This window comes from Ruditapes philippinarum, unplaced genomic scaffold (assembly GCF_026571515.1).
Source record: "Ruditapes philippinarum isolate M1 unplaced genomic scaffold, ASM2657151v2 ctg2627_1_1_1_1, whole genome shotgun sequence".
In the NCBI taxonomy this organism is placed as follows: Eukaryota; Metazoa; Mollusca; class Bivalvia; order Venerida; family Veneridae; genus Ruditapes; species Ruditapes philippinarum.
The window spans coordinates 1-66,781 of NW_026864954.1; the positions used below are offsets into that span (position 1 = coordinate 1).

Genomic DNA, 66,781 nt, shown 5'->3' on the forward strand with positions numbered 1-66,781 from the left:
ATGATAAAAGAAAACAAATAAAAATAATAGCCTGTCTCTTTTCTGTATTTATTGAAAATTTCAGCATGATCGGGCAAATATTGATACACCTATGAGACCATTTATGCATGCACACTTATAAGATTTGTTAAGTGTATATTATAATACAAATATATGTATATAACAAAAGAGAATTTATTTATGCGATGGTCATTTTGGCTAGGTTATAAATTTACGTTTAAATTGCACATACACTTATATAGTTTTGCGACGGCTAAATATGTTTAAATAAGCTACTAATTTAGCAGTCAAGTACAAATACAACTTTTCAACTAACCAACCAGCCTTTAATTATGTCATTGAAAATTGGAGATTCTGTAACACAAACGATTTGTTGAAATTCTCTTTGTCCTCTTTGTCCATTATGATTGGATATCCAAGTTCTGAATATATAATGGAACATTCAGAATCAATTAATTTTATTGTGTCCCAACTTAAATATTTTCTCCACCAAAATGCATTATTTCTATTCCTTTCCGATCTAGCAGACCGTTTTCTGTTGCTTCCATAATTTGACATATGCACCCTAGCGTTATGTATGATTTCTCGAGTTATTGACATTCCAAGAAAAGTATGCAATTCGATTAAAGAATCATCTTTTGTGTAAATATCTTCATAGTGAACGAAACAAAACCTGTTCGGAAACATTTTCTTTAAGCGTTCGCCATCCCTAAGGTCTGTCTCCATCTTATTACACAAGGATTTTGCATTGTTCTTTATACCATTATGAGACGTCGTCTTTTCAAGAGGATATCCATGGGTCTCTAATCTAGAATGAATAATAGCTCTAGGGTCCCGAAAAAGATGAACTACTTTAAGTTTAGGAGATGCTCGAAGAATGTCCTCTAATGCTCCAAGATATAGTCTCAGTACTTTTGACACTCTGTGTTTGGCATGTTGACAATTTGAGGATTGCAAAACTTCTAGACAATGATCAAATGGTTTATTTCTGCTGATACAATAACGATAAATATTCCAGCTTTGACCTGTACCAACGATAAAATACACAGGTTATCTTTTATAGTCAACATAACTTTTGACAGAAACAATTCCAAAGCTAATTTATATAAATGCCAGCGGATCTATATATATGACATTTGATAATGAAAATTTGTTGAAGTTTATTTGAGGAAATTCACTTTATGGTTGGTCTTGCACATTTAATAAAAGACATGAACTTGTATTTAATTTATACAGGATATTAAGAATATGTGTACAAGTAACACATACAGTATCTGATATTAAAGAAAAAATATTTCAAAATATATACATGTACATGTAATTTTATATAATACAAGGTAAATTATTATACTAATACCATATACAATTACAAATGATGTTTCAAAAGTAAACATTAACGGAGTATTTTGCCGGTATCATGCAAATCATAACCGGAATAAAATTCAGATCTGGCGATATTTTGTAAAGAAAATGAGTTTTTATTGAAAATATTAGTGTACTGGTTTATAAATTAAATATACAATGATAAAAAAAAACTACCTGAAAATTTTACAGCATCTGTTACTCCTGGCTGAATAAGATTTTGAACCTGCAGCAGACGACATCTAAAGAGATGATGAATTATTCTTTGAGCGACTTGTAGTGGAGTTACTGACATGTTGCTATGGATTTAAAGAACGTAATTACATTGAAACCGGATATAAAAGGTATTTTTATTATGTCGTACAAAAAAGCTTTGACATGAGTTCTTCATCAAAATGCCACTTTGATTGAACCGCAGTTACAAAAAAAAATAAGAATTTATATAAGTGAATGCATATAATAAAATTGTTACTGTTGATAAAGAAAATCAAGGATTTGCGAAAAGAATAGCTTAAACCAACCTTAAATTGTAATTGTAATTCCACAATAAAACTATTTTTACTTATTCTGATCACAAAAAGGTTACATATATTTCGAAGGAAAAAAACAACTTACATGATATCTTTGTCATGAAGCAAATGAAAATCGAGGCCTTTCTTGGACCGTCCAACAATAGGTTTGTTTTGATTCATTTCGTCTTTTGGGATTTCTCTGTATAAATTAATCATTACACCTTTGAATATGTTTACAAAGGTATATTTTCTTTCAAAAAACATATTTTCAATGTTATAAAATACACAGATAAGCATTGTTCATAAGTATTTATCAAAAGTATTTATCATAAGTGTATATCTATATGTCGATGAATTTAAAATACATTTTTATAAATAGTCAAATTTTAGTCATAACTAAATGAATCCGTACAAAAGAGTAAATAGTGTTAATAAATGTACATATAACTGTAATTGAAAAAAAAATGGTAATAAAATAACCCATACCTACACATGTTTGTTCGAGTGCTACACACAGTAAAGTTGGATCTGTAATATCCCCAAAGTGTCAGTCGCCATAATGGTTCGTAAAAATAAAATGCATCTTTACGGAAACCTAGTATTCTTCCGGTATATGTGGAACCGCTATTCATATAGGCGCTTAATATGACGTCATATTTTGGTAAGTAACGTAAGGCTCCTTCTAGTAAAAGAGAACATTATAAAAAGGGTATTAGGATATAATAAACACACATCAGTTCAATATATATGATACAAGCTACATGCTACATGCTACAGAAACAAAGCTTGTACTCTACGGGACATTATTTACAAGGAAAGATAAGATTTTCTGTCTAAAGACCAACTATGAAATGGAAGGCTTTGAGACCATTTAGAAAACACATAGTAAGTTTATGCAATTCCACCACAAATGTCTAGGCAAATGGTTTTCAGTTGAAGTCCACAATAATTACCACATGTAGATTTCAACAAAACTATTCAAATAAATATTATCTCTACAAGAGTATGAATACGACGCTCGCAATTTAGAATCACTCTGGCGTAGAAAGATTTTCAAATTTCATATTGCACAGGTGTTGATAAAGCATCAAATACAAAAACGGAAAGTGTATAAGTGTTTATATATATAAATACAATCAAACAAATTTAAAAAGGTTTACCAGCAATACAAACATATTCAATTTAATTACAGGCATAATTATTCATTTTCATGACAAGTGCAATAGCATATATGTATTTTTCTATTGAACCACCAATATTTTAAAACAAAAGGAAACTCAGATTTCCAAAACTGAATTTTTATTTAATTTTTAATTTGAGTCTCATCGTTGTAGAATTCATAACAGAAATACAGTAAATTTATACAATATTCCGTTCACTTGAAACATTCATCAGGCTCAGGTACATAGTTCATATGTAAAAAGGTAGATTTTTTGTATACAAAACTAGCCTTCCTATTGATACCTCTGTACGATCGAAGATTGTGCAATTTCTATAAATATCAGTTATAATCAATTTTGAGACCGGGCCAAATAGCATAAAACAGCCAAATAGCATTCACCATTTGATAGAAATAGAATTTTAAAACAGAATGCAATTGCTTTGGTAATTCGTCGCAAGAACGCTTAAAATGTGCCATTGAAAAGCGATTTGCTATACAAAGATTTACTTTCAATGAAAACCAAGCAATTTTTCCGATGCATATCATTTCAGACACCTGTTTTAATGTTGTCACTGTATGAAAACTTAATGTCTAAAAACCATTTTCCTCATTCAATGATCTAAGTGGCATACAAAACAAGCTGAAAAACAATTTAAGAAAACCTACACTGCTACAGAAATGTTCACCAATTTTAGGATGATAGTGGTGACACTGCTGCCAAAACCCATTTAAATGTTTAAAGGACATTTAAACTAAGATTGCAAATGTTTTAAATTTAAATTATGTCATTTAATAGATACCAAAGACTTTTTATTTCTTCATCTATTAAATGAATTTTCAAGTGTTGAACTTTGTTTTAACTTCTGTGTTGAATATATCAACAACAACTTGTTAAATGTGGAAATTACCATTCAGTATTCTCTTTCTGTAAAACAGTTCCAGAACTCTTAAGGCTGTCTTGTTTGTGGCATAGATGATGAATTCCATAATTCCTGAAATTAAAAAAAATAAACATATCAAATGGTAGTATGTCACCCAGTCTTTCATAAAAGTCAAGGATAAACATGAAAATGTTTTGTCCAAACAATACATTAATATAAACAGAATATCATAAGGACGATTTTAATATGGACTAAATAAAAAATCATTCCGATATATTGGTTTGTTTTTCGTGTGTTTGTTTTTTACAAATTGAAAAACATATCGTCTTGCATCAAGCAGAGAAAATTGATTGGTCAATATTTGAATTAAAATTTTATTGCATTTATAAATATAACAATAAAAATGGTCTGACATTCTCAGCTAAGAATGACGTCTAAAGCCAATCATGACGTCAACAATATTTCTTTTTCTTCTTTTTTTAATAAAAACCTAAACATAGTTTTGCAGTTTAAAACTTGATCACAGTTCTAATACGGTCAAATCAAGTTTCAATGTATCTTTTTAAAGTGTTTGTTACTGCAACACCTGGTCATTTGAATGATAATTCTAAACTCTTCGAAAACACCTGCTTTATTTATTTGTGTCTACAAGCCTTATTGTATCAACAAAACAAAAGTCTCGGTTTCAACAAAATAAAATGATGCTCGGAAAAACAGATGACTTAATATATATATCAATTATCAACTGGAAATTGTGCAGCAGTTGGGTTTTGCTATTGTTGTTGCTGTTTTGTTTGTTTTGTTTGTTTTTTGTTGTTTTTTTTGTTGTTCTCTTTGTGTTGTTTGTGTGTGCGCGCGCGCGCGTGTGTGTGTGTGTGTGTGTGTGTGCGGGTGTGTGTGTGTGTGTGTGTTTTGGTTTTTTTGCTCTTTTGTTGTTGTTGTTGTTGTTTTGATGTGGTGTTTTTGTTGCTGTTGCTGTCCTGCTGTTGTCTTTGTTGTTTTCAAGCGCCGTTTGACAGCCCCGTCTTTCACTTCACTGTTATTATTTTTTTCTGGTACTTCGGGATCATTAGGATTTCTCCTTTTCCCGATTTTTTTGGGTTTTTTCCATCCAATTCACATACCTGATGTATTTCTTCACATACCTGATGTATTTCTTCACATACATTATGTATTTCTACATTTCGGAATTGTAATGCATGTTCACTGAATACATCATGGGCAAATTATACCATTTTTAACATTGCTCTGAAAATTATTATTACATTTTTCTTAACATTTAATATTTATTTTAGCATATGTTGTAACAACAACACAAAAACACTACTTTGAACATCAAAAAAACGTCATTACTCGGGTAAAATAAACTCGGGTAAAAAATAGTTCTACTAGAACCTAAGAATTTATTCAATGCAAAATCGGTAATGAAACGCTGTTGTTTTATATCATTTTTTTGCATTTATACATACATGTATATACATACATATATATAAAGCGGTCAAATAAGTAGTTGATAGCCGGGCCACAGTCTGCCACTATTCTACTGATCTCTTTGGAAATTTTTACATATAAACATGACAAATCAATTACACAAGGCAGCAGGATAATAGTTAATAGATAGATGATGTAAATGAATCGATTAAAATGAGCGGAAATAAATGAAATTAAAAGCAATTAAAAACCGGAAGCAATGATGCATACATTTTTCAGACGACATATTCAACATGTATGTATATATATTCCAAGAACAACGAGACCAATATGCGTACAGGAAACCGCTGCATTATTTAGTAGAAGGGAATAAAATCGACAGGCCACACGCACTTTGTTAATAGAAGGTCATATAGAAAAATCCCGTATATCGGTGCTACTTCTATTATTTCAAACAAAAATGTTTTAAATAAATTATTGCACATATTTTTTTTTTCGATAATAAACTGAATTTATTGAATTGCTGAAACATCTCTTACCACTTCAATAGAAAAAATCAATTCAAGTACAATTAACTGCTTGGTTAGTAGTGAATTTATAATTAATTTGCGTGTTTTATTTTCTGATGTTGCTGTTTCAAAAGAATACCATATCCTCATTCATTTTTTAATTTCTCAACTGTGGATTTAGGTAAACTTATTCTTTTTAAAATATCTATGTCACAGTTTATAATAATTAACACAAAACTTACAGAAGGCAAGCATTTAAATGAAAGGACTATAATAATTATGTTTCATATGCAATACCATATCAAATATCTTTTTTTACTCATCAGCCATAAGCCCAAAACAAATATAATGTGTTTACATATGTACAAAACCAGTGTGAAGGTATAATATTAATGGTAGAAAATTGTAGCTTAATGTTAATGTATAATCATAATTAACGATGATTTGATGTAGATAAAAAAATGTTTATACACTCGTATATGAAGTTTATAATGTTCCTATGAATGTATGTAATATCAGTTTATAATTCCTATAGTATATCATTTTCAATTCGAGCCTTATCTGAAACAAACCAAAAAGTAGGCAAATGCAATCATTTCGTCACACTGAAAATTATCAACACCAAGATAATCGTCATTCTGTTGTGGTTGTTGTTATTTTTTGTTCTTTTTGTTGTTGTTGTTGTTTTTTAATGGTTTTTTGGGGTTTATTTTGGAGGGGGTTTATTTCTATAACAGTTAATTTCTTTACGGTAGTGATTATTTTAACGACTCATTTTTCTAATGTCTCTATCAAAAACGCAAACATTTAATGAAACATAAAAAAGTTTCATAAATTTCAGTCTGCAATATATTATCAAATTATAAAATAACAGAAAATACATACCAGTACATAATACAAACAGGACGAAAACACCCATCACCTTTGAAACTCTACACTGCCTTAAGATCCTCATTCTCGCCACTAAAGTGCGTGTCGCCAGTTTTGATAAAATGTTTCAATAGTTTGGCTCTTACAAAAATGCAACCACAAAAACAAGATTAAGGCATCCAGCTCAAATGAGTAACATTATGAATACTTCCATCAAAAGTCTAGTTTCATTCTGGCAAGATAAACAATATTTTGCTATATAATATACCAAATCAATCAGTGCTCTAATTGCCTATAACATATTCCAATATATTTCCGAGGAGCTTTCATTTCAGTTGCTGATATTAATATTTCCCTTTGCACTAATTTCAAACATGTATGCAGAAAAAATATTATTTTCCTCAAATGTAATATTTCTCAATTTCTATATCTTCAAATAAAGTAAAACACGCAGTTTGAATAAAAGTGATAGATATAAATTGCTTTTAATACAATTATTGTTGCTATTGTAAAATAAATATTTTAAATTAAGTACGTCAAAAGTGATTTCTATACTTATTGATCGATTATCAACTTAAAAGGTATCGAATAAAAGAACAGACTTCCTTAACTAATCGCAGCTGTCTACCTACTCGAGTGGCATTATTTTAATATCCAATTGTTTTCATTTACAGGGCATCGACTATCAGAAAATTGTCGAGTGCTTTTAGTAAAACTATAAGCATTATATTGATCTGGCTATCGGTTACCTATCAATACAGTCTCATATACTCAACTAACACCGAACAATTCAAAGCAGTTGTTTAAATGTAATATGATCTAAAATTAAGTCAATATGTATTTGTACTGTGTTAACAAATAGATAAGTGCGATGTCAAATAGAGGAATAAAATAAAAATAAGTACAATAATCATAAGAGAAATGAATATTTAAAGCCGGTGCTAGGGTGCGTGGACGGTAACCTGTACTTTCCAGTACCGTCCATGAACAGGCTCAATCAAACCGAGCCTGCAACATTTTCAACTTTGCCGTGTTGGGCTTTCTTTAGGGATTCTGTATTTATCTATTTTAAAGTTATTCTGCAAATAAACATGCATTTTCGATGTTTTAAAGCTTTTTAACAGACTCTTTGATGAAAATATCCTCAAATTGTACTTGCTTTCTAAGTAACAAATACATGTAACTAAACCAAAATATAAAAGAGAAAAATTATCATATTTAGCACTTTTATCAATTTACATCAATAAAAGCTATGTTTTATATTTAAAATGTGTTATTTTTACTATGGTTATTTATGCTTCAATAAACGTTGCTTTAGTGTTCCTATTTTAAAGTTTAGAATGAAAGAAATGTTCTTTTTTAGATATAAGTATATGATTCCAAAATATTTTAAACATAAGTATTAAAATATTTTGGGATCATCTCTATTTCAATTAACTATAGCAAATAGAAAAGCCTCCTTTTCAGCAATTTCATCATCTTAACTCAATGATAGCTATGTTTTATTTTAAAATATTGTAATTTTTGCTACTTTATTCTTACAAAAGATATATCTCTTTATAATATGGGGCAATTAACAATTATCATTGGAACTATTTCACATACATAAGGCTGACTTCGACAAGTTATCATGTTAAATATTACAGTAGCTTAATATTGTCGAATTCCGGTATTCATTTAGGTAATGAATCTGACGTTACATTTTGGCTCACATGAGATAGTATTTTCTAGGAGAGAATAGATTTCATGTGTAAAAATCAAACATGACATGGAAGGCATGAGACAAATTAGCATTCATATATATTAATTACATGTATATGCAATTCAATCACAGATCTATTTGCAAATATTTTACAGTTGAAGTCGACAATAATTATCAAATGTACAATAATTATCACATGTAATTTTAACAAAAATATTGAAAGAAATATTGTTTGTAAAGGTGTATGCTTACGATTTAGAATCATCCTGGCGTGAAAAGAGTTCCATTTGTTGATTTAAAATTGCTAATTCAGTCCCAATGGACATTAAGAACTGTCCTTCATAGAGTCTTCCACATGCTCCGTCAGAAGTCATCAAAATAGGAAAGCGTATTGTCCAATTACAAAAGGACTGAACACTAAGCATACAGTATGTTTTGAAATAGTAGGGTCATAACCTCTTTTAACAAAGCTTTCAAATATTTTAGAAAAGGCCACAGAAAAAAAATGACTCAAGATCTTACGAAATTGGTTAATCACATATCCACATAAATCAGGCTTGCTTATTCAAGAACATTGAAACTAACATACTTGAAAATGTTTCAAATAATATCATATAATAGATACTAAAGATGTTTTATTTCTTTTTTCTATATAAACTTCAAAAGAGCTACAACAACAAATTGTTACTCATAATCACGAGAACAAATTAGAAATAGAAAGTGTAAATACATGTTTCTCTTTCTGTTGAACAGTTCAAGAACCCTTAAAGATGTCTTGTTTGTGGCATAGGTGATGAATGCCAGAATTCCTGAAAATCAACTGGAAGTATGCCATTTTTAAGAAATATTTGAATTAATTAAATTGTACTCGAAAAAAACTCTTTTCTTGCATAAAGTAGAGAAAATTGATTGGTCAATATCTTAATTGAAATTTTATAGCATTTATAAACACATGTATACTAGGATTATAGACTCAACTCTGACAACTATGTAATATGTTTTACATTTTCAAACTTAATCAAATTTGATCACAACTCTGATATGGTCATATCAATTATCAAGGTATCATTTCATAGTGTTTGTAACTACAACACCTGGTCAATTTATTGAGATTCTATACTCTTCTAAAATACCTGGTTTATGTTTTTTTATTTGTACAAGACTTATAGTATCAACAAAAAAGGTCTGGGTTTCAACACCATAATATGATGCTTTTTAAACAGTTGATTAATTATTAATGTTTTAATAGAACTGTCCAATATATTTATTCGGGCATGTCGAAATCGATCATTTTTGTAATGAAAGACATGCATCCTAATTTTATGACTTACAGATTCAAATTCATTTTCATTATCAATTACCAATAGTAACTGAACATTGTGTAGCGTAGCGGTTTCTACATACACAACAGATACATGCAGTATTTCTATTTCTACATTCTCCAAAAATAAGTTCGATCATGTCTTGCATGCTCATTGAAAAAGAATGAGCAAATAACCCCTTTTTGAACTTTTTTTTGAAAATGTTTTATTTCACTTTATTTCAATTGAACGTTTCATTTTATTAGATAATCCATTCAAAATATATCAACATCAAAAATATATTGATATCAAGTTTCCTTAAAATGCGCCTTTCCTAATAATAGTACAATTAGAAAAAGGGTATTCAATGCACAATCGGTAACAAGAAGTCTTTTGGACGTCTGTTGCATTATATCATTTTTGAATCTGTTCTAGTTTCTTCACGTGTATATTGAAAGCCAGGCCACAGTCTGACGCTTTAGACTGATCTATTCAAGCTTTAATTTTTGAAGTTTCAAAAATTGAGAGTCCGACAATTCTACATTAAACATATGACAGATAAATTACAGAACGCTGCAAGGTAAATATGTAATTGAATCGATTAAAATGAACGCGGATAACGGCAATTAAACGCAATAAATAACCGGAAGCGATGATGCATACTTTTATCAGACGAAACTATATAAATATAATATCAATATAAATGTTTATTTAAGATATATGTTCCCAGAACAACGCAACTTAACCGCTGCATAATTTAGCAGACGGGAATAAAATCGGCACGCCACATGCACATAGTGTATAGACGTTTCCCTTTAGTCGGTTTCAAACAAAAGTTGTTTAGATAAATTATTGCACATATTTCTTTCGATAATAAACTTACATTGAATTGTTGAAACATCACAAACCATCTCAACCATTTAAGCACAATTTACTGCTTGGAAAATAATGAATTTATAATAAACACTTTTGCGTGTTTTATTTTCTGCTGTTGCTGTTTCACGAATAACCATATTCTCATTTCTGCTGATTTTGTTTATTTCTCAACTGTTGTTATTAGTAAACTTCTAATGTTCACAGTTTATAATGATAAAAGCAAAAATTATATTTTTGCAAATGACTTATTTCGATAAATGTTTGTTACATGTAATCATGTCTTCAATACAACGAAACTATAATCATTATTATTTTTCTATAAAACGTTGTGTGTTACTAGCATTAAAATATACAAATTATGTATGGAACAGAATTCATTTACAGAAAATAGTATGTTTTTTATCAAGTACACTAGTACATTATGATCAGGACGTACATGCCGAACGTCGTAAAATTCTATAACAGTGAATGCCTTTTCGTTAATGATGATTAATGATTATAATAACAATAAGATAAAACGTTTAATGAAATTATTATTATATAAACCGTTTCTTTATTTGATTTGATTAAATAGTATGCCCCGTAATTACTTATCAAATTATAAAAGAACAGTAAATACTTACCAGTACATAATACTAACAGAACATAGGCACTAGCACCTTTGAAACTCTACACTCGCTAAAAAGCCTCATTTTGCCACCAAAACGCCACCACCATCCCCCACCCCTTTTCGTTGTATCAAATGGTGAAACAATGCCTTATTAAGGTCCAACAATTGTTTTTGTTTGAGAAATGTTGTTTAAAAGAGTGACCACTTTTTTTTCGGCGCCGCCTCCTATCCAAAAGATACATCAGCGGTGCCCCCTTCTGTTTGGGGGTTGCCAAAAAAATTATGAACTTGTGAATGGCAAAAAAATGACCCCAGGTCGATCATAAGGTAACGTATAACCAACGCTTGAAAGCCTTTGACTCTAGATTAATCCATTGAGAAGTTGCAGCACTTTAAAGACAAATTTTAATGGAAAAAATCAACACAAAAAGAGATTTTTGCCAATTTTGAGATGTCCCCTCGTTGCCATGGTAACAGGAATTTTAAGACTGAGCTTGGCTATATAAAGTTATTTAAGAAAGACAGAGATCTTTCACACTTTCATTTATGACGAGTCTATGGCAAGAGTAACATTTAAAAATAACGTACAAGAATAAAACTCATGTAAGATAGAAAAGTCAGTTAGTTCTTTTGTTACACACTGTTGACGAAGATCATTAACCAAATAATTATGTAGGTTTTTATATTCACATAATCATTTAGATTATTTATTATAATACAAATATATGTATATAACAAAAGAGAATTTATTTATACGATGGTCATTTTGGCTAGGTTATAAATTTACGTTTAAATTGCACATACACTTATATAGCTTTGCGACGGCTAAATATGTTTAAATAAGCTATTAATTTAGCAGTCAAGTACAAACTTTTCAACTAACCAACCAGCCTTTAATTACGTCATTGAAAATTGGAGATTCTGTATCACAAAAGATTCGTTGAAATTCTCTTTGTCCTCTTTGTCCATTATGATTGGATATCCAAGTTCTGAATATATAAAGGAACATTCAGAATCAATTAATTTCATTATGTCCCAACTTAAATATTTTCTCCACCAAAATGCATTATTTCTATTCCTTTCCGATCTAGCAGACCTTTTTCTGTTGCTTCCATAATTTGACACATGCACCCTAGCGTTATGTATGATTTCTCGAGTTATTGACATTCCAAGAAAAGTATGCAATTCGATTAAAGAATCATCTTTTGTGTAAATATCTTCATAGTGAATGAAACAAAACCTGTTCGGAAACAGTTTCTTTAAGCGTTCGCCATCCTTAAGGTCTGCCGCCATTTTAGTACACAAGGATTTTGCATTGTTCTTTATACCATTATGAGACGTCGTCTTTTCAAGAGGATACCCATGTGTCTCTAATCTCGAATGAATTATAGCTCTGGGATCTCGAAAAAGATGAACTACTTTCAGTTTAGGAGAGGTTCGAAGAATATCTTCTAATGCTCCAAGAGATAGTCTCAGTACTTTTGACACTCTGTGTTTGGCATGGTGACAATTTGAGGATTGCAAAACTTCTAGACAATGATCAAATGGTTTATTTCTGCTAATACAATAACGATAAATGTTCCAGCTTTGACCTATATCAACGAGGAAAATACACAGGTTATCTTTTATACTAAACATAACTTTTTGACAGAAACAATTCCAACGCTAGTTTACATAAATGCCAGTGGATCTAGAAATATGGCATTTGATAAAGAAAATTTGTTAAAGTTTATTTGAGGAAATTCACTTTATGGTTGGTCTTGCACATTTAATAAAAGACATGAACTTGTATTTAATTTATACAGGATATGAAGAATATGTGTACAAGTAACACATACAGTATCTGATATTAAAGAATAAAATAGTTCAAAATATATACATATAATTTTATATAATACAAGGTATATAATTATACTAATATCACATACAACTACAACAAAACATGTTTAAAAGTAAACTTTAACGAAGTTCTTACGCCAGTATCATGCAAATCATAACCGGAATGAAATTCTTAAGATCTGGCGATATTTTTAAACAAAAATAGTGATTATTGAACATATTAGTGTAATGGTTTATGAATTAAATATACAATGATAAAAACATACTACCTGAAAATCCTACAGCATCTGTTACTCCTGGTTGGATAAGATTTTGAACCTGCAGCAGACGACATCTAAAGACGTGATGAATTATTCTTTGAGCGACTTGTAAAGGAGTTACTGACATGTTGCTATGGGTTTAAAGAACGTAATTACATTGAAACCGGATATAAAAGGTATTTTTATTATGTCGTACAAAAAAGCTTTGACATGAGTTCTTCATCAAAATGCCACTTTTGATTGAACCGCAGTTACAAAAAAAATAAGAATTTATATATTAAGTGAATGCATATAATAAAATTGTTACTATTAATAAAGAAAATCAAGGATTTGCGAAAAGAACAGCTTAAACCAACCTTAAATTGTAATTGTAATTTCACAATAAAACTATTTTTTCTTATTCTGATCACAATGATTCTGATCATATATTTCGAAGGAAAAAACAACTTACATGATATCTTTGTCATGAAGCAAATGAAAATCGAGGCCTTTCTTGGACCGTCCAACAATAGGTTTGTTTTGATTCATTTCGTCTTTTGGGATTTCTCTGTATAAATTAATCATTACACCTTTGAATATGTTTACAAAGGAATATTTTCATTCAAAAACATATCTTCAATGTTATACACATTAAAAAATACACATATAAGCATTTTTCATAAGTATTTATCAAAAGTATTTATCATAAGTGTATATCTATATGTCGATGAGTTTAAAATAGTCAAATTTTAATCATAACTAAATGAATCCTTACAAAAGAGTAAATAGTGTTAATAAATGTACATATAACTGTAATTGAAAATAAATGGTAATAAAATAACCCATACCTACACATGTTTGTTCGAGTGCTACACACAGTAAAGTTGGATCTGTAATATCCCCAAAGTGTCAGTCGCCATAATGGTTCGTAAAAATAAAATGCATCTTTACGGAAACCTAGTATTCTTCCGGTATATGTGGAACCACTATTCATATAGGCGCTTAATATGACGTCATATTTTGGTAAGTAACGTAAGGCTCCTTCTAGTAAAAGAGAACATTATAAAAAGGGTATTAGCATATGATTAACACACATCAGTTCAATATATATGCTACAAGCTACATGTTACTGAAACAAAGCTTGTACTCTACGGGACATTATTTACAAGGAAAGATAAGATTTTCTGTTTTAAAAAACCAAATATGAAATGGAAGGCTTTGAGACCATTTAGAAAACACATATAGTAAGTTTATGCAATTCCACTACAAATGTCTAGGCAAATGGTTTTCAGTTGACGTCCACAATAATTACCACATGTAGATTGTAACAATACTATTCAAATAAATATTGTCTCTAAAAGAGAATACGACGCTGGCAATTTAGAATCATTCTGGCGTAGAAAGATTTTCAGATTTCATATTGCACAGGTGTTGATAAAGCATCAAATACAAAAACGGAAAATGTTTATAAATACAATTAAACAAATTCAAAAAGGTTTTCCAGCAATACAATCTTATTCAATTTTATAACAGGCATAATTATTTATTTCCATGACAACTGCAATAGCATATATGTATTTTTTTCTTTTGAACCACCAATATTTTAAAAGAAAAGGAAACTCAGATTTCCAAAATTGAATTTTTAATTAATGTTTAATTTGAGTCTCATCGTTGTAGAATTCATTATAGAAATACATAAACTTTATACAATACTCCGATCACGTGAAACATTCATCAGGCTCAGGTACACAGTTCATTTGCAAAAAAGTTAGATTTTTTGTATAAAAAACTGGCCTTCCTACTGATACCTCTGTACGGATCGAAGATTGTGCAATTTCTACAAATATCAGTTATAAGCAATTTTGAGACCAGGCCAAATAGCATGAATAGCCAAATAGCATTCACCATTTGATAGAAATAAAATTTAAAACAGAATGCAATTGCTTTGGTAATTCGTCACAAGAACGCTTAAAATGTGCCATTGCAAAGCGATTTGCTAAACAAAGATTTACTTTCATTAATAACCAAGAATGTTTCCGATGCATATCATTTCAGACACCTGTTTTTAAAGTTGTCACTGTATGAAAACTTAATGTCTAAAAACCATTTCCCTCATTCAATGATCCAAATGGCATACAAAACAAGCTGGATAACAATTTTAGAAAACCTACGCTGCTGCAGAAATTTTCACTAATTTAATTTTAAGATGATAGTGGTGACACTGCTGTCAAAACCCATTGCAAGGTCATTGAAATTAAGCTTGCAAATGTTTTAAATTTAAATTATGCCATTTAATAGATACCAAAGACTTTTTAATTCTTCTTTTTTTAAATGAATTTTCAAGTGTTGAACTATGTTTTAACTTCTAACTGTGTTGAATATACAAACAACAACTGGTTAAATGTGGAAATTACCATTCAGTATTCTTTTTCTGTGAAACAGTTCCAGAACTCTTAAGGCTGTCTTGTTTGTGGCATAAATAATGAATTCCATAATTCCTGAAATTAAAAAAAAAATAAAAATATCAAATGGTAGTATGTCACCCAGTCCTTCATATAGGTCAAGGATAAACATGAAAATGTTTTGTCCAAACAATACATTATATAAACAGATTATCATAAGGACGATTTTAATATAGAGTAAACAAAAAATCATTCCGATATATTAGTTTGTTTGTTTTTTTACAAGTGTCTGATTGTACTGGAAAAACTTATTTTCTTGCATTAAGCAGAGAAATTGGTCAATATTTGAATTAACATTTTATTGCATTTATAAATAAAAATGGTCTGACATTCTTTGCTTAGAATGACGTCTAAAGCATGACGTCAAAATTATTTCTGAAGGCAGAAAATTTGCAGATTTACTATTTATAGTATTCTATTTCTGATATCAAGTTTTTATTCTAACATTGCCTTTCCCTTTAAAAAAACCCTAATGGCTATCTTATATTTGCAGTTTCAAACTTGATCACAGTTCTAATACGGTCATATCAATTCCCAAGTTATCTTTTCATAGTGTTTGTTCCAGCAACACCTGGCCATTTGAATGATAATTCTAAACTCTACGAAAAACACCTGTTTTATCTATTTATGTCTACTAGCCTTATTATATCAACAACACAAAAGTCTCGGTTTAAACTAAATAAGATGATGCTCGTAAAAACAGATGACTTTATAAATATCAATTAGCAGCCAGTTGGGTTTTGTTATTGTTGTTTTGTTTGTTTTTGTTGTTGTTTTTGTTTGTTTGTTGTTTTTTTGCTCTTTTGTGTGTGTTTAAGTTGTTGTTGTTTTGATGGGTTTTTTTATTTTTGTTGATGTTGTTGTTCCTTCTGTTGTTATTGCTGTTTTCAAGCGCCGTTTGAGAGCCCGTACTTCACTTTACTCTTATTATGTTTTTCTGGGTCTTTGAGATCTTTAGGATTTTTCCTTTTTCCCGATTTTTACATCCACTGCACATACATGATGTATTTCTACATTGTATTGCATGTTCACTGAATATATCATGGGCAAATAACACCTTTTTAAACACTGCACTGGAATTTTTTTTACACTTTTCTTTACATTTAATATTTATTTTAGCATACAATGTATCAGCAACACAAATCAAAGGGCTGCAGCTCTATGGTATTTTCTGATCTTTGCAATCTAAATCATACTGACTATCTGTATGTACTTTCCTGTATAAGTTTATTTTTATATACTATAATTCATCTTACGCAGCGACAGCGTTTTGATTTTCTTCTATAACAGTTTGAGATTGATACATATGGAATTTTGCATGAAAAAAAAATAGAATTGCCTCGACTAGGATTTGAACTATATGCCTCTCACACCCTCAACGAGACCGCTTACCTCTGCACCACGGCGAAGTAATACATATGTACCTTGAATAAAAACGAATACATTATGTAATTCTAAATTGAGAATTTCCATTTCGTGTTTGCAATCCTTATTAATTTCGAGGTATTTTGTTCACGATAAACCTGTTGTTTAACACTGATGAAAATAATTTAGCGAAAATCTTCTCGCCAAACAGTCCGATTTGTATATATTCCACTACTCGACAGTCAGATTTATTTGTGTACTACGCTCTGGAGTATTCATTAATCGACATAGCTAAAAATAGCATTTTCATTGATTAAAATGATATTCATGATAATCCGAAGCTTTACGGAAATAGCCGAACATTTTTCATTGGGTAAAAAAGATATTCATCCGCGAAATTTGTGATTGTAACCTCATATTTCTATTGACTAATCTAAACTTTTAATGCACTGTAATTTGTTAAATGCCTACATTAAAAATTATTCTTTCTTTTAAATTGCTGGTTTTTAAGCAGTCTTGAGTTAGAACTACTTTGCGTTGTTAGGACTGTAAGGAAATTTTGTGTTAGACCGTGGATGTTAGCTATGTATTTACTGATCTTACGATCAGAAAATACAAAAACGCTGTTGTATTATATCATGTTTTGCATTTATACATACATGTATATACATACATGTATATAGCGGTCTAAAATATAGTTGATAGCCGGGCCACAGTCTGTCACTATTCTACTGATCTGTTTGGCCTTTTACTTTTGAAGTTTCAAAAATTGAGAGTCGGAAAATTTTACATTTAAAACATGACAAATCAATTACACAAGACAGCAGGGTAATGGTTAATAGATAGATGATGTAAATGAATCGATTAAAATGAACGGAAATAAATGCAAATTAACGCAATAAATATCCGGAAGCAATGGTGCATACATTTTTCAGACGACATTTTCAACTTGTATGTTATAGAAATATTTTCCAAGAACAACGAAACCAATATGCGTACAGGAAACAGCTGCATTATTTAGTAGAAGGGAATAAGGTCGACAGGCCATATAGAAAAATCCCGTTAATCGGTGCTACTTCAATTATTTCAAACAAAGATGTTTTAAATAAATTATTGCACATATTTCTTTCATTAATAAACTGTGAATTTATTGAATTGCTGAAAAATTTCTAACAACCTCAACAAAAAATCAATTCAAGCACAATTAACTGCTAGGTTAGTAGTGAATTTATAACTTTACGTGTTTTATTTTCTGCTGTTGCTGTTTCAAAAGAATACCATATCCTCATTTCTGTTGATTACATTTTTTTTATTTCTCAACTGTGGGTGTAGGTAAACTTCTTTTAAAATATCGCTGCCATAGTTCATAATGTTTAACACAACACTTACAAAACGCAAGGATTTAAATGAAAGAACTATACGAATATTGTAATAATTATATTTCATATATTTTTCAATACAATTAATATTTGTTTTAACTCATCAGCCAAAACACCATCAACAAAAAGTATTTCATAAATAATGTGTTTACATTTGTACAAAAACAGTGTGAAAGTATAATATTAATGGTAGAAAATTGTTGCTTAATGTTAATATATAATCACAATTGACGATGACTTGATAAATATAAAATGTTTATATATATGAAGTTTGTAATGTTCCTAAGAATGTATGTTATATCAGTTAACAATTCCTATAGTATATCATTTCAATTTGAGCCTTACATGATTCAAACAAAATAGTAGGCAAATACAACCATTACTTCGTCACACTAAAAATTTTATCACCAAGATAATTGTTATTATGTTCTTGTTGTTGTTTGTTTTTGGGTTTTTTAAGGGGTTATATTTCTATAACAGTTATTTTTTACGGTAGCGATTATTTTGCCAACTCATATTACATGTCTCACATTAATGAAACATAAAAAAGTTTCTTAAATTTCGTTGCATGATTCAATGTATAGTTTGCAATATATTATCAAATTATAAAAGAATAGTAAATACATACCAGTACATAATACCAACAGAACAAAGGCACCAAACACCTTTGAAACTCTACACTGCCTTAAAATCCTCATTCTCGACACTGAAATGCGTTTAGCAAGTTTTGAAAAAAAAAAGTTTCAATATTTTGGCTCTTACAAACAAACAATCACAAACAAGTTATAAGAATTTAGCTCAAGAGTAACAGTATGAATTATTCCATCAAAATCTAAGTGTTCCATTCTAACAAGATCAATGCTATTTTTGCTATAAAATATGCCAAATAAAACAGTGCTTTAATTGCCTATTACATATTCCAATATACGTATTACCGAGAATGCTAATAATAATATTTCCCTTTACACTTATTTCAAACATGTTTGCAGAAAATTATCAGAAAATATTTTCGTCAAATAAAATATTTCTAAATTTTTATTACTTAATGGAAAGTAAACCATGCGCTTTGAACAACATTGATAAATAGGCATTGTACTATTAATTGCTTTTAATACAATTATTGTTGCTATTGTCAAATAGATATTTTAAATTGAGTTCGTCAAAAGTGATTTCTATACTTATTGATCGATTATCGAATAAAAGAACAGACTTCCTTAACTAATCGCAGCTGTTAACCCACTCAAGTGGCATTATTTTAATATCCAATTGTTTTCATTAACAGGATTTGAGTATCAGAAAATTGTCGAGTGCTTTAACCAGAGACTACATGTAACACTATAAGAATTAGATTGATCTGGCTATCGGTTACCTATCAATACAGTCTGATATACTCAACTAACGCCGAACAATTCAAAGCAAGTGTTTAAATGTAATTTGATCTAAAATTAAGTCAATATGTTTTTGTACTGTGTTGACAAATAGATAAGTCCAATGTCATAAAAGGAATGAATAAAAATAAGTACAATAATCATTAGAGAAATGTATTTTAAATGTTATTTAGCAAATAAACATGCATTTTCGATGTTTTTAAGATTTTTTAAAGGACTTTTAATGAAATCAAATTTAACTTGTATTCTAAGAAACAAATAATTACAAATAAATATAAAAGAGAAAAATATCCTTGTCAACACTTTCATCATCTTTACCAAATGATAGCTACTTTTTTAAAAGAGGTTTGATTGGTTGCTTAATTTATGCTTACAGATGAGATTTTATCCTATCATAATATAATTAACAGTTATCAATTGAAACATTTTCACATAAGGCTGAGTTCGGTGTCCCCAATGCAGCAGCCATACTACGCTATAACTTGATTGCATGTTAAATTACTACCAAATATCAAACAATTAAAGCAATTAAATGTGTGGCCTTTTGTGCACGTTTCCTTATTTTTGGGGTCCCTTTCTTGCTAATTGAAGTTTTTATTTTTACGAGTAAGCTCTTGCCGATAAGTTGTCAAGTCAGGGTTTTATTTGTTACATCAAACACATTTTTTACCCTTTTATTGTGAAGATTTTTCTTAATTATTTATTTATTAGTTCATACTTTTTAGAAGTCAAAAGCGTTCACTAATTGTGGTAGATCTACTTGTAATAGTTTATTAATTAATTTGTTTATTTATTTATCTTTTTATTTATTTATGATTTTAAAATTCATTTCGAGTTCACTAAAAGTTGTTATAATTTTTTCAAAGGATAACTTTCAATGATACTTGTATGTCAGAAATGAAGTTCATTAACGTTATAACGCTTAGAACATCAAAAACATGTCATTAGTCGGGTAATAGATAGTCCTTTTAGAACAAGAATTTATTCAATACAAAATCAGTAATAAAACGCATGTTGTATTATATCATATATGTATAAAGCCGTTAAAAATAGTTAATAGCCGGGCCACAGTCTGGCACAGTTCTGCTGATCTCTTTAACCTTTTACTTTTGAAGTTTCAAAAATTGACATTGGCCAATTCTCCATTAAAATCATGACAAATCAATTATACAACGGAGCAGGGTAATGGTTGATAGAATTTTGTAAATTAATCGATTAAAATGAGCGGAAATAAATGCAAATAAATGCAATTAATAACCGGAAGCGATGATGCATACATTTTTCAGACGACATTTTCAACATGTATGTTAAGGATACCAGTATATACATTTGTATTCTAAGAATAACGAAACCAATATGCGTACAGGAAATCGTTGCATTATTAAGTAGAAGGGAATAAAATCGGCAGGTCACACGCACTTAGTGAAGAGAAAAATCCCATTAGTCGGTGCTACTTCTATTTTTTCAAACAAAAATGTTTTGAATAAATTATTGCACATATTTTTTTGATAATAAACTTTGAAATTGAACCAGCTCAACAGAAATAATCAATTCAAGCACAATTAACTTCTTGGTTAGTAGTGAATTTATAATAACTTTGCGTGTTTTATTTTCAGCTATTGATGTTTCCAAAAGAATTACCATATTTTAATTTTTGCTAATTATATATGTTTTATTTCTCAACTGTGGATGTAGGTAAACTTCTTCTTTTATAATAACTCTCTGTCACACTTTATTAAGATAGGCACAACATTTACAAAACGCAAGCATTTAAATGAAAGAACTATGATAATTATATTTCCTATTTTTGCGATACACTATCTTTTTTTACTTATCAGCTACAAGCCCAAAACAAAATAAAGTTCATAAATAATGTACAAAAACAATGTGAAGGTATAATATAAAAATGGTACAGAATTACAGCTTAATTAGTGGTTATATATAAGCACCACTAAAAATAATTAAATACATGTGTAGAATAAAAGTCTATAGACATCAATAAGAAGTTGATAATTTTCTTATGAATGTATTTAATATCAGTTAAACATTTCATTTAGTATATAGAATAAAATTTGAAAATGAGCTTTAACTAGGCAAATGTCTATTTAATTTATTAAAAAATTATTTCTTAATCACACTAAAAATAGTATCGTTTTATTCTGTTGCCTTCTTCTTCTTCTTTTTTTTTAAATGAAATTTTCTTTTATTGATTAAAAGATAAAAATATTTCATTTCAATAATTCAATTTTGGTACGTAATTTGATCAACGACGATCGACGATGGATCGTTGGGAGAGGGTGAATACGAAAGAAAAACACAAATGTATTATGAATTAAAAAATATCCGGGAAGTATACATGTAGAACCTTTCTATAAGAGAAAATGTCTTTACGATAGTGATAATTTATACAACTCATATTAGATTTCTATACACACACATTTAATGATTAATCAAAGTGTTTTTTTTTTTTAATTTCGTTAAATTGTTTCGTCTGCAATATATCATAAAATTATAAAAGAACAGTAAATACATACCAGTACATAATACCAACAGGACGAAAACACCAATCACCTTTGAAACTCTACACTGCCTTTAAATCCTCATTCTCGCCACTGAAATGCGTGTCGCCAGTTTTGAAAAAAAACTCAATCTTCTGACTCTTACAAACATGCAGTCACACAAACAAATTCAAATGAGTAACAGTATGAATTCATCAAAAATCTAGTTGTTCCATTATAACAAGATCAATGATATTTTTACTATATGATATACCAAGTCAATTTGAGCTCCAATTGCCTATAACATATTCCAATATATTACCGTGACGCTTTCATTTCTATTGTTAATATTTACATTTCCCTTTATTCTAATTTCTTATATGCATGTAAAAAACAATCAGAAACTATTTTCGTCAAATGAAACATTTCTCAATTTGATTTCTGAAAAGAAAGTTAAACATGCGCTTTGAACAAGCGTGATAAATATAAATTGTACTTCTCAATTGCTTTTTATACAATTATTTTTGTTATTGTAAAATAAATATTTTAAATTAAGTACGTCAAAAGTGATTTCTATACTTATTGATCGATTATTAATATAAAAGGCATCAAATAAAAGAACCGACTTCCTTAACTAATTGCAGCTGTCTATCCACTCGAGTGGCATTATTTTAATATCCAATTGTTTTCATTTGCAGGCATCGACTATCAGAAAATTGTCGAGTGCTTTTACCAGAGACTACATGTAAAGATATAAGCATTAGAATGATCTGGCTATCGGTTACCTATCAATACAGTCTTATATACTCAACTGTCGCCGAACAATTCAAAGCAATTGTTTTAATGTAATATGATCTAAAATTAAGTCAATATGTATTTGTACTGTGTAACCACATAAATAAGTCTAATGACATAAAAGGAATAAAATAAAAATAAGTACAATAACCATTAGAGAAATGTGTTTGAAATGTTATTTTGCAAATAAACATGCATTTTCGATGCTTTAATACTTATTACAGGACTCTTTAATGAATCCTCAAATTTTACTTGTACAAATAACTACAAATAAGTATAAAAAGAGAAAAATATCCTTTTCAACACTTTCATCATCTTAACCAAATGATAGCTACTTATTTTTAAAGATTTAAAGTTTAATTGGTTGCTTAATTAATGCTTACTGATAAGATTATATCTACCATAATATAATTAACAGTTATCAATTGAAACATTTTCACATAAGGCTGAATTCGATGTCCCCATTGCAGCAGCCATACTACGCTATACCTTGATTGCATGTTAAATTACTACTACCAAATATCAAACAATTAAAGCAATTAAATGTGTGGCCTTTTGTGCACGTTTTCTTATTTTTGGGTCCCTTTCTCGCTAATTAAAGTTTTATATTTTTATATTTTTAAGCTTGTGAATGGGTTAAATCCCGCGACATTGTCTTACCCAAATAACAACGAACAAATGTATTGTACATTGCTTTTGAACATATTTGATGCTCTCGCCGTTAAGTTGTCAAGTCAAGGTTTTATTTGTTACATCATACACATTTTTTAACCCTTTTATTGTGAAGATTTTTCTAAATTATTTATTTATTAGTTCATACTTTTTAGAAGTCAAAAGCGTTCACTAATTGTGGTACATGTAATTATTTATTTATTTATTTATTTATTTATTTATTTATTTTATTTATTTATTTATTTATTTATTTATTTATTTATTTATTTATTCATAATTTTAGAATTCATTTAGAGTTCACTAAATGTTGTAATGATTTTTTAAGGATAACTGTTTTATATTGTATACATATGTTTCATGTTAATAATATCTTATACTGTAATGCGCATGTCCATTTTCTTCCCGCCACTTATATACTTGGAAATATTCAGTGGTCATTAAACGATAGAACTAGCAACACGTGTCTGTGTTATATATTAAAAGTGCACGCTCTGTGTACATGTTAATAAATATACCCATAATACAACAATAACTTTCAATGATGCTTGTATGTCAGAAAAGAAGTTTATTAGCGTTATATGTTTGTGGCTGTGTAAGCAATTTTTAAAAAACATAATGCAATTCGATATCATTAGTTTCCATATATCTTTTTATGTCAGGTTGCGATACACTAACAACCTTAGGCTTAAAGAGTTAAAATGTCAAAAGAAAAGCATTATGTGACAAAACATCCAAAAGTCAAAGCTTTTGAATAACACAATGTATCGGGAATTGCGTTTCAAACTAATATATGACACAAATGGTCATAAAGGGAGAACAATGTTTACGGAGAGTAGTTTCATAATTTAAATAATGTAAACTGAACTGAAAGTGCTTAACAAAGGAGTTAAATTTTTCAGGCATTAAAAACTATTTGTGTATCATAAAAACGGTTAATTCAGTTCAATTTTAATGACATTGAAGTCAAAATAGTATGTTTATGAAATAACTTTATCAGAAATTTTTCACAAAATAGATATACATTGTAAATGCTTTTTACATTCTATAAAAAGGAAAAGTAGGAATATTAATTTACGCTAAATGGAAGGAGACTAGATGTTTGGGACATATTTCTTCATAAGCCAAATAACCTGCCAAACATCTTCATAACTAGTAATATACATCAAACACACACAAAAATGAGAACTTTTCTTATTTGTATAAATATCAGCATCATATGATCACTGAGACCTATTCCGTCTCACCATTTTTATTACTATTTTACATTTAACGTATATAGTATTGCGTATATATATATCGTACATTCTGATACAGCACCAAGAAAGCTAGCCGACTTAAAATTCGTTAAATTCCGAATGGATTACTATAATAGCATTAAATCAACATAACATAACTGACCCCTATCAAAATGAAACAAACAAATATTATGATCAATAGTTTAACATGTGTGAATGTGTGTGGTAGTTTACACTACAGTCAAAACAATAACAAAAAAACAATATCATATATTCCATATCAAAATCTTATCTTTTTTAAATCTACATTTAAAAAATAAAGACTTTGATATAAAGTATGAAGTGTTTCTTTTAAGATAATGATTGTCATGTAAACTAAAACAATCACTTCAAATGGATCATAACACAAAAATATTTTGCGCGCGGATTTTTAAAATGTGTGGCATATCTTACAATCAAGTTGATATTAGGCCTACCACGGCTGTAATTAAAGCTTCGATTTGCATGCATTTTTTTATTATATTGTCTTACTTTCTGTTTTTTTCTTTCATTTTCAATATATTGCATAATAATATCATTTTTTAGATGAAATGTTAATGTGTAGTGAAAATAAGAAATGCACATTAATATTCTCGGTTCTTGCTTTTTGTTTCGCTATACTGATAATAATAATAATAATAATAATAATAATAATAAAAACTCTTTATTTAACGAAGGTAGCTTATTAAGACGATACATCGAAGCATCAAAGATAAAGACATATAATGCACAATCTTATTTTCAACAAGGCCTTCAAAATAGACATATTACAAGCAATTATAAAGATTATACTTCGTACATCTTATCCAACAAAGATGACATGAGATTAAATCACATTGTTAGATGATTGAGACCGAATATGTTATTCAAATGTACTGTAGTAGCGATTTTTTACAAACCGGAATAAACATTTGACGCGCCCTGTATTGTCACTTACACGGAAAATAGCTTTGGCTGTCGTCTGTACTGCAGGTGCTTTCTATTTACTCCCTCTAGCGGCGAAATTGAAAGTCGATGTTTCATTGGTTTGTTTTATGACAAGGACCCCCAGCATTGGCAAAATCATAACAAGTCTGTCGATTTGCATCCAACATGGCGAACCCTAGAAAATTTAGTGAGAAAATTGCTCTGCACACTCAAAAACAAGCTGAGGAAACTGCTGCCTTTGAAGCCATTCTCAGAGATGTTAGCGCAGCAACGAGGGTGCGTTGATTTCATTAGAAAATGTTTCCAGAGTAGCCTACCATGAATGTCCATTTTTGCTTTTACAAAACCGATACGTTTGTCGCTCGATTTTCGTAAAGTATGTCCCATCTACTATACAGTTATGTCCATTATACATTGTTATTTGGTATTACAGGGCCATATGCAACAAAAACAGACCCAACAACTACACATACAACAGAACATAATGCAGCAATATAGAGGGGGATCCCTTCCGAACGTGAATCAAATGGTGAACGCGAATTCAGGGCTAGATCTACAGGTAAAATTCGTTAACCACATAGTGTATGAGTTTAGTAAGGTCCACTAAAATGTATATTTAATTATAGTCTAAACGTTTATTTTCCAGAATAAGATGTATTGAGTGTGAAATAATTCAAATTTATGATATGCTGTTTGCATTACCTCCCTTGATAATGTGACCTAAATAAATTTCAGTTCAAGTGTGGGTTGTATTCATATAATGTAGTTCTCAGAAACACACTTATTGAATCATGAACACTTGAAAAAAATGAAAGAAAGTAGTATCTTCAAGCCGTTTTGATGTATCAGTTATTACAACGAGAAGTTATATTCTTCTAATTGTTTTAATTGATATGCATCAAGTTGTCTTTCATATGTATGATATTCTAAGTACTGTTCAGTATAAATCTTCTTGCTTCTTGTTATTTATTACAAACCAGCTATAATTCAAACATTATATGGCTATATGCCTGTATTAAATGAATCTGGGTCAACTCAGCCCTCAAACTAACTTGGTCTTATTCCAGCTCAAGACAGGTCAACTCGGCCCATGAATAATAATGATTGCTTTTATAACTTTTTGTATATTTTCATCATTACTTTCATTATTTAACATTTTCGCATTTAAACTTATATTTTAAAGTTTAATTGTTGAAAAAAATGTGAATTTGTAGAGAAAGGAAGAACTTACAACTTAAATGTATGTTTATTTACATCAGATATTTTGTGGATAATATCGTTCAAATTGGGTGTTAAAAAGAACAGATAGTGTTTTATATAATTACATAATTTATTGTCACTAAATACAATCAAATAAACATCTTGACTTGGTATGTCTTCTAAACCAACAAAAATTTATTTGCTGCCGACTTCAATTTTTATTCGCTGAATAATTGTACAGTTATTTATTTTTAAAATGTTAATTTACAAAACAATCTATATCCTAGTAGGTTTTTATTATAGGGCCAAGTTGACCCATGCCAAGTTGATATAGGGGTCAGTTGAACCTTTACTGTATCTAAGAGGAGTAGGAAAATATATTTTTCAATTAAATGTTGCCATAATTGCGTGGTGGCGCGATAGCTCAGTTGGTTAAACCACTGACTATCACTCCTGAGGTCCCGGGTTCGATCCTGGGTTACACCCTTGGGATTTTTCAGAGACACTTTCAGTGTTTCCCACCTACCTAGAGGTGTACTGGTAAGAAATCCAGGTAATCCTCGCATGTATCAGTGCTATACACTGGGCATGTAAAAGAACCAAGGGGTCTATTCAATAAGAGCTAGGGACTGGTTCCCGGATTCCCTTGTATCTTAAAGCTGTTTCTTAAATGTATACAATGTATACCTGCTTAGAGTGATCGAAAACGATTTTAAAGCAGTATGATGTAGAAAAAAAAAAAGTAGTAATTATTAAAAATGCCATCGGATAATGAGTTTTTTTAAAAACCATAGTTTGAGTCAGAGATATTTTTAGTGGTTAACACATAAGTGCGAGTTCAAACCCTTTCAGGGGCAAGCCAAGCAAGAAACTATAGACTCATTGCTGGTTGGTTCAAGGAGCAGATTTGAGGATATCTGTAAACCTACAGCTTCCTACTAAAATAAATTCTTTAGATTGATGTCTCAAAATGGACATGATATTATTATAAAACTATTTTTCAGACTTTGCAACACATGGAAGGTATGCGAGGTCAGCAAGGTCGTGTTGATAGAATGCATCCTCGTGACAGAGGGAGACAACAAATTGGCCCTCTCAGATCTAGACCTTTTCAAATGGAAAAATCGAGGGTTAGATTATTCTTTGATTATACTTTGTGCAAATGATCTTCACTCATTTAGTGTTGCATTTTTAATACAGATTTCTATGGAACTGAGTACATTTTGTCAGGTGTGAATTCTTTTTAGAGGCGCAGTGGTTGCATATAGATTTACCCATGTCCTTCTATATAACTGTCTGTCAGTAGACTGTCAAAACAGTGGTATGTAAGGGAATCTGTGTCCTATGGACACATTCTAGTTTTTGCATAGAGAGTCTTAGAGAAGGCATAGTATAAAAAGACAACTGGTTCATCTCAGCTATTTTATTCATGAAGTAACTATTTAATGTAAGACAAGAAAGCTACCTGGCTGTGCCTGGTCTTAGAACTGTTCACATACAAAGCAAGAGATTGTGAGTTTTATCCGTCTGCTACTCTTACTTTTTTGAAAACAGACTTTGAACCAATCTCCTGATCTTTGTGCAGTTTGAAAGTGCCATCTGTGGTCAATTGGTTGTTGAGTTCTATCTACTTACCCCAATGGCTGTGTGTCGATTCCTTTCCCGGATTTTGGATTCTCTTTTGTTAGAGCTGAAAGCTATCCAGCTATCTTATAGAACTTCAGTGGTTCTACTTGTGTCTGCATGTGCCAGAAATAATTGAGGGAAACCTGAGGCTTTCCTCCACCATTTAAGCTAAAAAGATGCCATAGATATGACTTCTGCTGTGTTGGTGCAATGTAAAACAAAAAACCCAAAAAAACAGCAACAACTATAAGCAACCTTATAGCCTTTAACAGTTATTGGAAGATCTCTTAACCTAATGGCTTCTTAAATGAATAAAGGCATCTTCCAGTGTTATCCCCCCTTTTTGGCCTCACAGTCACCTCCTTTGTTTGCCCCTGCCCTTTTGGCTCCCATTTGGGTGCAGTTGCTTTTGGATATTGTAGGGGCTGTGTTTCATGGACATTTCTGTCCTTTGTGGATCATGATTTTCATATTTAATTTTCTTGTGTTTTATTGACTATTGTCTGATGTAAAATCGTCACCTTGATATATTTGATTCAGGCCTGTTTGATTCTTTTAGATCCTAATATGAATAGAAATATTTTTAAGACCCATGTAGTATACTTAAGAATATTAAAGAGTTTTCTCCCCCTTAAAGATCAGTTTCTGAAATATAACATATATATATAATTCTATTACATGCTATGAATTAACTATATTTACATAGTGCTATGCTATAAAGTATAGATATTTTGTGTTAAACAGGCTGATTGTTCACCATACGGGAGTGGAGCCTATTTATCGCCGCCACCCGATACTAGTTGGAGAAGGTGAGACTAGATAGTGTGCTTGTTTTTTTATAACTGTTTAATCAACTTGCCAATTCAGATTTTCTCCTAACATTCATTTGACCCATTAATATGACTTTTCTTAGCTTCACTATTATGCCAGTGGACTAAACATTCCTTTATGCAGATAATCTACCCTGTTTAAACATGATTTATTGCCGTAAGTTACTGAATTACAAAACATAATCTTTTTGTATTATAAGTTTTAATGGAAATCTTTTGAAACTAGGTCCCTTAGTTAATTTGTAGAATTCAGGTCAGCTTTGGCAAATGTATCGCCAGTTATAGTATAATAGTGATAGGCTTATTTGTAACATTTTTAGCTCGTCTATTTCAAGGAAGAAAGTCAAGATATTATGATTGCCATGGCGTCATGGTTGTCATTATAATCATACAAAAACTTTAATTAAGCCCATATTCAAACATTTTAAAGTTATCACAAACATGAAACTTGGAATACTTGCATATGGTGACAAGGTGTATTTGTTAGACAAGGGGCATAATTTTGAAGGCAATATTTTTTGGAGTTATACCCCTTTCTAACTAAGAATTTTTAAATGAAGAGCGTTGACACCACATCTGGTGCTCTTGTTTTGAAAACGGGATACTATTTCTTTCTTGTTAAATGACCAGTCAATGTTTTTCATAGGTGGTTTAGAATAAAATTTTGAAAGCTTGCTTTGGCTAGAAAACATTTTACATTGACTTCATAAGACAAATACTTTATTGTTTAAGTTTACCGATTTAGAATACCATATATATATGTACCTCTGTTAAACGCCCCAATTATCGCCTCCCTTTTTTTCTTTTGAAAGTCTAGATATTACTCTTCCTAAAATACCTTTTTGGTAGTTTGTGCAGTGAAGTTAAGTACAGATATAAATGGCAATAAGTACATTTGCACTGTATATGTTAGTGTACATGTACATAAATGAGAAACCTTGAGACAAAATAAAATTGTTTCAAAAAACTTGTTCAAAATTAGTATCAAATTATTTCAAAGGACTTATATAATGTTCATAGTTGTTTTTTTAAAGTTGTTTTTTGTATGAATATATATACTTATTTTTTTTCCAAAGTAAATTATGTGAAATTAATATTAATGCACAAGCATGACTTTTTTGTTCGATAGAATTTAATGATGCGTAACTTAATTGTGTAAATCTTGTGAAATTTATTCATAAATTTTTCATTGCTTGTTGTAAACAGAAATCAATAAGGACTGTAATTAAACTCTTGGTGTTTAAATGAAGCAATTTCATTTTAATAAATAATTTAACTGTATCTAAAAATATTTCTGATTTATTTTCTCAAATTGAAAACACTGGTTTGCTTATCATCGCAGAACAAATTTTATACTAAATTAGTTGTTTTTGCTGAAAGACATGTACATGTATTTAAATTACTAAGATATTATATTAAATGATGATTATCTCCCTTTTTTAATCTAGAATTTTCTTCTTGATTTTTTCTTTTTAATGGGCAGAGTTATCTCTCTTTTAACAACTTTTCTTGTTTTTTTTTTGTTTTTTTTTTAAATTTTAGTTATAACTTAATAAGGAGAATAATTATCTCCCTTCTTTTTCCGCAACTTTCACTTTCATCTCTTCTGGGTTGAGGGGTTTAATACTAACAAATTACATCAGTTTGTTTCTGAACTATTTACTCAAACCCCTTTCGTACTAATTTGAGTGTTATGATAAATTTTCAGATTATTTCGGCACCTGAACGGTGTCAGTCACCTGTCGCGGTGAGTTTGTCTTTAACAGGATCGTCTCATTTTAAACACACATCTTAAATAATTCTTCTATTTGAGCCGCGTCATGACAAAACCAACATAATGGGTTTGCGACCAGCATGGATCCAGACCAGCCTGCGCATCCGCGCAGTCTGATCAGGATCCATGCTGTTCGCTTAAAACCCTATAACAAGTAGAGAAACTGATAGCGAACAACATGGATCCTGATCAGACTGCGCGGATGCGCAGGCTGGTCTGGATCCATGCTGGTCATAAACCCATTATGTTGGTTTTGTCATGACGCGGCTCATTTTTTCATCATCTTCATCATTGCATCACACTTTCATGAGACTGGTATTCAAAGTAAGTGGGGGACAGCGTTAGTAAGTGGGGGGTGGGGGGGGGGCAGGGAGAAAATTATAGCAGGAGCAACAACAGAAGTTGCAAAAATTTGTTTGTCATGTAAAATGCTTAGATATGCTCATAGCTAATTGAACGGAAACTGCCTAAATTGAATGGGTTGGTTTATGTATAAACCATGAATATATAAACCCATGATTCATGACTATGTTAGAAAGTTAAAGGCTATGATCACCTAGTATGAATATTATGTCTCTGCTCTTAATTGTGATAAAGGGAATAATTAATTTCAATTTGATGAGGTACTCCATCATAAAATAATGGGCTTGTATGAAACTGATGATTTTATATACATATTCATGCTAGAAAAGTAAATAATCTTAAATTTGTCAATGAACATGTGATGTGATAAATATTTGGACAAGTGGCCGTTCATGTTGGAAATATTTCACAGGAAATTAGATGTTTTAAAAATGATTATTCTTAGAAAAACTAAAATAATTAAAAAAAACTATACTTAAATGAGACTCGTCATTTATTTTACAAAGTGTGAGAATTGCCTTTCGTATATATATCATATATCATAAATAATATGCATATTTATGACCATTTATACTCTGCCAACAATTAGGTGATATGACCCTCCTCATGTTAAACCCTGGGAGTTAGGTAAAGCCCTCTTGTATCTCCCTCCCGCCTGTACACAGTGCCTTTTTGTTTTGTAATGGTTACTTTGAATTATATTATTCTCCTTTGTTATCCGTGCCTTTTAGGTATCCATATGAATATTATTAAGTCTGAAGTTATTTAATAGGAACTTATAATTTCAGAGCTTGGTGAAATCAAAGAAATTTAATGAATGCAAAGAGCTAAGAACTTTATGAATTCAAAGGATTCAGTGAATTAAAAATTTGAGGGAAGGGAAGAACTAATGAATTTTGAAGAATTTAATGGATACAAAGAATTTAATGAATTCAAAGAATTTAATGGAATCAAAGAACTAAGAACTTAATCATAATTTATTCATAGAATTTAATGAATTAATTTAATGATGTCAAAGAATTACTGAATTTATAGTGCTCAGTGGATTCAATGAATTTAAAGAGTTCAATGAATTCAAAGACATAACAAATGCAAACACCTCATCAAATTCAATGAAAATTTTGTAAAAATAAGTATTGTTTTCTTAAAATTTTAGGAAATCATTAGTAACTAAAAACAATTGAATGATTGCAAATATACAAACTTGCTTGTTTGCCCCTATAGGCTTGAACCCTTAGCTTGATGCAACCTGTGGTGATTAGCCTTTACCATCAACATAAAAGGAGGTCAGTTTGCACTTCCTTGCAGTCTGAAAAGATTCTTTACTTTGGGAAGCTCAATTTTTATGTTTTGATGATTTTCAACTCCCTTAAAATTCAAATGGAATGTTCCAAATTCAAACCAAGGCAAATTGATTGTGAAATTCAGTGGGTTAAAGGTTAAGCATATTATCTTTGACTGTCATTAAAATTTTCAGTATTGTCCCTTTTACTATGGTATTTTAATAATTTTGTGCAGATTTGATGGAAACAATGCCTAACATATATTAAATTATCATTTCTGATTTAAGCCTTAGCTGGCTAAATAATTTAAATTTACTTGTACATCTTTTAACTCTGTGCAAAACCATTCATCATTTTATATAGAGAAAATTTCAAATTATGAACCTGAATGAAAAGCAAACAATGCAGACCATGATCAGACGGCACAGATGTGCCGGCTGATCATGGTCTGCACTGGTTGCATGGGTACATTAAACTGTCGCCAGCAGGGTTAGAGTAAAGTCAGAACGAATGTCTCATGAAAGTGTAATGCTGTATGTTTGTTCCATTGTGATGCTGAAATGCCATTTGTATATAATCAGGTAGTTGGAATGGTTGGCAGGTAATGCTCATATATGTCTCACCTTGGCTGTTGTATACAAATTTCAGGGAACGGGACAGGTGGTGATTGGATTTATCGAAGGCTGTAATGCAATTGTAAATAGTATGTTTTCAAAGCTTATGTTAACATGACACATGAAGCATTTGTGAAATTTAAAAAAATAAATTTGTAGTTAAATTCCTGGAAAAAAAAAAGAAATCTTAGAATAATTAACAGATAAATCATGACTGTATGTGGTTATATACAGGATTGACATCCTTGAAATGATTAGTTGTCAAGGAAAAATGTAAGCATGTAAATTTTCCCCAGAATGAAAAATGAAAACCTAAATCTTCAATGACCAATGTTACATTTTATTTTGCAAGGTCATGATATTCTCTTTGTTTATTACATATTGGTAATTATCACTTTTTGTACATGCTGGGTTTAAATGTCAAAAGAGCTTTTATGACTTAGTTGAAAAAATTTGTAACCTGTTAATTAAGTTATTATAGGGCACTATAGTCGAGTTTGTGGTATATTTTTGATTTTGTAAGTACTTCTAAAATATATAACCAGTGTCTAGATAAATAAAGCCATACTTGGTTATATATTATATATCAGTGCAGTAAACTTGATTAAATCTTGCATTTCCCCATGATCTTTTTATGTTAATCAACTCTTTATATTTAAACGAATTACGCAGTTTGGTATATAGAGCGTCCATTATGCACAGTTATCAATACTAATTATGAAAATGCGGGGAGGAGGGGGCGCAATGACTGAATGGTTAAGGTCACTGACTGAGAAACAGGTCCCCCCTTGCTGTAAGTTTGAATCATGTGTCACGACACATTTGAGGGAAGATGATGTATAAGCTGCTGGATAGCTCAGGGTGTAGAGTCGTGGAACGATATTCAATGGGTTCAAGTTTCTAGTCCCAGTCAGGCTGCATATTTTTCACCCTGTGAAATATGCAATTGATTCGTTCATGTAAGGAAAATTTTCCAGCTAGCTTACAGGTCAGTGGTTCTACCCCAGTGTCTGCTTGTGCATTTTAATAATGCACTGACAGACATAAATAATCCCACATGTTGGGTTTTCCTACTTCAGTGAAGCTAGAAAGTCAATATATGACCATAGCAGTGTCTGTGAAAAAAACCCAACAAAACAACAAATGTATGAAAGTGCTGGGATGTGTATTATTGAAAATAAGTACTCTATGTTCAAGAATCACGCTTGTTAATTCTAAATGCACCATTTTTTCTTATGCATTTAAAATGTTAGAAGGCTTTAAGTTAATGAGCTTTAAAGCTAATTTGTTATAATTTATTATATATGGTGGAAAGGTGACTTTAAGATGACTTGCAGTATAATGTGCAATTTTTATACTGAAAAAATAATAAAACCTACACAGACAAGACTACTGCTCTGCAAAATGACAATTTTTTCTGCTAAATTTTATACTTGGCTTCAGAAAAAAACCTAATCTTGACAAAAAGTGCCCCTGAAGAAGGCGGTTTTGATGATAAATTGGAGGTCACCGTCAGTTTAAGTTTTCAAAACTCCCTCCCCTCTCTTTAATAGATGTCTGAAAAGCAGTTTAGCATATTAGTTGTGAATAACTATAAAAGTATAGAGATAACTACAGGGACCTTCAAGGGACAGTTCACATGAGAAGAAAATTGAAATAATAATAATTATTTAAAACAACCTATGTACCTACTCACCTGCTGTAAGAAATAGTTTGTACATGTAGTTCAAGGACTATGCAATACATTTTGTATCAAAAGCTGATTTATTTTAAGACTACCATTGATAAAGGCTAATCTGTGGCTCTTTTATACAGCATGCCTTTCAATCACTGAATATACTTACTCTTCGAGACTGATTGTACACTGTTACTTAAATGTAAAAAAAAAATTCTACTTTAATGGTATTAATAATGAACTTCCGCATGAAGATGCTCAACTTAGGTCATGCTTTGCCTGATTTTTGTGACCGATTAGCTCCGTATCATATCTCTTATATTCTAACTTTGGAGACTTTCCTTCTATAAAAACAAAGAATGCTGGAAACCTCTATCCATGTTTTATTTCATATTTCTTCCCGAATCTTAAGATATCCTGATTTCCGTTACTCAATGTACACAATCTACAACTATGTTACACAACGTACATCAGCGCTGGATGAGTCCACTATGGGTTGTTCAAAATTTAAGACTGGTCGAGTCCATTATAGATAATTCCAAATTTATTGGTTGAGTCAATTAAAGATTGTTCCAAATTTAAGACTGGTCGAGTCCATTATAGATAATTCCAAATTTATTGGTTGAGTCAATTAAAGATTGTTCCAAATTTAAGACTGGTAGAGTCCATTATAGATAATTCCAAATTTATTGGTTGAGTCAATTAAAGATTGTTCCAAATTTAAGACTGGTCGAGTCCATTATAGATAATTCCAAATTTATTGGTTGAGTCAATTAAAGATTGTTCCAAATTTAAGACTGGTAGAGTCCATTATAGATAATTCCAAATTTATTGGTTGAGTCAATTAAAGATTGTTCCAAATTTAAGACTGGTTGAGTCCATTATAGATAATTCCAAATTTAAGGTTGGATGAGTTCATTACACAAATTCCATAGGGTAATGGTTCAACAGGTTATAATGGAAATAATAACTACTGATATATCGTATTGACTGTGTATTTATACTAATCTCGATTTTCAATAAGTTCAGCTCCTAATTAAGTATGCATGTGACCTTTATTTCAGAAAAGGTCATATTGGTGCCGACAATTAACTACTAGTACTATATTATTGAATAAATGTTGTATTAGGAAAGTAGATTGCTTTTGTACATTTAATCTGTACATTTTCATTTATTGCAGATGATATTGAAAACCCTTCAAAACAGATCATTATTCGCAGAAAGTTCAATCCATTAATTGTCAGTACCGTATATAAGTTGAAATATCTATAACGTATATCTCTTACCAATTTACCTTGGGTCTTAATCTTATGGTCATTTGTCTGTCACCATGCAGGAATCATGTTGGATAAGTAGTCAGTCACTTGCTGAGAAACTGGTTACTACTGGTTAGTTATCCAGGAAAGCCTGTTAGGTATCACCAAAAATATGTTAAAATCAGCATAAAATAAATAAAAGATATATATATCCCTTGCTATTGTTACCAACTCAGGGTTCCAGCATAATCATATCGGTGAGTTCACACCGCTGAGTATTATATGATAATATTAAGGTAATTGAGCTACTGCAAACAGTGCTGAGCATGGTCAAACAGCACAGATGTTTAGGGTACCCTTGCTTACTATACTTGTGGCAAGGGATAAACTGCTTTTGTACCTAGCAGGTTAAGTATTAAGGTTATATTTGAAAGACATTGGTTTCTAGAAGTAAGTCTGCTGGAATAAAGTCTAGTTACCTTCTTAGTGCCTTCCTGAAGGCTTGAATTTCCCTCTGTAATATGTATATGGAGTGAGTACACAACAAAAAATAGAGAAACTTTTATGTTATAAATAAAAAATCATTATTTAGATTAAAGCTTTTAATTGCAATATAATACTTAAATTGAAATATGATGTTAAGTGACTTTAAGTAACACAAAATGATGTATGTTAGATAACATTAAAGAATATTTGGCTGTGTTACTATCTTCAAGTTTTGCATGAAAAAAAAATCTTAGTAAAGATGTAGTAACATTGACTTGACTAAGTGATATGCATTAATAATATATATAATATACATGTACAGTTAAGCATGGTGGAAGAAAATTATTACCCTGAATTTTTGAAGTTTATACAAGTTTTGAACAGGTATTACTTAAAAATTGGACCTTTTCAAATTGCACAGTAATCAATTTTCTAGTTTGAGAACCAGTCTTCAAAAAGTGTGTTTTCTGTGTTCTGATTGGTTAATTTTAATAATTATTTTGAAATTGACCTATGACAGTGCTGGATACAGGGACTGGTTCTCTTGCTATTCTTTTGAAAAACGTAAATGGTGGGATTTTTCTTATTTGTCGATAAAATTGTTAGAATTAAAAGTGAAAATTCAAGGTGAACATTACGGTATATTGAAAGAGGCATTTGCATGATGGTTAGGGGTCAGTAAGAGGTCAAATTGAAAATTAGTAGAAAGGGGTTTGAAGACAAGATACATATCTGGTAAATTACTATATGAATTTAGAAAATTTTAATTTTGAAACTTTGTTGTTTTTTTACGACCAGTCATTAAGAGTGATATATGTAAACCAGATAATCATGTGAAGTGTAATTTTGGTATACATGTATTTAAGAAACTGTGTTTCAATCATTTTTAACAGAGCAATATACTAGAAAATCTTTGAAATATTCAGGAAAAAACATTGGTTCTTTGAAAATACAATTTAGAAATAATTGTTAAATTGTTTTCAGAAATTAGTCAACTAATATATTCTGTTTAAATAGTGATAAAATCTCTTTTTCTATTTTTTTTCTTTCTAAAAAACATGAAATTTTTTTATATAAAAGCAGAAAAATAAAGAGAAGAGGTATTTTTTTATGACTTGTTATTAGACGGAATTTTGTTTGACTACATTTTGATTTAACTAAAGAATAGTTAACTGTTAAGTCTTTAATTTCAACTGTAGATAGCTTTTTTGTGTCTTAGTTTTTTTTTATGAAAAAAATATAATAGTGGTTTCAATTCTTTTTAAAACTGATAATAAAAAAATAGTTCTGTTTCTTTCAGAGGATTTTTAAAAACCTTGTCAACCATTGTGCCAAAAGAAAAATCTGGACCATATGGTGTTTATTCAGTGAATATTTACATATTGATTTTTTGTGTTTCAGAACAAATTCAGATTCAGCAATACACTCCAGTTCTGCCATTGGAAGAAGTGCCGATGGTTCTAGTCCAAATACCCCACCCATGCATCGGAGAAGTAAGTATATTATTGTATAAGATTTTTTTCCCTACCTTCATATTAGTTTAAACATATTTATTTAAGCTTGATTTCGAAACAAATTCTTGCAATTTATATGAATCAATTTTGAGTCCACTTCCTGGAACCAACCAGAACTGGTGTCATGATGTTCTTAAATTAGGAAGAACTTAACATGTTCTTGCACTTAGATGACAATATGCTGTGAAACCTTCACTTTAATAGGGGGCATTGGGATAGTTTGCTCATTTGTTAAGGCATATATCTCGTGACCCTGTGATGGAGGGTTCAAGTGTTGCTGGCATCATGTTTATCCTAAATGAACACCAGTATTGGCCTCTTAGTTATAAAAACTATTTTTTAAGTTTTAAGATTTTCACAGGTCGGTGCACATTCTGTGCAATTATCTGACCCAATTAAATACCTGAGATCTGAATTTTAGCATAGAAAATTTCTTTATCACGTGGCAGGTTAGTTTCAGGAAGCAAACTCAGGAGCGATTAAAATCAGCTGTCATCTCCATGAAGCAAAAATTAAAAATGTTTAAACATAAAAGACATTTGTTAACTTAAACAAGAACAACTTCTTCACATAAAGTGTTAAATGATTAACATAATTATTAAGTGTATTTTAATTTAATATAGAACAATAAATTCAGAGATGCTTATAGCAAAACCTTTGCTTTAAAACTTGTACCTAATTTAAAAATATAGATGAGCAGTCACAGAAGATCATTATTGGATTTTTATCCTCTTATATTGTTACACTGCAAAATTACCTGTTCTTGGAGTATATAACCTCTAACCTGCTGACTCTCGAATTAGTCAGCCAACACTACGGAATCTGAACAGACTGCACAGATGCACAGGTTTGCCTGGTTCTAAACTGGTGGCAAAAAAATAATCACATTATGTTCAAACAGGTTATGGGTTAGTTAGCTAAAAAAAAATTTTGGAAATTGTTGACTTCCTTAAATCCAGATAATTCTTCTGTTAACAGTTCATGAAGTGGTAGTTGGGGATAATTCTGGAATGGCACCAGGGACCTTCCCATGGGATCCAAAAAAGGTAAGTTAAATACTTTTATAGAAGAATAGAAAGTTTGACTGCCATAGTAGATAGGTTAAATGTGCTTATATTGATTCATTTACACTTAAATGTTTGAATCTGAGCAAAGGCGTTGAATTGTTATTGTTTGAGGAAGCTGCCAAGTCAGTTTTATGGAAGATTGGAAGTTCTACTGAGTTGTCTGTCCCTGCACAAGATGCTACTGTGTTGCATTCCACTGCTAGAGATATCACTGAGATGCATCGGGGGAAGGGAATTGAAACTGGCTGTTGTAAGGAGGTGGCTGTTGTTAAGAGGTGACCATTAAATGAGGTTCCATTCACTGCCAGGTTTCCTCTCAGCTGAATTTCTACCTTGTTACCTTACCCGTGCCTTAGTTTCTACCTAGTTGCCTGCCCTTGCCTGAGATAGTGATTGAAAGGTACTTTATTATTTATAACCTTTCAGTGTCAGATCAACTGAAAATACAAATTTAACTATAGTGGATTAACGTTAATTGGTTGTAATTGAGAAGTAAACAAATTGTTTACAGACCAAGCATGGTAAATAGGTATGACAGATCATTAAAAAATCTGGTGACTTCAAAATCGCTTTGAAGTTTGTTTTAGGCGAAGTCGCTCATCCGAAGGCCACTTCTTCGCCCTAGTCGCTCCCTAGCTCAAGCCCTGTCAATAAGAATGAAAAAAAATCAATATCAGTGTGATACTTTTATATGACATCTAATATATTTTCACAGGAAAAATCTTTTTGAAATACATTATACCCTGTGCAGAGCAAAAACTCTGTGCCAGGGAGAAAAAACTTTGGTTGTTAGTTGTTGCTGGAAATCGTATCTCTAGAGAATCAATCAATCTACCAATCAATTTACCGCAATTTAGTTCTTTTTTTCTTGTTTGACTGTAGTGTTAAAAAATCCAGTGTTAGATTTTATGATGATTTTAACTATTTCAGCTACAACAAAGACCTAAGTCATGTGAAGTGCCAAATATAAAGTAAGTTATTATATTTTGTTCTTGTAGGTTTATACAGAATCGGTTTAGGTCAGTTATGTTGGAAGCTTTTAGCTTTTAGACACAATTTATACCCTGAAACCAACAAGTCTTAGATTACTTGTCTAATTACTGTGTTAACCACTCGGCCATATGTGTAAATGACAATAATATTGCATAAAACATAAGCGGAAACAGGTGCCCTATCAAAATAGTCGGCTAAAAGAATGCCGTCTTTACTTAATAGACGACTTCGCTTTACATATTTCATAGCATTGGTGATGAAAGATAATCAAAAGGCATTTATAAACAAAACACATAAATCTATGCGCAAAACAATTCAGGGTGTATTTCACTTTTTATCATGAAAACAGGCATAAAAATGAAATATATGGAAATTATACTTAATTTATTGATGTACCATGGGTATTTGTCATTTGTTTATACAGAATTTATTTAAGTTTAATTGTGTAGGAATCTATAAGCTCAAGTCTGTTTCTGGAACTAATAGTTACAAAGTGCAATGGGTGTAAAAAATAGAAACAAAGGCTTGTCCCTGATGGGGTTTGAATGCATACACTTAGAGATATTTGTCATTTAATATTAATATATTGTCAATATGCTGTGAACTGAATTTATGACAGCTCTAGCTGTAGCTATGACTAAGTCATTTTGTAAAAATCAATAAGGGAGGCACTATAATCAAACATTGACTAAATGTAATTGCAATATAACTTTATAAGTGTTACTTTTCCTTACTATGTTTAATTGGTTTATAAAGTAGTAACCTTTCAGTATAAGTAATCTTACTGCACATTAATCAAGTAAAATTATTATGCCCCCACAATGTGGGAGCATATAGCGTTGCACTTGTCCGTCCGTCCGTCAGTCCGTCCGTCCGTCCGTACGTCCCGAAATCTTGTGAACGCAACTCCTCTTAAACCGGATGGCAGATTTTGCTTAAACTTACAGGGATGAACAACCTTAATGTGTAGATGGTAGTAAAGGAAGGAATTTTCGCTGCGACCAAATTTAACAGAATTATGGCCCTTTGTTGATTTTTTCACTAGATACTATGTAGAAATTTTGTGAACGCAACTCCTCTTAAACCTGTTGGCAGATTTTGCTTAAACTTACAGGGATGAACAATCTTAATGTGTGGATGGTAGTAAAGGAAGGAATTTTTGTTGCGACCAAATTTAACAGAATTATGGCCCTTTGTTGATTTTTTCACTATATACTATGTAGAAATTTTGTGAACGCAACTCCTCTTAAACCGGATGGCAGATTTTGCTTAAACTTACAGGGATAAACAACCTTAAGGTGTAGATGGTAGTAAAGGAAGGAATTTTTGCTGCGACCAAATTTTACAGAATAATGGCCCTTTGATGATTTTTTCACTATATACTATGTAGAAATTTTGTGAATGCAACTTTTCTTAAACCGGATGGCAGATTTTGCTTAAACTTCCAGGGATGAACAACCTTAATGTGTAGATGGCAGTAAAGGAAGGAATTTTTGCTGCAACCAAATTTAACAGAATTATGGCCCTTTGTTGATTTTTTCATTATATACTTTGTAGAAATTTTGTGAACGTAACTCCTCTTAAACCGGATGGCAGATTTTGCTTAAACTTCCAGGGATTTACAACTTTAATGTGTAGATGGTAGTAAAGGAAGGAATTTTTGCTGCGACCAAATTTAACAGAATTATGGCCCTTTGTTGATTTTTAGTTTTCAACTTGTGGCACATGTAGTCCAAAAAATATTTGACCTAGAGCCATAAGATTGACAGAACAGTGGCGTGTGGGGGCATCCGTGTCCTATGGACACATTTCTAGTTATTATTTTGCATTCATCTTATAAAATAGGTAGTCGAACTTCAAGTTAATTGAGTAAAATTGTTATTTTGAATTGACGTTGTATAATAGGTAATCAAACTTCAAGTTAAGTAAAATTATAATTTTGTTTTACAGTATATATCCATCTGGTGAGCAGGACTCCCAGATGCACGTGCCTGTGGCTAACAACACAGGCTCGCTACCCGATCTGACCATCCTTCAGTTCCCATCACCCCTCACCACGCCCATCGATATTGAAGACCAGAACTACAACAATAACTCTGCCAATCTCTCACCAACCAGTGCTCATCATATGCCCATGGGGCCGCCACAGCACCACAACGGGTCCCCCGCACAGAGCCCCGGGAGCCGACGTCGTAGGATGAATGCAAGTGGACCCAGCCCACTTGTGTTAACTGGGAACGGAAACCAGTCTATGAGAGTACCAGTCTCTCCTCCGGTAAGAAATTTGTCATAGCCGTATTGTTGTTGTTGTTGTTACTTCCCATGTAGTTTTTCATCATAGCCGGATATATTTTTAGCTAAAAATGCAATCGCTTCTTGTTTATGAAGGATTTATGTTTCCTACCAGGCTTCAAATAATATAATTTAAGCTCAAATGAAGGCTTAGACAGCATTCCTTTTTGCAATATTAAAATCAATAGCAACATAAAAGATGAAGAAGTAATAGATGGAATCACATTTTAAAGATAGGGAAATTTCGGAACAGTTTAGGAACAGTTGTACTGCAGATGTTGGCAGTTAAGACGAACTTTTGATGAATCCTTCACTTACATTTAGCTACTGATGCAGTGCACAATTTTAGCTTTTGATCACATTTTTTCAGAGTAGTGATTTACGATGTCAAAAATTGCAAATATTGTACAAATTATGACATTAAAAAGGGTTTCCGTAGCCTATCCAATTTAAGTGTGGAGACATCAAAACCAAAAAAAAGCCCATCTGCTAAGCTTAGTAGATAGAGCTCTACATTTTTTGGGAGGTTCATGTTTTCAGATGATGATTTGATTGAGAAGGGTATGTCTGTTGCCATCCTTTTTTTTACCACTGTGTGGAATGGTGTACATGTATGTTGAGTAAGTTGACGGGTATCGGCAGATAATAAGGCTAGTACTGGTACAGACTACTGAATACCAGACACTGGTTCTATAATTGTTAAGTATTAAATTGGTACTAAACAGACACAAAGAAGTATTATCTGTCTAAATATCATCGTACCATTGTACATTTAATATATTTAAGGCTGTGTCTTACTAGGCACTTTGGATTTTTATTTAAAGATACTTTGAGCTAGCTTATAAAAAAGAAATGTTGGTGATTCTACTTTGGATACCCACTTAAATGCCTGAAAAAATGTAGAGGGGTACCTTTTTGACATATTCCTTCACCAGGAAGATTGGAAAGTCACCATTCCACCTTAACAGTGTTGATTTGACTTAAAACCCAGCAAAAAAAACAACACAAAAAACATCAAAATTTGATCATGTTTCTTTGATCATTATTATGTTCATCAGATTATCCGCTTAAGAGAAAAGCATGTTGTTTTTCGGGGTTTTTTTAGCAGAAGAGCTCCAGTATTTTATTTAATATATTTGATTTATTTATATTTTGTTGTTACAACAGTTTGCTTTGCATATTACGATATATTAACAAAATAAACATGATAAAGGTAACATTTACATAATATGCCTGAAGGAAAATGGGAAATAGACCATTATTATAAGACAGACCTCTCAGTTTTACTCATACCCATATTGAGGGCTGACTGTTGTACGTTCTTTTATATTTCATATAACTTACTGCAGTTAAGCAGTCAACCCTCAATATGTATACTGCATAAATGAAAAGAGATAAAAGATAATTAAAACGTATATATAGCATGTGAGAAAATAAAAACTAAACAAATATATGAATCTTTCTTTAAAAAATACTCCATTTGCCAGGTTAGTTCTGCCCTGATCAAACTGATAATATACTTTTAACTTAGAAAGTGAATTAATTAATGTGAATAATACGAGATTCTAGAAATCTGCAATACCCTGTGCAATTTAGTGGGAAAATGATGTTAGTCTGGGTTATTGTGTGTTTATTTGGTAATATGTAAACTTCACACCAAAATTACTCTTAAGCCATATTTCATTTTAAATGGAAAAAGATGATATTTCATATATAAATGGGGATAAGTTACAGTTCATGTAAATGGATACGTGAATGGCACACAATTGCTATCATAGTTAATCATCTGGTAAATTGGATATGGGTCTGTCATGAAAATTTGTATAAATTATATTTGTGTAAAATCATGATTGCAATCCGGTCATGGTTTATGGTTTTTGCCCTGAACCTGCCGATTTTCTAAAAATGGACTTGTCAGCTGTAAGTTTTGGAACTATCTATTATCAATTTTTGAGAGATCAAGATGTAAATTTGGAGTGGGTCAGCCCCACAGTATAGAGCCTGGTCAGACTTACTGTTATTTCATCAAGTTAAGATATACCCTTAACTTGCTAAATTTCCAAAATCTACTCGTCCAATTTCTGTTTTGAAGCAGTCCATATATACCCTTAACTTGCTAAATTTCCAAAATCTACACGTCCAATTTCTGTTTTGAAGCAGTCCATTATCACTTTTAGGGTTTCACAGTTAAAATAATGATAGTAAGTCAATATACAAAGCCTGGCATAACTGTACAAACATGCAGATGACCTGTCACTATACTGATGGCAAAAGGCTTCACAGTGCAGGTCCCAGAATTGTTAGGGTTAGAGTACTGGAGATTGTATTAACTGTGTTTGAAGTGAAACCGATGTTGCTTCAAATGGGAATGGGAAGGTTTTGAAAATAGTATATGATTTTAGACTAATTTTGATTAAATCATTAAGCACAGTGGCATATTGCACCAAAATTTCGGGGGGGGGATCTTTGTTACCTTGATAGATGTTACCACACAACACTCACCAAACAGTTACCTTTTAGAAATTTACTAGCCATGCCAAATTTGAAATAAAAATTATAAACTAAACTAAATGTATTAAAACAATGCTTTGATATGCAGTTTTTAGAGTGTGTTTTGGTGTGAACTAGTTGTTATATTGTAGTGGTAGACAGTGAGTTATTTATTTTATATATTGTTGAGCTGTTGTTTTGTGCTGATTAGTGTTGTTTTGTTGCTCTTGTCTGTATAGGTGCAAAACATAGTAGATCCCACCACATTACAAATGGATCCTCGAATACGGCAGCAGTATATGCTATATATGCATCAACAGCAGCAGCGGCAAGGGGGTCAGGGGCAGGATCATATATCACCCACGCACTCATCTCAAAGCCAAGTCGTCGGGCTTGGTGAAAGTCCACGTGTACCTCCCCCTCATCTCGGGCCAGTACCGAAAGTTTGTGTAACGTCTCATGAAAATGATCCACCGGAGGTAAACTATGAACATAGCGACATGTCAGATCCATTTGTTGGCCATAAACTGTGTCATGATTATATGCAAATTTTTAAACGTCTCTTGACTTCTGTAAAGGGTGATCTGTTAAGCCACTCAAATATTGACACAGTTGTCAATTTTTAGCACGTCTGTCTCAAAGAAAATGTCCAGCTATTATTATCACTGCGGTATCATTGTTGACTTCAAGTGTTATCATGCAAAAACTTTAATGTAGTCCATTGTTCTTCAAGCATTTCAAAAGTTGTCGACAAGAAACTTGGAATACTTGGTTGTCATGACAAGGTGCAGTTGTAGACAAGAGGCAAAATTCTGAAAATTGTTATTCTTACAGATTTTGCATTTAAAATTGCATTCTTCATTGTCCTCTATAAATTACACTTGTACAACCCTTATGAATATTTATGCAGGCCGTTACTTTTGTATTTCTGATACTCTGATAATGACATCACATAATATAACGCCTTGTTACGTAACACAAATGTTCTAAAAATAGGTATTACAAAATCTGTTGAATGAAGACAACAGTGGCTTTGGGGTTATAACGATAATATCGGCCATTTGTTGATAAAACCCAATTCAATAGTGTTTGTAATCCTTGAAGGAAAACATAATCAAGGTTTAAAATGAGAACACTTTTTGGAAATCATATATATATGACACAGTTTATGAATAGTTTTATCATTTAAACTCATCTCTGCATTAAATTGTTGAGTCTATATTTATATTACCTGGGGGAAAATATGTTTGACACACCTTTTCTTAAAATGCGAAAAAATCTAAAGAAGTGTAGGGGACTAATGAGAGGTCTTTGGTGAATGACAAAAAAGGTTTAGTTTCTGTTAATGGTCAGAAACCTAAATATTAACCAAGAAAGTACATTGACTCTAAATTTGTGGATGACCCTTGATGGGTACTACTTGCTACAGCAATTTTTTGGTCAAAGGTCAAGATCACTTGGACATGAAATAAATAACAAAACTGGTCTGGTTATCAAAATGACCATATGTAGATGTAATCCTTCCAAGCATGCCCATTTCCAGGTCAAAGGTTAATATTAACATAAAACTGGCCAAAAAAAAAATTGACCTAGGAACTTCAACCTTTGAATGTAGATTACAATTTTTATGAGTGCTACCTGCTATGGCTATTTTCAGGTCAAAGGTCAAGGTCACTAGGATAAGTTTGAATATTTTTTTATTCATGGTCAATAATTTATTTCAACTATGACATTGAAACTTAATATGTAGGAGCATCTTGATGAGTTCTGCTTGTCACACCTATTTTGGGGGCAAAATATCAACAGTCAAGGTCAAGGTCATTGTGGCCTTTATTCAAATTATCTATTTTTAGAAGAAAAAAAATAGTTTACTATACTTGACTGAGATAAGAAGAGTCTGCAGTTCTTTAAGACAGCTCTTATATTTTCTTTGAAGAGAATCTATGATTAAATACTGAAGAAAAGAAAAACTGAGGACCTCTCCTACAGAAAATATATGTTAAATGGTGGGTGTACTTTTAAGGGGTACACAACAATTTTATGTGGAGATGATAACACATGTGGCATGTTAGTTAATGCATGAATTTTGTTTTAGAGCTTAAGATTTTAATGTATATTATAGCAGCTGCAGTTACTTTACACCCCCCTGTTAAATAACCGCTGAAAATTCATTTTATTTTGCAACTTTATTATATTGATAGAAAAGAATATTTTGACTTGTTGGATGTCAAGTAGCAATTTTTGAAAATGATTGGTAAAATTTAAAGTGAAGTTAAACAATGAAGAGATAAAAGACTACATTTAAAAATCTTTTATCAATAAGACAATACTAAATCTATGATATATACTGCCACAAGGCTGTTTTAGCTCACCTGAGAACTTAAAGATGAGCTTTTTTGTGATAACATGGTGTTAGTCTAATCCATTTCTCTTTGGTCACTCATTAAGATTTTGACCAAACTTTGCAGGAATAATCTATAGGTGACACTATACAAAAGTTGTGTAAATAGTTTCAGTCTTATTCATTAGTAGGTAACAGGAGCTAAAAATAGACATCATGTCTAAGAATATATTTTTGTCACCAGAGGTCAGGTATGTCAAAATTGTCCTGCCTTGGGTGGGGGTCAGTTAATTTCCATATACTTCATTAGGAAATGCATTTAGATCATTTTGTGTTAAACAGATCTTAGGTTTTGTAACAAAGACTTATTTTTGAAGCTGGCTTTAAAAACCTTAAAAATTGCAATGTCCAGTGCTTAGATATTTGGCTTATTGCATCACCTTCTGGTCACGTACAACGTAGATTTTTTCCGCTTAATTATATAGAATTATGTAGGAAAACACATTGTAAATGTCATGTGTGAAACTATTTGATCTAGTGTTTAGATTTTTGGCTTGAATCAATGTCCTTGTGAACATATATTAAAGTTTAAATCATGGCAATAGGTTGCCCACCCCAATTTCACCAAATGACCTACTTTTTCATTAAAGAATAATGATTTTTTTTAGTAATTGAGCTCAGGTGAGTGATGTAAGGCCACAATGGCTCTCTTGTTAAAAAATGACATCATGAATTTTGTGTAATGAATGTGTAATCTTGTGAAATATTTAATAATGATATAAAGTTATATATGTCATTGAAAACAATGTCTTGTACTAAAACAGTATTTGGACTTCTTCAACCTATAGAAGCATTTTTTGAAATACATTGTATGTGAATAGCTTTAAGAGACACTAAACATTATCACTAGGTATTCCTCCCTATATTTAAGATCAAAAGAGAGATTTGTTTTGTATGATCTTGTATTTTTCAGCCATCATTGACACAGTATAGAAATAACATATCTGAGAGTGGGTGTCAGTCACCAACTTCACCACATAGTCAACCTTCGTATTCACCATCACAATCTCCCGGGTTGCCACCCACGTCATGGAATAATTCTGTATTTGATATAGACCCATACCACTTACAGCAGCAACAGACTAACGCTCTTCAGCAGCAATTTGAACATTTTAACATGGTAAGTTCATTGATCATGCTAAAATGTGTACATATTAACATGGTAAGTTCATAAATGATGTACAAATAGCTATGTACATTTAAATACAGTAAGTTTGATTATCATGCACAAATGTGTATATTTGAACAAGGTAAGTTTGATTATCATGCGCAGATGTGTATATTTTAACACGGTGTGATTATCATGCACAAATATGTATATTTTAACACAGTAAGTTTGATTATCATGCACAAATGTGCATATGTTAACACGGTAAGTTTGATTATCATGCACAAATGTGTATATGTTAACACGGTAAGTTTGATTATCATGCACAAATGTGCATATTTTAACACGGTAAGTTTGATTATCATGCACAAATGTGTATATTTTAACACGGTAAGTTTGATCATAATGCACAAACGTGTATATTTTATCAAGGTAAGTTCATTTATCAAGCACTATGTGTGCATATTAACATGGTAAGTTCATTTATCATGCACAGATGTGTACATATTAACATAGAAAATTCAATGATCGTGCAAATTTTTAACATGGTAAGTTCATTGATCATGTAGAAATTTGTACATTTTAATGTGATAAGTTCACTGATGGTCAAAATTTAACACATATTTACATGGTAAGTTCATTGATCATGTTGTAATTTGCACATTTTAACCTTGTAAGTTCATTGATCGTACTTAAATTTGCACATTTTAACTTGGTAAGTTCATTGATCATACTTAAATTAGCATATTTTAACTTGGTAAGTTCATTGATCATACTTAAATTTGCACATTTTAACTTGGTTTTAAGTTCATTGATCATACTAAAATTTGAACATTTTAACTTGGTAAGTTCATTAATCGTACTTAAATTTACACATTCTAACTTGGTAAGTTCATTGATCATACTAAAATTTGAACATTTTAACTTGGTAAGTTCATTGCTGAAGCAATTTGAACATTTTAACTTGGTAAGTTCACTGATCATACTAAAATTTGAACAATTTAACACGGTAAGTTTCATTGATCATGCCACAATTTGAAGATTTTAAATTTACTGTTGTAGAAATTTGACAGAATGGGGAACAGTACCGACCATGATCAGATGGCATGGGCTGAACTGGTCGCATGGGTAGGTAGATTTGATGTTCATGACTTTGAAATTAACATGGAAAGGGTGATACTGCAGCAATTTAAACTATGAGTGCAGTATGTATAGCTAATGTGTATATCAGTTTTAATTTTGTTTATTTCAGCATCAAGTGGTTTCAGTTTGCAATGATGTGAGCAAGTCAGGTGTGGGCCTAACGAGCTCAGTTTCAAACTCTTTGCCATACTCCCAGGCTAATAGTCAAGTAATGAGCCCCGATTTTAATCATCAGCAACATCAACAACAACAACAACAGCAGCAGCAGCAGCAACAACAACAACAACAACAGTACTACATGGACAATAATGTCAGCTCTCAGTCACCCATCATCAATAACACATTAACTAGCTCAACTGCAAACAATAAAATACCAGATATAATTCTATCAGGTCTGTGCAGTAAGTGAACTATTCAAATATTTATTGTTTTTACTTTCTTTTTGCGTAACTTCAACATTAAAAATTTAATATAGAAATTCAGGATCATGGCATATTAAATTTTTTTTTTCTTGGGTGGCAGGAAGGGGGGAGGGATATGGGGGTAGGGGGTTAAGTCACACTGACTCTTTGAAAAGTCATAAGACAACTTTCCAGCTTTACTGGTTGAGGAAGACCTTGGGGAGGAGCGAATCAAATTCTAGAAACATTGTTTGTATATACTTTAAAGATACTAAGTCTGTCGCCAGAAAGAGGCCCGACCTGCCAGCTTGTATGTGTATTCAGGGCAGGCTATACTATTTCCTTCTCAATTTTGTTATTGATTTTCTCATGACAAGTTCATTATACAAAATCATTAGAGCAGACAAATGACCATCGTAACTTGAGTGATTCACTCAAGTGTAATCTCTGATGGTGTGTTGATGGTTTCCTGTAAATGTTGTTTGTGTTTCAGTGTTTATTAAACATTTTACGGTTATATTACAGGCATGGGAGATGGTTCTTTCGATGCTGATTTATTCAGTGGGGTGTCTGATGAAGCTTTAAAAGATGGGTTAGTGCCCCTGGATCTCGACGGTCTACAGATGCTGACCGATCCTAATATGGTGACGGACGCTGACACCGAGAACTCTTTCAGGCTCGATCAGTTATAGGACTACGGGAAGAAATGATCAAGATAAAACATTGTTTTTCTTCCTTATTTTTTTCATGAAAAAAAATAAATAAATGAATTCACCATCAAATATTTCGGTTGAAGCAACTGGAAAGGAGTGAAATGTTTGGTTGGGCGGTTTATACTTTAGTAGAGGCATTTTTACACATGTGACTTTAGTTATACCCTGCTTGTTTTAAGAGGATAAGAGGATCTTTGTGTGAGATTGCACAGTTACAGATTTAAAACGGCAGTTTGAACAAAGCGGAGGTGACGGGACAAGATGGCAGGCTAGTCATTGGCGATGGATGGACTTAAGAAAAGAACGCATACTGAGTTTGTATGTCATCAGATCATGCATATGAAAGAAGGTAAAATGGAATCGTTCAGATGTGAAATTCTGAGTAAGAGGTTCCTCGGAGTTCCGTGATTTGAGCAACCAAAACGTTGGTTCTTTTGAAAAAAAATGATTTAGATATGACATGGTGATGCAGAAAGATAGCATCTAAAAAAAATTTTTTTTGATAAGTGTTTTTTTTTTTTCGAATATAACAACAACCTGCTGTGTACATTATGAAGAGAAGAAATGAAAGTTCTTTAATAGTGTTGAAAGGAATGTGTTCACAATATTTTGTTTTTTTTATGTCATAAAAAAAGAATACTGTTTTAATACCTTGATTGGTCCTAGTACAATAATAAAATGTATTCAATGTCGTTAATCTATCACCCCTCCACAAGCAGACTCCTATTTGTACCCCCTCTAGAGACCAAATTTTCATTTGTGCTGTTGATACATATTATCATGGTTGAATCAGAATAAGAATGATTCTATGTGTTTAATGTCTTTCTAGAGTTTTTTGTAACCAGTCAGAATATTTGTAGACTGGTTTAGTGTTTTATTAGTTGGTTACACAGAAATGGCTTCATTTAATGCATGGTAAAGGATTTCAGTCAAAATAATTTACAAACTGCTTTATTTCATTAATTTGTTATGATTTCAGACTTGTTTGTTTTTATGGACTTGTAAGGTTGATTGAGACTGATTCCAGACAGATGTAAGGTTAAGGTTTTCAGGCTGGTTCCATTTAGCCTTATTTTAAAAGGTTTAAATCAAACAGATTTATTATTAAACCAGTCTGGTTTTATAAATCAGGGTTAAATATTTTGACTGGTTTAATATTTTTCTATTTTTATAGGTCCTTGTTATCCTTAGCCTGGTTTAAGACTGACCAAGTCCAGTTGGAATGTCTAAATACATTTAAGTGTATAAAGTCTAAAATTGAATTGATTTTTGAAATTGAAATTTGAAATGATTTTTAAAGTTGAAGATTTTCTAGTTTTATACTTACTGAACTGTTGTCTTCTCATTGTCAAAACTGTTGCCTACTTAATTTTAAATTTCAAACATTTTTCAAGTTTGGTTCTTAATTATCTTTTATACATGCCAATATATGAAATTGACGCTTAAGCCTGTATGTTCAAGTCTGATTCTTGTTTGTTTTTTGGGGGAAAATAAACGCAAATCAAATTTGTTTACAATTTACTATAAGAAAAATGCTTGAATGGGTGCCTGGTTAACCTACAAGTTATAAATAGATCACTAGGCGTTATACCAAAGATGTTAATTTATAAGATAACCTGATAAACTTGTTATACCCATGACCGTTTTCACATTCCATATTGCCATCAGATGGTTATGATCTACACCCCTCCCCACCTCCCCCCTTTAGTTACTGTCATCATGGTTCTTTTAAAACCGATTTGAATGGAGTGAATTCACCTATTTCTGTTTATCTAGAACTTCAAAGAGCCAAGTTTTAATAAAATCTCCCCTACAATTCTAAACTACAGAGCAGCAAATTTTGAAAGAATAGTTTTCCTTATATGAAAAATAAGGATTTTGTTTCGTTATTTGTTATTCATGATTTTGGCCAGGTCAGTAACAAAGTAGGAAATCATTTGTTTCGTTTAAGTGCTTGTTGTTTTGGTTACAGGACATTGTTGCTTATATTACGTGCGGAAATAGAAACAGAAGGTAGATATGTGTTGCTTAATGGTATATAAAGAATTCATGTGAATTTGTTTTTGTTTTCGGGAAAAGGATATAGGGGTATACTGTAGTTTACTATGATTTTGAACATTGTTCTTTATGTAGATGGAAAAATAAGAAAGAATGTTACAGCAAGGGTATGGATGTCCAGGATCTGCTGGCAGTAACTGAATTTACCTATGCTACCAGTGCAGACCAAGATTAGCCAGCACATCCCTGCCATCTGATCATAGTCTGCACTGTTTGCTATTTAGTCAGTACATATTTTGAAAATATATCTGAAAATCAGGAATCATTTTGATGGGACAAGTCCATTTAAAATCTATTATTGTAGGTAAAAAGCTTTAATGAGTCATTGGAAGATAGAATTGTTACATATGAAAGTTTCAGCTTTGTATAGATATCCTTTGGATATTTCTGGTTTGATTTCCAGCAGACGGACAAAAGTATGAATTTGTAAAGCTTCAGTTGTCAACATCCAAAAGGAAAAAAATAGATCAGATTTTTCAAAATAAAGCCTTGTCATTGGTCTTTTTTCGAATTAATTCTAAATCAGCAGCCAATCAAATTACATATTTTCTTAAGACTGGTTAACTTTACTAAAAAAGATAATTTAGGGGTCCAGTCTTAGGGAGTAAGAAGTCTTGGACTGTATCACCAGGTGTCGTAATGAGTTCATTTCAGTTTTGCCATCCCATTACCTTTCGTTTTGTGACCTGTTTCTTTTTATGTATAATGTTATTGTTTAATGCTCAATTTCGTTTAGTCCTCCAAAAGATTGTTGTCATTACAGTTTTCTGTAAAACTGTCATTTTTGGGGATACTTTTATCTACATTTTATGTACATATGGGGGCATGTTTTTGTATGTTTTCAGACATTTGGGGAAAAATTTGAACATTGTGCATACTATAATATGTGTTGGGGATGTGTGTGTGTGTATTTTTATTAAGGTGTACAGATTACAAAATTTGTTATGTATGAACTGAAATCAAATGGATTCTTAATTTTTGCTTTGAAAATAAAGGGATGAGTAGGAACATAAACGTTCTATTGAATTGTTAATAAAATAAGCATGTTACATAGATGTTAAGTTAAAATGAAAGGCTTTCATAAATTGCTGATTTTCTTTTTGTTCTGTTTGACAGATTTATATATATTGTATTATTATTTGGTAATTTAGATTTTTTATTAATTGTTGCATGACTAGACCTTTGTGAAAGCCAAAATGGCTTATCAGGCAGATGAATTACATATGGTAAAATCTTCGTTGATACTTGAAGGGTATGAAATTTTGAAAAACTGAAATTTTAAATATGTAATATTATTTTAGAAAATTTATATAAGTTATTGTAAATGTGATTTACATTTTCCCTGGAATTTATATATTTATAATTCAAGTACAGTGGCATAGATTTATTACAGTTAAACCTGTTTTAAAGACCACCCCTCAGAAAGGTCACCCTGTAGATAAAGGCCACCCTTCAACAACCCTTCATTGGTCAAATATAACTGAGTAACCTCCAAATATAGGCCACTTGTTTATAAAGGCAATGTTCAGTTTCTCCTTTTAGACATCTCCGTTCACGGGTTTGACTGTATATTGTTTGACTTATTAAGTTTCCTTGAAGAGACAGTTAATGATTCTGTCACCTACAAATAGTTTTCTACCCTGTAGAATCTCTTGTTTTATAATAACCTTAGATAATTATTTATATATAATAACTTTGAAAAAAAAAATGTTATTAACTAAAGTGCTTTTTAAATTATTCTTATTGGTTCTTTAATTCTTTTACCCTTATCCCGCTGATGGTCACAGAATCTACTTATGTGACCAGTGCAGATCAAAATCAGCCGGCACATAGGTGCTGTTTGTTCATGGTCTGCATTGTTGGCTAGTTGGTCAGGACATAATTATTCTGAATTTTTTGCCTAAAAATGGTGAATGGTTTTGTCCAGATTGAAAGATGGACAAGTCCATTTAAGATATCTAGGGTGGTAAGGGTTAAAAGTAATTTTTGTGATATTATTGTTCTAAATTATTGTACAAATGTATCATTTTATTTTGTAATAGTGGCATTATTTTTGTACTTTCTTGAAAAGAAAAATACAGTAAAAAAAAGCAAACAAACCAATCATGAAGTAGTGGACATAGATTGTAAGTTAATGTGTGAGTTATGAAGCAGTTTTTGTGTTATTTTTAAGTCAACAACCATATGATAAAGTAGTTTCATATACAGTCCAGTTGTAAGTATTGAAGTATTTTACATGCCAAATATAATTTAAAAAGTCAATAGTGAAATCAGTTGTTAGTAAATACAAATCATGAAGTAGTTTACATGTCATTTGTTAGTAAACATCCAATCATGAAGTTTTAACAAAGAATGTCAACTGCTTCAGGGGTAATGAGTAATATTTAGCTACAGATTTATACATAAGCCACTTGAATTTATGGAAATATAATATATATTCATTATTCTTTAGTAGTTTTTCTTGAATGATATCTAGTACAGACAAAAAAAAAACAACAAAAATAAGAATACAGACATCTTGTGGATTACAGCCTCAATATAGCTTTATACCTTTTGAACAGTCAACATTTTTAATTTGAAATAGTTTGCAATCTTTTCCTGCAGTCAATTGAGTGCGAGTTTGTAGGAGTGTAGTTAACAAAGTATCCTTATCAAAACCAGTTGTGGGTTGTGATTAATAAACATGCTTAATAAATAAGAAAAAAATTTCTTTAAGGCCAAAGAAAAATAATTTTGTTTCAGCTTGCGCTATGTACTAGTACCCTCTTTTTTTATTGGCCTTTCCTGTTGTTTTTCCCCCCAAATTTTATCTTTGCAATATATATGTTAAAAAAGATAAGTTAAACATAAAATAAATGGAAAAAGAAATTCCTCTAACTACACTCTTTATTGGCAGAACGGAAATCAGAAAAAAACTGTTATTTTATTGGCGTTGTAAAGATTTCATGATTTTGGAAAAAAAGGTTACTCTAAAGTTATTTTACTGATTGAAAATGCTTTGAACGAATGCACTTTGAAAACTCTATGATTGGCTGTCAATTGATGTCATAAGCTTGAATGGTAGATAGTTATTTTAATATTGAAGGTTTTAATAATGCTTCTACTTTATATTCTATATTTTTTTAAAGTTGAAAATTATATAAAAAATCTATTTTTATACCTTTGGCATTTTAAACTGATTATTCATTTTTCTATTAGGTTTTTTATATACGATTTTTTTATTACAAGTATTTTTGTTTCACTTTTTTTCTTCCTTTTTTTGCTATTGTTTGTTTTTCCTTTTGTAATATTGAAAACACTAGTTTGTTGTAATTGATCTTAAAAATATAAATCTAATGCTGTATAATATTAACCAAGATGTTTTTTTATTGAAAATGATAAGTTTTTTTATTAGCTCACCTGTCACAAAGTGACAGGGTGAGCTTTTGTGATCGCTTTTCGTCCGGCGTCCGTCCGTCGTCCGTCCGTCCGTCCGTAAACTTTTACTTTAAATGACATCTCCTCATAAACCACTAAGCCAATTTCATCCAAACTTCACAGGAATGTTCCTTTGGTGGTCACCTTTAAAAATGTTCAAAGAATTTAATTCCATGCAAAACTCTGGTTGCCATGGCAACCGAAAGAAAAAACTTTAAATATCTTCTTTTAAAAAACCATAAGAGCTAGAGCTTAGATATTTGGCATGAAACATCTTCTAGTGAGTGTCTACCAAGTTTGTTCAAATAAAAGCCCTGGGGTGAAAATTGGCCCCGCCCCGGGGGGTCATTGATTTTCCCTATATGCATATAGTAAAAACTTAAAAAATCTTCTTTTAAAGAACCCAAAGAGCTAGAGCTAAGATATTTAGCATGAAACATGTTCTAATGGGTGTCTACCAAGTTTGTTCAAATAAAAGCCCTGGGGTGAAAATTGGCCCCGCCCCGGGGGTCATTGATTTTCCCTATATGCATATAGTAAAAACTTAAAAAATCTTCTTTTAAAGAACTCAAAGAGCTAGAGCTTAGATATTTGGCATGAAACATCTTCTAGTGAGTGTCTACCAAGTTTGTTCAAATAAAAGCCCTGGGGTGAAAATTGGCCCCGCCCCGGGGGGTCATTGATTTTCCCTATATGCATATAGTAAAAACTTAAAAAATCTTCTTTTAAAGAACCCAAAGAGCTAGAGCTAAGATATTTAGCATGAAACATGTTCTAATGGGTGTCTACCAAGTTTGTTCAAATAAAAGCCCTGGGGTGAAAATTGGCCCCGCCCCGGGGGTCATTGATTTTCCTTATATGCATATAGTAAAAACTTAAAAAATCTTCTTTTAAAGAACTCAAAGAGCTATAGCTTAGATATTTGGCATGAAACATCTTCTAGTGAGTGTCTACCAAGTTTGTTCAAATAAAAGCCCTGGGGTCTAAATTGGCCCCGCCCCGGGGGGTCATTGATTTTCCCTATATGCATATAGTAAAAACTTAAAAATCTTCTTTTAAAGAACTCAAAGAGCTAGAGCTTAGATATTTGGCATGAAACATCTTCTAGTGAGTGTCTACCAAGTTTGTTCAAATAAAAGCCCTGGGGTCAAAATTGGCCCCGCCCCGGGGGGTCATTGATTTTCCCTATATGCATATAGTAAAAACTTAAAAAATCTTCTTTTAAAGAACCCAAAGAGCTAGAGCTAAGATATTAAGCATGAAACATGTTCTAATGGGTGTCTACCAAGTTTGTTCAAATAAAAGCCCTGGGGTGAAAATTGGCCCCGCCCCGGGGGTCATTGATTTTCCCTATATGCATATAGTAAAAACTTAAAAATCTTCTTTTAAAGAACTCAAAGAGCTAGAGCTTAGATATTTGGCATGAAACATCTTCTAGTGAGTGTCTACCAAGTTTGTTCAAATAAAAGCCCTGGGGTCTAAATTGGCCCCGCCCCGGGGGGTCATTGATTTTCCCTATATGCATATAGTAAAAACTTAAAAAAATCTTCTTTTAAAGAACCCAAAGAGCTAGAGCTAAGATATTTAGCATGAAACATGTTCTAATGGGTGTCTACCAAGTTTGTTCAAATAAAAGCCCTGGGGTGAAAGTTGGCCCCGCCCCGGGGGTCATTGATTTTCCCTATATGCATATAGTAAAAACTTAAAAATCTTCTTTTAAAGAACTCAAAGAGCTAGAGCTTAGATATTTGGCATGAAACATCTTCTAGTGTGTGTCTACCAAGTTTGTTCAAATAAAAGCCCAGGGGTCAAAATTGGCCCCGCCCCGGGGGGTCATTGATTTTCCCTATATGCATATAGTAAAAACTTAAAAAATCTTCTTTTAAAGAACCCAAAGAGCTAGAGCTAAGATATTTAGCATGAAACATGTTCTAATGGGTGTCTACCAAGTTTGTTCAAATAAAAGCCCTGGGGTGAAAATTGGCCCCACCCTGGGGGGTCATTGATTTTCCCTATATGCATATAGTAAAAACTTAAAAAATCTTCTTTTAAAGAACTCAAAGAGCTATGGCTAAGATATTGAGCATCAAACATGTTCTAATAGGTGTCTACCAAGTTTGTTCAAATACAAGCCCAGGGGTCAAAATTGGCCCCGCCCCGGGGGTCATTGATTTTCTTTATGTGTTTAGCAAAAACTTTAAATCTTCTTTGAAAAAACCCAAATAGCTAGAGTTTAGATATTAAGCATGAAACATCTTCTAGTAAGTGTCTACAAAGTTTGTTCAAATAAAAGCCCTGGGGTCAAAACTGGCCCGGCCCCAGGGGTGTCATTGTTTTTAACTATATGTGTATAGTAAAAACTTTAAAAAAATCTTCTTTTAAAAAGCCCAATGAGCTAGAGCTTAAATGTTTAGCATGAAACATCTTCTTATGGGTGTCTACCAATGTCTACCAAGTTTGTGCAAATAAAAGCCCTTGGGTTAAATTTGCTCTGCAACGTTGGGGGGGGGGGGGTTGGGGGGGGCCTATATACAGGTGAGCGACCTCAGGGCCATCATGGCCCTCTTGTTTTATATAATGCTTTCCATGCTACTCAAACTGTTTTTAAGGTGCAAGTCTGTTGTAGGCCACTGAATCTTCTTGTGCAACCAAATAATACTTATGTCAGTCAATTCTTATGTCAGGCAATACTTATGTCAGACAATACTTATGTCAGACAATACTTATGTCAGACAATACTTATGTCAGACAATACTTAAGTCATACAATGCAACAATACGTATGTCACACAATCCTTGTCAGACAATACTTATGTCAGACAATACTTAAGTCATACAATGCAACAATACGTATGTCACACAATCCTTGTCAGGCAATACTTATGTCAGACAATACTTATGTCAGACAATACTTAAGTCATACAATGCAACAATACTTATGTCAGGCAATACTTATGTCAGGCAATACTTATGTCAGGCAATATTTATGTCAGACAATACTTATGTCAGGCAATACTTATGTCAGACAATACTTATGTCAGACAATACTTAAGTCATACAATGCAACAATACGTATGTCACACAATCCTTGTCAGGCAATACTTATGTCAGACAATACTTATGTCAGACAATACTTAAGTCATACAATGCAACAATACGTATGTCACACAATTCTTATGTCAGGCAATACTTATGTCAGGCAATACTTATGTCAGACAATACTTATGTCAGACAATCCTTATATCAGACAGCAGATCTGGGCTGATCATGGTCTGCTATTCAACCTGTACATATTTGTGCATTTTTCCTAAAAATGAACAATTTTTTTGTCCAGTTTGAAAAATGGTCAAGTCCATTTAAGATATTAAGCGTGGTAAGGGTTAGGAATAGGCAGAGGAATTCTCAAATTAAGACCAAAGTTGTAGTGAAAAACATTTTATTTAACAGTACTTATATACATAAGTTTTAGACATGATTTTACAGTAGAAACAAATTGATTCATTTTTCATCACATAATTCCTCTTTGGTTGCATAGATAAGAAATTGAAAATAAAAAATGTTAGTGTACACACAATCATGTTAGTTATACAGGTATTATATAACTTGTAGTGATTTGTACATCTTCACAGTGTTTCTTTTGTCTTTTTGTTAAAGAAAATGTTTGTTTCCTGTTTTACAAATTTACCTTTACATAACTTTAGTTCTTTTGACTCTCCATCATTTAATGGCACGCTTTACTAAAAAAGATAGTTGTAGGTCAGCTCAAATACACTCCGTATACTCTGAGCTGTTCAGCTAGCTTACAGAAAGTTGGTGGTTCTTTTCAAGTGCCTGTTTGTGCCTGAAATAATGCACGGAATGGCACCTGAGGTCTTCCTTCACCAGTAAAGCTGGAAAAACGCCATATGAGCTTAACTATGTTTAAAAAAAAAAATAAGGAATGTAGAATAGGAAACAAACAGTTGGTTAACCTGACGTAGTTTTTATTTTGTTTAGTATCTCTCATTTCTTGTTGTTGTTGTTTTCCCCCTGAAAAACAAGCAGGCCCTGATTGTCAAATTTAGAATTATACAAAAGCGATCTTCTAGTCACACTATTATTTTGTATCAAAATATCTTTATATTATCTATGTTATTGAAAGATTAGTGTATGTTTAATGTTGTCATGAGATATATGTGGAGTAAAATCAGTAACGGTGAAATTTGGGCAGCTTAAAAGTCAAAGAAAACAAGGGAAGTAATAAGTTCAACCGACCCTTTGTATGTATGTATGTTTGTATGTATGTACCATACTCTTTTCTTAATGACGGTTCATTGGCCCATAAAGGCATAGAAATAACATTGCTGTATCAAGTAATAGGTCTGGACATACCCTTTAAATTGTTAATTTTTAAATTTTTAAGTTTAAATTGTAATTTTTTTAATTTTTAAGCACAAAGTGATGATGACAGTAATGGCAAAAAAAGTAGCCCTTACAAGAACTCTTATGCCAGCACAAGCTGTTATGTTCAAGTTGTGTGACAGAACTTGGGGCTTACGCTTCCTACTACTCTATGTTATCATCGCACCACATTGTAGCACTATAGTCACTAGAAATATATTTTTTTCCGACATTTATTGTATGTCCATTTTATGGCTAATAGCATATGAACTGTACTATATTATTTTATATTTTTTATTCCTTTTCTATGTTATTTTAACATACTTTATATACAGAAAATAATGCTGTTCTTTTATTTCTAAATGGCAACGCTGTAGTTCCTATCTTGAGGATATTGATTTTATTATTTTAAATTTTTACAGCTGTTTTGGAAAATATATATAAATTATATTTGTGTGCTTGATGCAAAATGGTTTTATTTCTTTTGAGTTACGGCCTTTTTGCACCAAAGCTTTGATTGTGTTGATGTTTTAAATGTTTTTGAATCTAGCATGCAAGTGCTTTTTGTTTACAATGCGTTTACTAGATACCTACCTGTGTATTTCGTAAAACCATTCATCATTCCACAGTACAAGTGTGTGATCCATTTGTATAGGCAAATCTTCATAAAGAGGACAAAATTCAAAAAGGTTTTGGGGTTGGAGGATTTTTTTGATTTTTTTTGCCAAATGTGTACATAATAATTGATTTTTTTTTATTGCCATTGATTGAGGCTCTACTGTTTATTTCAACAATATTTTATTTATATATGAATTCTATTTTACATGAAATAATAAGGTCAAAAAAATGAGTTATGTAGATTGAATTTGAAATTAAATGGCTTATGCTATAGTTATCTTACAGTCATATGGAGAATTAAAAATTGTGTAGTTAAAATATATTCAAACTTTGAGTGATCTTAGAATTATGATAATGATACGAAATAGTTTAAGCAAAAAAATAATTGAGGAGTCAGTGAGGTCATTTTTGAGTTATCTGCCATTGATGTGAATTAATATTCATATATCAGCAATGAATATTAATAAGTGTGCTATGAATATTGATGATTATACAATTATTACTAAGGCCTTCTTATTTAAATTTAGTTTCTTTTTCGCATACTTGATAGTAAAGATCAATCAGATTTTGTTGTTTTTATGAAGGTTTGCCATGTTTTAATAGAAGAGAGAATATTTTTTACCCGGTCATAGAAATATAAAAAAGCTGTTTGTTTATATATATATAAATATTTAATGTATGTTATATAGAGTTATTGTATTTATATGTTTTTAGTAAGGTATTAAAGATGGTTTTAAAAAGAGCATTAGGGTTTGGTTATTTAAAGTTATGGACCCATAATGGCAATTGGCAATATGATTCTTTGTAAGATAAAATCTGTAAATTACTGCTCCATAAAAAATTAATGAAAAATGGCACTTTTATACTTGATTAAAAATTTTTGTAAGAGATTGGTGGCATATTTCAAGGACGACTGACTTTTAAGGCCAGTATATTTTCTAGTTCCGAGTGAAATGATGTCTTGCTGGTTTAGTTTCTTAGACATTTGAATTTGATTTTGTAGCTGACATGTTAGTTTTCAAGGGGTATGAAATAAATAGAGGATATTGAATAAGTGTAGGTTTAATACTGACTTTGTTGCACAAGTTGAATAAAATAATATTGTGTTATTATGCAAGTTGAATAAATTGAGTATTGAAGCTTTAAGGCTATGTTTGTATATAATGCAAATGATGTTACATCAAATGTTATTACACTAGTTTAAAATTTAACAGAAAAAAAGTATGTTTGCAATGACAATTAAACACGTATTGCCAGTTGTTATTATGGAGCCAAGTACCTTTAAACCTTACTTGTTGCCAGTTGTTTGTTATGGAGCTTTGCAACTTTAAAGCTTACTAATAAGTGAATGCTTCATTAACCGTTAACCTGCTGGAATTGCAAGTGATTATTACCCTTTGCCACCAGTATAGTGCCAGGCCAGCCATTGTGTATATCTGCAAAGACTGACCAGGCTCTCTACTGTTGGCCGACCAAACTTTAAATTTTCATCTAAAATTACACCTAAAATTTGCGAATGGATGGTCCCATAAATTGATCCTTCTAATGGATGGTCCCAGAAATGGGTGCTTCTAATGGATGGTCCCAGAAATGTCTGTTTCTATGGATGGTCCCAGAAACGGGTGTTTCTATGGATGGTCCAAGAAATGGGTGTTTCTAATGGACGGTCCCAGAAATGGATCCAGGGACAAGTCCATTTAAGACATTCAGCAGGTTCTAGGTTAATATAAAATATTCTATAGGTCAAATTGAGGCAGCTATATGTCATTGTCAAAGCTAATATAAAAATCAAGTCATTGTATAGCACAAATAATGTAGCACAAACAAGGGGGAAAAGTAGATTTAGATGTAATTTGTTTGGTTGTTTTATTAGGCATGTAGAATTTTTTTTATATGAATTCAATGAATGTAATAGTTGAAAGTGTTTAAGTAATTTTCTCCACATTTATATAGAATACAACATGTATATGAATAATAAGTTTTAAGAGTACAGCCAGCTGGTAACAAATGAATATTCCAAAGTGTCCAGTGCAGACCAAGATCAGCCAGCACATCTGATGCCGTCTGATCATGGTCTGCACTGTTTGCTATTCAGTCAGTACTTATTTTGAAATGATCCCTAAAAATTGTAAATGGTTGTGTCCAGATGAAACAGATGGACAAATCCACTTAAGATATTTAGGGTGGTAAGGGTTAAAATCTGATACAGAATAATTGTATAATGAATTTCATGAAATTTAGAATGTGATATTAAAATGTTTGTTATAACTTAAAACTATACTCATTGAAAGTAATATTCAAAGTTATCACAAGATCAGAATTGAAATGGAACTACTGGATTCAGTTTAAGATTAAATGTTAAGAGTGATCTCAATTTCTATAATTAAATGGGTATCAAAATTAGGTTTTGGTTAAAGACTTAACCAATGTTGGGTTTAAACCTAATGATCTGATTGGTTGATATTGAAGACAAATTTGAAATTGACCAATCCTTATGTTGGTCCAACCTAAGAATCTGATTGGTTTATTATACAATACAAATTTGAAATTGACCAATCCAAGGTTGTTTTAGTAAATTGATCTCCTTTAATTGCTTTGTAGTCGTGAACGAATCTATTGTTTTTATTCTTTGAAGGTGTAGGGTAATACACAGTATTGTTAGAAAACAAGGGAAAAGTCCCTCCTTTTAGTGCTCAATGTTGTAAAATGTGTATGATTACTTAAAGAATGTAACAATTTCTATTAATATAAATTTTTCCCAGAGTTTTTCATGATAAAATTTGTCTTGGTGTGTATTTGAAAACTGCCTATTTTCATTTTCAGGGATTTATCATCATCAAAAACTTTGCCCCATCAATACACTTCTGAAATAATGTTATTATAAACTGGCACTTAAAATTAAAAAAAACAAAACAAACTGCTAGTCTTTTAATTTAATATACAGAAGCTTGCACAGTAACAAATGTAATAAGAGCAGTGGCCAAGGTGTCTGCGTCTCAACCAGGGATAATGAGTTTAAACCCTGACCTTTGGGTCCTGCCCATGTTTCCTCATAAGATACTGGTACCCTTGAGCTCGTGGAAGCAGAATAAATGCTTTCTCCACAGTGCAGCTTTTTTTGTCAATGTTTAAGTTTTGAATCAAGGAACTTATTTCATATACTTATAACATTTCTGTGATGATGTAGTTAGCTTATTATTATGATTAAAGGAACTCCACTGAGGTTTTCTGACATGACAGGACTGGAAATAGTTTTCCGAGATTAATGGTTCATTTGATATAGATGTAGACCAACAACTTGCATTCAAAATTTCAGATCATTTGATCACTCCCTTTTTCCAGAATAATTATTCTAATTGTAAAAATGAGAATAAATTGAACACTTTTCACTTAAATTGGGCTTAGAATAGCACAAACGTATGATTTTCAATTTTTATCTGAGCATATTTATAACACTTTTGCTTATCTTTTTGTTTTAAGTGCCCCAGCTGATCTATGTAAGAAATTCAAATTTTATGTTTAAGGCCTTACCTTTGTGGAGTACCTTTAAATCAATATAGTTATTGTAAAGTATGAGAAAAAAAAGAATTTATGTTGTTTAAAGTCCTATGGGCATTTTTAGAAAGTATATATTTTTTTGTTGGTTTATAACAGTTACTGCTTATGGCTGAAAAACGATATGAATTTCAGAAATAATTTGAAATTTTGACAACAAATTGCAGCTTTATAAAGAAATGCTTTTGTACGTATATTTTGTTACTGTTGTATGTCTTTAGAAAATCTGTGTTCAGTTGAGTAATCAGGCAACATGGGTGTATGAATTTTTTAGATGAAATAAGAATATATTATCTATGTGATGTTACTATAGATTTTTTAAATGAGTTTTAAACCTTCACCTGCTGGAACTGAGAGTGATTAGCCTTTGTTACCAGTACAGAGCCAGACCAGCGTGCACATCCATGCAGTCTGACCAGGTTCTATATTGTTGATAGCACAATTTTTGTGTATTTTGATATTGAAATCCCTTAATGGACAGTTTAAAATTCAAAGTAGGGCAATTCATTACACAAATTCAGCTGATTAAGGCTTAAATGATTGTTATTAAGTTTTGTTGACCAAAAGGTTGAACAATTATAAAGTTGTCGGAAAAAAAATCATTTTTTTTTAAACAGGCTTTAAAACGTGTGAATGGGAAAGGGTCAAGGTAGTTTTGAGCTTGTGCTGAAATCATTTTTTGAAACAGACTATAAACTGTATAAATGTGAAGAAAAAAAGGTCAAAAGGTCGAGGTCATTTTGAATAAATGTGTAAACATTGTGCTATTTTTCGTGTTACATTACGCATTATATTATCATGTACATTTTATGAATTATCACAGGGTTTTTTCCACTAGAGTGTAGACCCTTGTCTTTTCTATGGCTGTTTTTCTCTCCATATTATCTTTGTTTATAAATGATAATTTGTCATGTTTTGATAATTTTGTTGATATGAATGTTAAATTTTATGATCCCATTTCATTTAAGCATTGTAATTGTACATCATCATGTATTTCTAAATTAAAGGATTTTAAAGCTACATGTACTTATTTATGTATTGCAGGTTTTAAGACTTTTTTAGCTCAACTTTATTTTTGAATAGGGAGAGCTCTTGTATTCACCTGGTGTTGCCGTTGACATCACACTATGGTCGAGTATTTGCGTGCAAGTTAGTTTCACCAAAACTACTGAAGGGAATGGGTTGAAACTTCACACACTTGTTCTATGTTTATTGAACATGATGGGCACAAGTCCCATAACTCGTAAGTCTCCTTCTTACAGAGTAATGCCCCTTTTCTTATTGTCAAGCACTGAGAATAGTCTTAAAACTGCTGTTGGTCTTATTTCAGCAGTTGATTTAAGGATGAGAACCAGCTGGATTACTAATCCATTAGCAGGCACATTTTTCATTTTCTTCAGGAGGACGTTTTATCAACGTTTTACGACATATCATAAACTACATTTTGTCGCAGACGTTCAATACTGACGAA

The 66,781-nt window shown here is 31.4% G+C and overlaps 3 protein-coding genes across 7 annotated transcripts; 1 reads left to right on the forward strand and 2 right to left on the reverse strand.

Moving 5' to 3' along the window:
- Nucleotides 1–26: 26 nt before the first annotated feature.
- Nucleotides 27–2,550, reverse strand: LOC132727391 (carbohydrate sulfotransferase 6-like). Its single transcript, XM_060712848.1, has 4 exons — nt 2,361–2,550; nt 1,978–2,073; nt 1,540–1,661; nt 27–1,025 (listed from the first exon to the last, which is right to left on the reverse strand). Exons 1-4 carry the CDS (start codon nt 2,504–2,506, stop codon nt 331–333), a joined length of 1,059 nt encoding a protein of 352 aa, XP_060568831.1. The 5' UTR covers nt 2,507–2,550; the 3' UTR covers nt 27–330.
- Nucleotides 2,551–11,782: 9,232 nt separating this feature from the next.
- On the reverse strand, nt 11,783–23,029 carry LOC132727390 (carbohydrate sulfotransferase 4-like). The gene is made up of 7 exons (XM_060712847.1): nt 22,423–23,029; nt 19,129–19,206; nt 15,709–15,792; nt 14,143–14,338; nt 13,767–13,862; nt 13,325–13,446; nt 11,783–12,808 (listed from the first exon to the last, which is right to left on the reverse strand). The coding sequence occupies exons 2-7, from the start codon at nt 19,196–19,198 to the stop codon at nt 12,114–12,116; spliced, it is 1,263 nt and encodes a 420-aa protein (XP_060568830.1). The 5' UTR covers nt 19,199–19,206; nt 22,423–23,029; the 3' UTR covers nt 11,783–12,113.
- A 3,128-nt stretch (nt 23,030–26,157) lies between these two features.
- On the forward strand, nt 26,158–52,768 carry LOC132727388 (CREB-regulated transcription coactivator 1-like). 5 transcript variants are annotated; one of them, XM_060712840.1, is made up of 14 exons: nt 26,158–26,330; nt 26,488–26,613; nt 28,259–28,384; nt 29,625–29,689; nt 31,419–31,457; nt 38,563–38,654; nt 39,654–39,721; nt 40,673–40,713; nt 42,686–43,010; nt 45,757–45,996; nt 48,832–49,038; nt 50,089–50,154; nt 50,279–50,570; nt 51,096–52,768. In XM_060712840.1, the coding sequence occupies exons 1-14, from the start codon at nt 26,220–26,222 to the stop codon at nt 51,260–51,262; spliced, it is 1,965 nt and encodes a 654-aa protein (XP_060568823.1). In that variant the 5' UTR covers nt 26,158–26,219; the 3' UTR covers nt 51,263–52,768. The 5 variants fall into 5 exon arrangements, with proteins under 5 accessions (XP_060568823.1, XP_060568824.1, XP_060568826.1 ...); XM_060712841.1 differs by having other exon boundaries at nt 50,279–50,561; XM_060712843.1 differs by lacking the exon at nt 50,089–50,154.
- The last annotated feature ends 14,013 nt before the right edge of the window (nt 52,769–66,781 follow it).

Bases quoted from the DNA above. Each gene is read 5' to 3' on its own strand.
- LOC132727390 (XM_060712847.1), bottom strand. From the start codon at position 19,198: ATGAGGATTTTAAGGCAGTGTAGAGTTTCAAAGGTGTTTGGTGCCTTT. The intron at 14,339-15,708 runs GTAATTTCCACA...CTCTTTTACTAG, and splicing joins CAGAAAAAGAATACTGAATG to AAGGAGCCTTACGTTACTTA. The intron at 12,809-13,324 runs GTAGTATGTTTT...TCGTTGATATAG, and splicing joins AGATGCTGTAGGATTTTCAG to GTCAAAGCTGGAACATTTAT.
- LOC132727391 (XM_060712848.1), bottom strand. From the start codon at position 2,506: ATGAATAGCGGTTCCACATATACCGGAAGAATACTAGGTTTCCGTAAA. The intron at 2,074-2,360 runs GTATGGGTTATT...TAATTTATACAG, and splicing joins ACTCGAACAAACATGTGTAG to AGAAATCCCAAAAGACGAAA. The intron at 1,662-1,977 runs GTAAGTTGTTTT...TTAAATCCATAG, and splicing joins CTTCATGACAAAGATATCAT to CAACATGTCAGTAACTCCAC.
- LOC132727388 (XM_060712840.1), top strand. From the start codon at position 26,220: ATGGCGAACCCTAGAAAATTTAGTGAGAAAATTGCTCTGCACACTCAA. The intron at 45,997-48,831 runs GTAAACTATGAA...TGTATTTTTCAG, and splicing joins ATGAAAATGATCCACCGGAG to CCATCATTGACACAGTATAG. The intron at 50,155-50,278 runs GTAGGTAGATTT...TGTTTATTTCAG, and splicing joins GGGCTGAACTGGTCGCATGG to CATCAAGTGGTTTCAGTTTG.